Consider the following 72,089-nt stretch of genomic DNA (forward strand, 5'->3'; position numbering starts at 1 on the left):
TGGGCCTATCGTACTGCGTACAAAGTGGCTATTAATTACACACCATTCAAAATGGTATATGGCCAAGAAGCAGTCATGCCGTGGGAATTTGTCATTCCAAGTCTTTGTGTTGCTACTCAAGAGGGTTGGGATGGTAATCCCTTAGCAGAACGTCTGTATATCCTTGAGCGGCTAAACGAAGAAAGACAATTGGCTGTATACAATGCCCTTGTGGAGAAGGATAGAAGGAAAAAATGGTTTGATCGCCATCTAAAGGACAAGGACATCAAGGTTGGGGATAAAGTCCTGATGTATGGAGTGCGAAACGAAAAGAAGAAGCTCAAATATGCTGGTAAGGGACCATATAGAGTATGTGAAATTACCCCGCAAGGTACCATCAGAGTGGAGACTCTCGACGAAGTTGAAACCATTGGATTCCTTAATGGGAGCAAATTCAAAAGGTACTATGACCCCCTGAGCCAAGAGGAGTTACATGCAATCCATCAAAAGAAGGCAGCCAAAGAACAAGCTGAGCTTAAAAAGGTACAAGCAAGAGTCGAAGCAAAATAACGTCAACAGCGTGCTAGAAGACAACGAGAAGCCAACTTGGGAATTACGCAAGTATTTTTCGAGGAAGCAGAAGAGGATGCACTGGAATCTGACCCACCTCTAAGATACCCAATTGAGTTACAGAGTCCTTACGGGGAGGTACTGTATAATGCATTATTGGATACAGGAGCTCAACACAATTTGCTATCATATGGCGTGTGGTGTCAACTGGGAAAACCACCTTTATCCAAGAGTTCTATCCAAGTTCAAGGAATCAACAAGAAAAAAACCCCTGTATCAGGAATTCTGCACACTCCGGTTGCTTATGACAAGGGAACCATAATTCAAAGCTTTTTGGTTATGCCTGCTGGAACCATGGAAGGGACTGTAATCTTAGGGCGCAAATGGATGATGGCCACCAAGTGCAATATCGATTGGGCAACTAGACAAGTCACAACGCAAGAACCAACACTAGGTCTGACCGCTCAAAATCCCGCACCTAAGTCATCCACTCAAATATTAGATAACAAAAAATCACAAAGTCCAGTGGCAAAACCATCTTTGATTGTTGGCCACCCCTCTAACGCTTCAACGCCAAGAGTGGAAACAGGCAAGGTGGTCCCTAAAGCTTCGCTTACTATGCCAAAGAGTACATACAAATGGGTCCCCAAAGCTTCGTTAACAGCTTCTTCCCCTGCTCAATCTCGTTCAGCCACCAAGAAGCCTCGTAAAAGGAAAGTAGCTACCCACCCGAGAAAGGGCAATGTAACATCACGATGGATCCCTAAAAAATTATTAGTAGCCCAAGGGTACTACGAGGGGAATGACCAGATTTGGGTCCCTAAACATAAGGTGAATCCCTCTACATCACCTGTAAAACCTTGCAAACCAATTGTTGCCACCCCAATGACAATTCAAGACCGTGGTAAGGGAAAGGTAACAGAGTGCTCCGCACCACTTCTTCCAGAGTTAGTTTGGATTCCCAAATGATATCGATCATTACCACCTAGCTCAGGAAGGGGGGAGCCACATGAAGCTTCTAGCTCCTCATGCCAGGCACACAATCATATAGAAGTTTCTACATGCTCTCCACCTACTCTTGTCAACACCCAACAAAAAACTGATGAGTCTACGTCTCCTCTTATAATAGTATCGTCGGAAACCATTTCCTCCATTCGTCAATGGGAGCGTACACTACCATCTCTACAATTGGATGTGGCCACAAGGGTCATAAAAAGCTATCTGCCCACATCACAACCTATGACCCGCTGGACAAATTGGTTCCAAGAGGCTGCAACATCATTGCAAATAATATGATCTACCCAAGGAAAGGGGGAGCATGTACTCACGCTCGACATTCTAATGCTTCCTCCTTAACCTTCTTCCCTGACCATGTAATTGCCAAATTCAAGGGAATGTATATATATAGCTTCATACACAGAAAGAAAAGAAAAAGAAAAGAAAAAGAAAAGCAAAAAATAGTAAAAAGAGCAAGAGCACATTAAGAGCAGAGATATCCGTATATACAATCAAGAACTAGATTGACCTGTCTCATAAGTGGAATCCCCATCTTTAGAGATTACATTAAAGTAAATCTTGAAGATGAAGGCTAGAGAGAAAGTGAAGCACTTAATCAAATTAGTTGGGTAGTATTAAAGATCAAAGCCTCTACCAACAGAATGAATCAAATTAGTTGGGTATTAAAGATCAAAAGCCTCTGCCAACGGAATAAATTGATGATATAATTATGACTTTTGCAAGTGCTTAAAAGACCCCTAAATACACTCAATTATGCATGTAGTAATGCACATAGAAGTGTCAAGTTTGTTGACCTCTAAATAAGATTTTTGATGAAAAGTCTTAAAGGATTAAACTCCTAAGATAATGAATAGTTTAGAAGATTAAAGTCCCTTATGGGGAGATCTAGTAAAATATATGACCTTAGAGATAAGAGACATAAAGCTACGATGTGGTTTTACCTTTAGTCTTGACCTTAGTCTCATTAGTGATATTTAGAAAGGCTATTCATTCTCAAAAGGAAAATAACGATTCTCGGTAGATTCAAGTAATCTCAAAGTATTGGAATGTTCGTGGAATGGTGGAGACCACACTTGGACTTTGCGATTGGAGGATTTATAATTGGAGTTGCGACTTGAGGATTGTGGATGTCTCGTCAGACTTGGTGATGGTTTACCAAAATCTGAATGCATGAGTGATGCGTGACTATTTGATCATGTTTTGCTTGTTTGGCTTTATATTCATTGTGAATTGTTTGATGTGGGGATGCTTAAAGGCATCGCATAGGTGTATGGTTTGCTGTACTTGAACGTTGCCGCCCAAGTGGTGAGCCTCACTTATGAACACAGTCACTCGAGACCTTGACCCATCTCGGTCGGGACGTGGGTGTGCTCCCGACATGGTCAGTGTGACCAAGTAGATATGAGGACTATACATACGCATTAGTTTCATATGTGACTCCTATGAGACTGGTTAGAACGTTCTTACCTTGGGAGTGGTATGGTTGTTGGCTGGAGCATTCTTACCTTGGGAGTGGTATGGTTGTTGGCTGGAGCATTCTTACCTTGGGAGTGGTGGAGCGTTCGTACCTTGGGAGTGGTATTACTATCAAAAGTAACTCCTTAGATATTGGCATGACTATTAGATTTAGATGTGAGACTTGTTTGCTCCTTTGGTTAGCATAGTGGTCCAAGATTGTTTAGGCTTGGTAGTGCTTACCTTCCTAGTAGTTTGAGCAACACGGTCATGGTGTGTAGATATATTGATGTATTTTGTAGAGTGCTATAGTGATATTATGATGTATTCATACTTATTTATTATATATTGATCTTTTAGTCATTTATTTTGAAGAGAATTTTATGCCGTGGAGTGCATGTGTAAACTTTGTATTTCATTGTGTGCGTGTGTAATTTTCAAATCTGGGTATGTGAATTCATATCGGCTCCATATACCTAGTGAAGTGGTACGACTTGGATTACCTTGATACGAGATTCGTGATTTTCATTTTAAGAAAGTCTAGATTTTGAGAAAAAGGGTCTTGTGGAATCAAATTTAATGGAAAATTCTTACTTGCATAGAAACTCTATTTTTTTGAAAAGGACTATTTTATGCCAAAATGCTGGAGGAAGCATTTGGCCTATGGTTAAAACTAAGGAGAGTTTTGTTGCAACAACTGCTTGCTGGCGGGAAATCGTCAAAGGACATCGCTCGGCGGCAAAGCTTGTCGATGTCTTGACGAGCCTCGGTATAGTTAAAATGGTGTGCTTCCGGTATGATGAGCGAGGACTGATGAAGCGATCACTGAGTGAAGTGCTAGGACACCTAAGGAGGATCCTAGAGGGTTCTGACCAGGCGATGCACGAGCTCGCGGTTGCTAGGACACCCATGCGTATGTTGAGAAAGATATGGATGGATTGACAAGGAATTATCTATGTGAATTGGTTGACTAGTTGGTCTTCAAAATAGAGAGTCCGGATGATATTTTGATTGTAAAACAATGGACTGGATATTTTGGAGGATTATGATTCGAAATACTATGGTTTCATTTCGAGTCTGCTTTAAAGACAGCTGAATATGTGAAAAAGGCAATTTCATATTGGGTGTGTAAGTGGTGTGACTACGTTGTATTTTGATTGGCTAGTGGTACCCAGGACAAAAACTCAACCAAATTTATATAAAGGGATCCCACCAATACAGTGGTTGGGCGGTTGGCTAACCTATGGGCCAGTTGGGGTTAGGCTGGATCAGTGGATTCCTGCGATACAGTTTAGATACATTCAAGTTGCGTTGGTTAGAATAAGTCCCAGGAAGATTCTTGTTCTATGGGAAAGAATTAGCGGTTGTGCCTCACTTAAGGGGGGAAAAAGCGATGATTTCTATGAACTAAGTGCAAGTCTCTTCCTTAATATGGCCATGTGACCTACGGGTTTGGTTGGATTAGAATGGATAGTTAAGGCCTTGACCCGTTAGATAAATCTCTCGTTAGATGATTTTCCTGGTGGAATCGCCTGTGCGGCAAGGAAAGTTTTTCCGGTCTAGGTTTCAGAGGAACCGCCCAATTTACATATTGTGTTTCATTCCTTAAGCTTCATTAATGAAGACTTTTAATCGATGAATTAGATTTTATAGATGGACGTTCCATGTTTATCTAGTATTCCCGATCTCACTCAATCTCAAGATATGACTGCTTTCTCTTTTGAGCATATCCTCTCCTCCGCTCTACGACTTGAACGAGCATGGCAAGGCTCGCAAATCATTTCGAGGAGTTATATTTTCCAGACCCGGCGGAGAGACGACAGCATAAGCATTATGCAGGAGGGCAGTATGTCCACGCCTCTTGCAACCAGCGGGCTGATGCTGAGGAAGAACATCTCTTTAGCCATGGTCCTATTGAGGTTAAAGGTGGTTCGCGATGTTATCCTATATCACCTCACCTCAAGATTTTAGGCTTTCCTCCCATATTTATAGACTTCTTAGCTGTTTTATCCCAAGAAGTAAGATTGTAGCACCTTTAGCGGTGAGGGAACAATTGTATCGCGGCATGTCTATAGCCCAGTATCGCCGTTTCACACGTATGCCATTGAGGCTTTGATTTTCTGGAGCCATATTGCTCTATGTATATATCGCAAACTTTATAAATAAATAATGTTTTGTAAAAAAAAAAATTCAGTTATCTAAGTGATTTGACTATCAGATATCGAGTTTAAAGAAATAAGATCTGTTCCTTAGACGTATGTCATAGATCTCTAATAAGATCGATTATCTTGTTTGAAGTAATTATTTTCAATCTTCTTAAGTCTTAGGATCTCGATGTGACGGTATCAAATAGAAATTTAACGATGTATCATTTTGGCAGAATCATGAGATGTGCGAACCATGGGAGCAGACAACCAGATCCTCTCATAGATGAGGAAGAGCTTGACTTCGATGTTCGCAAAACCCTTCACTGATCTCAGCCAAGGGTTAAGGGAAAAACTTAGGCGAAGCTGTGGAAAAGTGGATCGAAGCAATGGAAGAATAATTCGATGTCACTGGTTACAATGAGAAGAGTAAAGTGGCTCTTGCAAGGCTGAAGATAGTAGAAACAGCCAGAGTGGCATGGAGAAACCACTGTGAGAAACCATATGGATCGGAATACCCAAACATAGAATGATCTTAAGACATACCTAAGGAAGAGATTATGTCCTCCCAGATTCTTGGAAACTAAGATGAATGAATTCTTGGAGTTAACCCAGGGGAGCAAAACTATTGAAGAGTATCACCAAGCGTTCGCTCTTCTCCTCAAATACTCCACCACCACTGGATGAAGAACAGCTGATGGCCAGTTTAATTTGGGGAATGAACGAACTTTTGGATACCCTGGTAAAGAATGCCAAGCCAATTTCCATGGCTGAAGTAGTACGGATAGAGAAGGACTTCGCCAAGGCCTTTGTTGTTAAGGTCCCAAAGCCAGCTCCATCATCCTTCAAAAGGTTCCAAACACCAGGGAGTACTTCCAACCTCCACCTCCTAAGAGACACCAAGGTCCCAATCTAAACTAGGAGACAGGAAGTTTCAGAAATGAAGGAGACAGGAAGTTTTAGAACTAGGAGACAGGAAGTTTCAAAAATGAAGGAAGACCTTTTCCTCGAAGCTCTTTTTTAGGTACTCCGGCTCTTTCCAGAATGCAGAAGGAAGAGCTCCTCCGAAGTGAAAACAGGTGTTTCGGTTGTCAAGGTTTTGGGCACCAGCTTAAGGATTGCCCAACTCCTTCTATGTCAATGGGACAAGGACGCCAAGGTCCCAGAATTCAGAGACCAATTCCTCCATATCAATCCAATCAGGGTCCCCCTCGCCAAAATAAGGGCAACCGCAGAAGAGTGCCAGCTCAACCTGCAGCCTCAATGTAAAGTAGTTTCAGAACTCCCTCCCAGAATCGGGGAAACCAAAGAGAGAGAGTTTCACCTCAGATTACAGCAGCTAGAGCCACCACTATAGCTAAGGAAGTGGAGGAAGAAAAAGGACAGATTTATGCCGCCATTGAACATCGAGGGCAAAACCGTCAGCAGTTCTCAGTCCTCCAGACTCCAGCAGAGTAAAAGGGTAAGCATTTCAAACTTTTGATTGATTCAAGCAGTACACATTCTTTTATTTCCCCAGGATGTCTACGTAAGTTAGTCCTAAATCAAAAATCAGTGAAACCTATGCAAGTGGAATTGGCCAGTGGAAAGATTCTTTTCACACACCTTGAGATAGACCGTATTCAATTTAATCTAGATGGAAACATAACAGGCTGCTGGTTAAGAGTCCTACCCTTGGGAATCTACGATGGAATCCTTGGAATGGATCCATAAAAATTAGGCTGACATTCACTGTCATAATGGAACCATCTCTTTCCTTAATCTTCATGGGAATAAAGTTCAAAGGAACTGGAATTTCCAGATCCCCAGTGCTGCAACTAGTCAAAGCTTCAAAATTGCTTAAGGGACTCAGAAAGAGGCAAGCTATCTATGTCGTTAAAATGAATCCAGTAGAGAGAAAATGCAAGGCTAAGGAACCAGAGTAGCTAAGTGAGTATGCCGATGTGTTCCTTGAAGAGCTGATTGAGATGCCTCCGACTCGTGAAGTAGATCATGAGATAGAGCTAACCCCCGGAGCTCAGCCACCAGTAGCCCAGCGTGCATACAAAATGCCGGTTCCAGAAGCCATAGAACTTAAGGAGCAGTTAAGGCAACTGCTAGAGCAAGGATTCGTCAGACCCAGTGTTTCGCCTTGGGGTGCGCCCGTTCTCTTTCAGAAAAAGAAAGATGGAACGTTAAGACTCTGTATTGATTACAAAGGGTTAAATCAGTTAACAATTAAAAATAAGTATCGTATCCCTAGGATTGATAAACTTCTGGAACAGTTAAGTGGAACCCAAATGTTTACAAAGATAGATCTCAAATCCGGGTATTACCAGATCAGAATCAAGAAACAAGATATCCCAAAGACAGCTTTCAATACTCGCTATGGGCATTATGAATTCACAGTCAAGCCGTTTGGATTAACTAATGCCCCAGCGACGTTCAATTGCTGGGGCATTATGAATTCACAGTCAAGCCGTTTGGATTAACTAATGTCCCAGCGACGTTCAATCGCTGGGGCATTATGAATTCACAGTCATGCCGTTTGGATTAACTAATGCCCCAGTGATGTTCAATCGCCTCATGCAGGATATTCTCAGAGAATACTTGGATGATTTTGTTCTCGTCTTCTTTGATGACATCCTGGTTTACTCTAAAAATGCAATAGATCATGAAGATCATGTGCGCAAGGTCTTAGAGATCCTAAGGAAGCACCAACTCTTTGCAAAAAAAGAGTAAGTGTACTTTCTCAGCTGACCATGTAGAATACTTGGGATTCATAGTATCTAAAGGTGGGATTTCTCCTGACCATGTAGAATACTTGGGATTCATAGTATCTAAAGATAGGATTTCTCCTGACCCCACAAAAATCCAAGCAGTCATAGAGCTAGAGCCCAAGACGGTAAAAGAAGTCAGAGGATTCTTAGGATTAAGTGGGTGGTACCGAATCTTTATACCCAGATAAGCCCAGATAGCATCCCCTTTGACTAACCTTCTCAAGAAGAGTACCCTATTTCAGTGGACTACTATGTGTCAGAGTGCTTTTGATAAGCTGAAGTCAGCTTTAGTAACCAACCTTGTCCTTAAGTTGCCAGATTTTTCTAAACCCTTTGAGGTAGTTACAGATGTCAGTGGTTTAGGCGGTGCTCTTATGCAAGAAGGTCATGCTGTAGTCTATGAATCCAAAAAGCTCAGAACACATAAGAGAAATTATGTTGTCCATGTCTTGGAGTTACTCTTTGTAGTTTATGCTCTGAAGTTGTGGAGACATTATCTCTTGGGACAAAGATTCACCCTGATGGGACAGATCATCAAAGTCTGAAGTGGATCTTCACCCAAAGGGAGCTCAACAATGGTCAAAGAAGATGGATGCAGACCCTGCAGGAATTCGATTTTGAGATTAAGTACCGACCAGGGAAAGAAAATGTGGTAGGTGCTCAGTAGGAAGGCCTCCTTGCTTGCAAATGTGGTAGCTGATGTGCTCAGCAGGAAGGCCTCTGTGCTTGCAAATAACATTGGTGTCAAATCCATTGATTAATGAAGCAAGAGAGAAAATCATGCAGGACAAATTCTTTGCCCTATTGCTACCCTACTGATACAAGAAAGCAAGACAAGTCGAGTTCTTGGGTATAAATTGGATGAAGGATGCATGTATTATAATAATCAGCTATGCATTCCTAATGATGAGGAGACAAAGGAAAAGATTCTGAGAGAAGCCCATGATAGCCTGATAGCTGGACATCCATGGTTCATAAAGACCTATATGTCTGTAAAGAAGAGCTTATTCTAGCCAGGACTCAAAAAGGATGTACTTGACCATGTACGTCAGTGCTTAACATGTCAAAGAGTCAAGGTAGAGAGAGTCAAGATGCCAGGAAAGATGCATCCCCTAGACATTCCACAGATGAAGTGGGAATGTATCAGTATGGATTTTGTTACTGGACTGGCTTCAGTGTAATCAGGTTACAACTCCATTTTTGTGGTAGTTGACAGACTAACCAAGGTTGCCCATCAGATTCCAGTAAAAGAAACCTACACTGCATGGATGTTGCTAGAGTCTTCTTGAAGGAGATTTTCAGGTTGCATGGCTTACCCACCACCACAGGAGGATAGTGAGCGACAGAGATCCTAAATTCACGTCAAGGTTCTAGATTGTATTCTTTGAAGTAGTAGGAACTTTCTTGGATCTCAGTACACCTTATCACCCCGAGACCGATGGTCAGACTGAAAGAGTGAATCAAGTAATAGAAGATATCCTTCGGTCATGCTGTGGTGGTAGAGAACCCAAGAAGTGGTTAAGCGGTTGAGTTTGCTTATAATGCCTCTTATCACACCAAAGTATCGGGATGAGCCCTTTCAAAGATCTGTATGGACAAGATTGCCTTACACTATTAACTTGGTCTGACCCATTGATCAAGGTCGAGATGTCCAGACAGATGCTTGATGCTATGGAGCAGCAAATGCAATCGATCCGAAAAGATATTAAGGCTACCCAAGATAGGTAAAAGCAGTATGCTGACAAAAAGAGATTAGAGAGAGTGTTTGAAGAATCAGATATGGTCTTCTTCATTCGAGTACGACCCAAAAGAAGTTCTTTATCTCTAGGGAAGTATAAGAAGCTCTCTCCCAGATACTGTGGACCTTATGTTGTTATAAAGAAAGTAGGAGATCTAGCTTATGAACTTCTTCTGCCTCCCCATCCCAAGGTACATAATGTATTCCATGTCAGTTTACTTAAAAAGTATGTACCCAGCCTGAGTCACGTGCTTGATGATGAAGAGTTGATTTCTCCAACTCAAGGCCAAATGGTACTCCAACCTGAAGAAATCCTTGATGTTCGGGAGAAGGTTCTCAAGAGCATAGTCCTCAGAGAATTTTTGGTCAAGTGAAAGTTCTACCCTTTAGAGGACGCCACTTGGGAGAAAGAAGAAGAGCTAGTAAAGGATTCCCCCACTTTGCGAGATGAGGACATCTCGCATTTTTCAAGTGGGAGAGGATGTAAGGTTCCTCCTCAGCCCTAAAAGATGTGTAAGATCTCATCTCAGTCCCTTGTAATCATCCCCTATTTCAGAATGCAAGAAAATATTGTTTTTCCTTATTTTTTACTTAGAGAGAGAAAATGTTCTAGACAGAGGTAATTCAAATTTGAGATATTTCTAGATACAAAGTTTCTCCTAATATCTAAGATGAATTTCCCTAAAACAGAAGTTCAAAAAGAAATTTCCAATGTGCATTAGAAATTAACTGAATATGTGTATTAGAGACCTTAGCCTAAGGGTCCACATTTTCAGAAATTTTTAACTAAGGTCCAAATAAGGTTCAAAAGAACCAATAGGATTAACCAAGTGTTGGGATGAGAAAAATGTAAAGAATAAAAGAAAATACCCCAAAAATAAGTAAATTCTCACATAAGATGAAGAGTTGACTGAGTACTGGGTTTATTAGTTTAAAAATGGGATATTTTAGTAAAATGATGAGTTTTTGACACCTCTGAAGTGGGGAAAAGAGCTCATGAAGGAGGCACCTTTTTCTCATCATTACCTTACTTTTTTAATTCAAAAAAATGAGATATTTTTATCTATCCTCTGTCTTCCTGCAAACTGGATCATAAATTAAGCTAAATTGGTCCAAATCTTGTCCAGATTGGGTCAAACTGAAGCTGGAAGCCTTTAGACCCCAGTTGGACTTGGTTGGTGGCCTCCCTCACCTATAAATAGACCCTCGTTCCTTTGTATTTTCATCTTTGAGTAATTACATGCCATTATTATCTTCATTTTTAGTGTAATTTCCATTATCCCTCTTCTTTGGGAAGCTTGGAGCTTCACAAATCTCCATCCTCTCTTGGAGATTACCCTCCCCATCTTGGTGGCCAAAGCGTTCTTTGTGGGCTTCACTTGTTTTGAAAGAAACAAGCCACAAATCAAGGGTAAGCCTTAATCCAATGGTTTTTCTATCTTTCTCAATGGTTATCTTCTTCCCGACCCCTCTAATGCTTGGGAAGCTTTCAATTGAATGGTTTTTTCTTGACATCAAGCTTTTTAATGATTCATAATGTTTAAATGGTTTAATACTAATCTTTATGCTTAATTATAGTATTTTTATTAGCAAATTTATTTTAAGTTGAAAAGAGAGTTATGCTAACATTCTTCAAGTATTTTCACACAGGAAGGATGAATGGATATTTTAAAGATTAATCAAGAGATTTACTCGTAAATATGGTTATAATTATGTTATGGGGATGCATAATAGAATTTTAGTTTAAAAGAGGAGTTCCTATCACATTTCAATTTTGAGTAATTAATTAAGTTTAGAAAAATTGAATATTCCCAGAGATTGCAACAAATCTATAGTAAAATTTTCCAAAAAAAAGATGAATCTTATTTTTATACATAAATTTAATAATGCAAAAAGAGGAATTCCCATCATATTCTAGGATAGATATTTTTATGCTAAAAGATTGATTTTCGTCATATTTATGGAAAATACTTTTATAGTATTTATGCATAATTATTTAAATAGAGAAAAGAGAAATTTTTGTTATATTTATTTTCATGCATAAAAATTTAAATGCAAAAAGAGGAGTTGCCACGATATTCTAGATACAAATATTTTAAATATTAAAAGAGAAATTCTTGGCACATTTCAAAACATGGGTATTTTTATTTATTTAAAAGATATATTTTTCATTGTACTTTAATTAGAAAATGCATAAATTAAATTCGAAGCTAAAAGAGAAGGTTTTACCATAAATTCATGTAGAAAATTATGGTATATTAATGTTGAGGATCAAAATGAAGAAAAGAAAATTTTAAGATATTTCTATGCAATTAAATCAATAAAATGATGTACGCATATTCAAAATGGATTATTGGAAGGAGAGTTATCTTATAAAATTCCATTATCCTCGAATAGAACTATTTATAATTCTATTGTGGCCAGGAAAGAATAAATCTTCATAATTTTGGATTGTATCCTTACGAATAGAAATTTTAGTTAATTTATCAGATAAATAGAAGAAAAATCCTCATGAATCAAAGCTAGGATTAGATCCGAGTAATTTATGGTTAGAGACCGTGACCATGTGGGAATGGTGGGCCAGTAAGATACTCACCCATCTCTCAAATCAGAAATTAAGCAAAACCTTGTGACTATTCCCATTTCTTCAGTACGAAGAATGGATTACCGGGTTGATCTAGAAAAGTTTTCCTTAGACCCGAAATCATTGTTAGAAATTCATTGAAATTGATGGGTGGATTACCCTGATACGAGATTCGTGATTTTCATTAAGAAAGTCTGGATTTTGAGAAAAAGGGTCTTGTGGAATCAAATTCAACGGGAAATTCTTACTTGCATAGAAACTCTGTTTTTTTTAAGGACTGTTTTATGCCAGAATGCTGAAGGAAGCATTTGGCTCATGGTTAAAACTAAGGAGAGTTCGTTGTGCAATAGCTGGGCAAGGAGTCCTCAAAGGATGTCGCTACAATGGGCGAGGACCGATGAAGTGGTCCCTGAGTGAAGTGCTAAGACACCTAAGGAGGATCCTAGAGGGTTCTGGCACGGGCTCGCGGTTGCTAGGACATCCATGCGTATGTTGAGGAAGATATGGATGGATTGACAAGGAATTATCTATGTAAATTGGAACTTGAAATTGGATCTCGTTAGTTGACTAGGTGGTCTTTAACGGAGAGTCCGGATGATATTTTGATTGTAAAACAATGGAATGGATATTTTGGAGGATTATGATTCGAAACACTATGGTTTCATTTCAAGTTTGCTTTAAAGACAGCTGAATCTGTGAAAAAGGCATTTTCATATTGGGTGTGTAAGTGGTGTGACTACCTTGTATCTGGCTTTTAGCGCCGGCTCTAGGGACCTTTTTCATAGCTGAATCTGTGAAAAAGGCATTTTCATATTGGGGTGTGTAAGTGGTGTGACTACCTTGTATCTGGCTTTTAGCGCAGGCTAGGGGGCCTAGGAACTCTTTTCCCTGGTACCCGAGACAAAAACTCAACCAAATTTATATAAAGGGATCCCACCAATATAGTGGTTCGCGGTTGGCTAACCCATGGGCCGGTTGGGGTTAGGTTGGATCGGTGGATATCCTATGATACAGTTTAGATACGTTCAAGTTACGTTGGTTAGAATAAGTCCCAAGAAGATTCTTGTTCTGTGGGAAAGAATCAGCGGGCTGTGCCTCACTTAAGGGGGGAAAAAGTGATGATTTCTATAAACCAAGTGCAAGTCTCTTCCTTGATCTGGCCATGTGACCTACGGGCTCGGTCGGATTAGAATGGATAGTTAAGGCCTTGACCCATCAAATAAATCTCCGTTAGATGATTTTCCTGGTGGAATCACCCGTGCCTTCTAGGCGAGGAAAGTTTTTCCGGTCTAGGTTTCGGAGGAACCGACAAACTAGTCCCTTGCCCAGACATTCGTGGGTGAGGCCCCAAGTGGGAATCCCTGCCCTACGCGAGATGCTGCTACTTCCGCTGCCAGCAGCTCGGAGAGAAGGCTATGCGGAGAGGGCAGGGGTCTCACATATATTCTCTTCCCCCTCTTTCCTTTCTTGTCTACTCTCTCGTGCCCTCACTTATTGCAGCATTGAAGTAGAGGTTGAGCTTTCCATAGCTCTCTCTCTCTCTCTCTCTTTGCTGCCCACCCATTTGCAAAGATCCTTCATGTGGTGACAACAAAAGTGGTAAGGTTGAGGAACCTAGCTCTCCACAAGAGAGAGTTACTCTACCAAGAATGACTTCAACAGAAAACCGGTAAGACCCTTGCATTATGCTCTCCTTCTCTCTATTTTGTAAGGCTCAAATGTTCTCAATGGGTGAACATCTTTGGCATCGCTACCAAGGGAAGCGCCTTTACTTAGGACTCCCTTACTATACTTTGCGTTTAGAGTATTGACATAGTTCGATTGGAGTGCAAATCCATCAATTTAACTTTTGTTTATTAATGTTTTATGGTTTATTTTGCTCACCTTGATGCAATGAAGCATGGAGAAATCCTTCAGGCTCGAGTTGCATGGTTACAAGTAAGTGTTCAAATTTAATTTCCTATGATTTTGGCTAGTTCCTTCTTGAATTTATAATTTTTTATGTTTTTGTTCATTTTAAGACTTAATCTCACCATTAATCTTTGTAGAAAAACCATTAGGTTACATTATGCATAACATTTGATAGGTCAAGAAAATCTAAAGCATGCTATCAAATCAAAAATCCAAAAATATACATCATTAAGGAGAAATCAGAGGGCAAAATCTAGATTTTTAAACCAAAACATAGAAAATTGCTCTCTGGTTTACTTGCATATGTGCTTGACTGGGCCCGTGTACGCACGTCATAAGTAGGAGCATACGTTCCTAAGCCTGATAGGGAAGATCTACATAATATTCTCGTTAAGGAAGGGTTAGATAATATTTTTTCCATAAATATGCTCATAATGATAAAAATGATTAAAAACTAACCTAACTTCCACTATTGCAAGTGGCTTACTTGTCAGAATTACGTACGTACGTGCCAAAGTGGGAATGCACATTCTCACATATGGACATACGTTCATAAGTCCTAGCCACTCATGTTCCTAACTTTCATAGCCATGCATGTTCCTAACTTTCCTAGCCATGCACGTTCCTATCTCGGAATGCATGTTCATAAATCCACTAATTTCACTTGGCCATGCATGTTCTCATTTCCCCACATACATCCCTAATGTTGTGAACTCATGTTCTCGCCGCCGCAAGTGCCAATTGACTTAGCCATATACCTACAAAAGGAACGCACGTTCTCAACTTGTGAACACACATTTATAAGTCTAAGAAATACTAAAAACATTTATAAGTCTAAGAAAGACTAAAAACATTTATATAATAAGAAAAACTAAAAACATGAAAAATTTTGCTAAATCCAAAATATCTAGGACCATTGCTTGACTTGTGTCAGTGGGGGGGAGTACTCTAAGCTAATCACCCTTACATGTACATGAGGTCAAGAAGGATTTTTAGACTCAATCCCACGCTTAAGGAGAGTGCCTTGAATAATGCTAAATCAAGAGCACCTTCTCAACAGGAATCTTTGCACACTTTACAATCCCTAAGACCTCATAGGAGCTAAGCAACCCTAAAAACCGAACATTCGAGCGATAACAAGGATGCTAGCTTGAACCTAATTCTTTAGAGACACATATGAACTAAGAAGTTGGAGAGCCTGACTCCCCTACAACTACTTAAAGGAGAAATTGATAAGGATCAATGAGGATTGCTTGCATTTGTGGCCGTGGATGCACAAGTGTTACCATTATGTTTTGGCTAATTACACCCACCTTAAAGTATTGTGGTCATGGATGTGCAAGTGTTACCATTATGTTTTGGCTAATTACACACACCTTAAAGCAATCAGAAAGCTAGATAGACTACCAAGGTTGAGTGTTTATGTGATGTAAAACTCTACGTTTGGTATTGTCCACATAAAATCTGTCATCTCAATCAATGAGATTATACCTTAAATTCTAGTTTAGGCAACTTAAAAGAACATGAAGATTATGACATTTCACTGTTGCTCGAGACATAATCCATTGTTGACTTGTTACTTATTACACTTGAAGGTACATCACCTATATATATGATGGGTACTTTGTGTAGACAAACTCATCATACAAGGCTAATTTTCAAAGTGCTTTCTATAGCCAATGGAGAAGATTTTCCTCCTTTAGTCAAGAAGGAGGGAGTAGAAATTCAAGTAATAGTTTCTCAGTTATCGAGATTTAATGTAATAAATTCTTAAAACAATCCATGTATATGAGTATTGTTTATGGGGAAAACAAAGGAAATGCTTAAATTGTTTATATGCGTATTGTTTATGGGGAAAACAAAGGACATGCTTAAATTGTTTATGTGAGTATTATTCTATGTTTATGGGAAATCAAACGACATGCATGCTTGTATTATCATGATGATCAGAATCCTTTCCATAGTTTGGTGGAATTATTTATTTCCTGAATGCATTGGTGGGGCGATAATATTGTCTAGATCAAGAGCCTAGAATAAGCTTGAAATCTAGTCGAGATTATCAAGCTAGGATTAAAGTCCTTGGATATCCACCACATGAAATCTTATGAGGTTGCCTAAGCACACATACTTAACAATTGTGTAGACACTCTTGGAGTTATTTTAGAGAATGTGAACGTAGTGACATTCATAAAAATAATATCAAAATTCATAGTTCTCTCCATGGGCACACATGATTCAAACTGGGATCCCCACACATATTTTGTGATTAGGCTCTTATGTAGAAGTAAAGTGTCACTTGAAGGTATTTTCTCCATTAAAAGTTAGGTTTATGTAACTCATGGGCTGTTGCATAGGCTTCCATGGTACACAAAGAACCTATCTTGAATTAAGGTTAGAAAAGCTTATATATAACTCCTTTCAAAAGCATTCTAGTTCATGAGAGTAAAAGGTTGGAGACTAGATATAGTGTTTCTAACCATAGAAACTCTCCGCCCGTGAGGGAGGGAATCTAAGGGGGAAGTCAACAACTCATACTTTTTGAGGAAACTAACAAAGGCCATCTCTTTATCTAGGATAGTTGAGTGATCGTATAGTTCTCATTACCTAACCATTAATCTAATCAACAAGGTGATTACCAAGATCACGAGTTGGATAAGAATTTATCCATAATTGATTATTACAAGTGGATAAGTGATTTGGATTCATAACTAGTTAAGGGCCCTTTTGATGGATTGGAAGTGTTTTAGTACATGTGAAATGTATTTGGTCTGTCCCAAAAGTCGAACAACAACTCGATAGTGGAATGGAATTTGGAACATTGCCTTAATGAATGACCATGTGAGAAGACATTGGAAACAAAGAGTTTTAAAATATAAGAATTACAAAAAGGTAGACCTATTGTGGGTAGTGCCTTTACATGTGACTCGGATATTAGTCTTGTCGTCCTTACAAGGAAACTATCTTAGCTTCTCAACCAATGGTAAGACTTATGATCTTTAAATTCTTTGCCTTGACCTCTTTTGAGTGTTGGTTAATGGTAATAGAATAGGAGAATGGCACTCATAAGTGAACCACTAGAACACCAACAAGAGAATTAATTGTGTGTAAAGGTATTTCTTGAGAGCATATAAACATAGACTTTAGTGCTAGACACTGCCTTAGGTAACTAGACTCAAGGATTTCTCAATAAGAAAGGTTCGGGTCACCTTGGGTGAAGAGGTTCAAGTTTTCTGTCAAACTTTAGGTTTTTATGAAAGTTACAATCATGTTAGAGAGCTTGTAAGACTCACGGAGTAGTCAATGCTAGCTTAATAAGGAATTCGTATAAGACAAGTCAAAGTTTAACCTTATACTTTGCATAGTTTAGTGTAAGCTAAAGGAATGTAAAGGATGGTTGCATACCCAAGTTTGGAACGTTAAAGTTAGGATTGATGTCATAATAGACATACTCCCCAGTTGTGAGCAACATCTGAAAAGGTTAAACTATGGACTCAAGATCTTGAATAAGTTGTGGTTGAATTTTGTATGAGGGATTCATCCAATTAACTTCTCTCCTTTGGAGGTGAGCCTTTAAGGGGGGAAGTATGTTACATTTATGGTGTGGACATGGGTTAATGTCCCATAGGCTAAGGGAGTGTCACACATAAGCAACTAGCTATTGAGAGAGCTAGTATCCGATAGTGTATGGATTATAATAGGCCAAGACCTACATAACTCAATTGTTGAGCATGCCTTGTCCATTGGGTATGGATTTAGACGTCAAGCTTTGTAGACCAATACCACGCATGGACGCACACACGGTGGTGGTGGTTTGTTGACTGTGAGGCGGTCTTGTGAATCAGAAGGCCTCATGCTATGGTGGTACATATGTCTCTCTCTCCCAAGCTCAGGGTTTAGTGTAGTGAGCCTATGGTTACTGACACATGCCACATGGGTTCACACTTCTCATGTTGAATTTATATGTCATGTGTTATGTATGTTTAATCCTCTTAACTAGAATCAACATACATACACATGACATATGGATTTAAGATGATACATGCTCTCATATACAATAAAGTATCACAAACACATCAACATAGCATACGACATATTGTTTTGAGAAATAAGATAATACTATATGCTTATTCACATCAAATATCTTCTCTAGAGAGCATTACTTAATGCTTGCTAGAGTGATAATTAATGCTCACATTAATTAGTGTATGGTGAGTATTAATTAATGCATATAATGTACGTATGTATGCATGTATCTTGTATGTATTGATTATCGTGCTAGCGAGCATGTATGTATCTTGTATGCATTGATTCTCGCCTAATTCTCGCCCCAACGAGCATTAATTAACGCATATAATGTTTTATTACTAAGGTTGTGCTATCTCCTATAGATGACCTACCATCTCTGACTTGCCCCTCCTGCACCTCCCACCGTTGTCATGGCCTTCCCCCCACCTTCCTTCACCTTCTCCCTACATCCTACATATCTCCTTAAATAGGCATACAAGAGAGAGAGAGAGAGAGAGAGAGAGAGAGAGAGAGAGAGAGAGAGAGAGAGAGAGAGAGAGAGAGCAACTCTTGTAATCAAACATTAAAAGAAGCCAAGCTCCCTGATTATATAGCACTGGAAGCCCTTTGATTATATAGCCATGGAAGCCCTCTAATTATATAGCAATGGAATCCCTTTGATTATACAATAGTAATGCAAATCTATGGTGGAGATCAAGATGTGTGACGCTAGTGAGGGTAGAAGAGAGTGCCTGCAACTCCTACAATCAAACATTCAAAGAAAAATCTTTTGGAGGCCTAGCTGTGGGGCGATCAAAATGCTCATAAGGCTAGCTATGGCAACAAAACTATTAGAAGCCTAGGTGTGGCAATGGAATCCCTCTAATTGTATAGCAATGCAAATCTATGGTGGAGATCAAGATCTATTAGATTTGTGAGGATAGAAGAGATGCCTCTCAAGCTTGTAAGGCTCCCTCAAAGATTAAGATCAAGATCTATGACATTGGCGAGGGTAGAAGACATGCCTCTCAAGCTTGTAAGGCTCCCTCCAAGATTGTAAACAATTGAATGCCAAATGCAAGAATGAGATTTAAACAAGTTTCACAACAAATTTTTTTAGTGGGATCGAGACAAAACAAGCTCCCTTACTGTGATGTGTGGATAACTCCACGTGCATGGAGTGAGAGAGTAAAAAGGACGGATATCCATGTTGCCTAAGAAAGAAGATTATAATTGCCTTGGCCCTTCAACATCGAAGTGTGAAACAAATGATATAAGGTTTGACAAAAAAAGAAAGTTCGAAAAGAAGGGAGTAGATCTCGACCATCCAACACGTAAGCCTTCTACAGAATGAATAATGGTGACTGATGTGTCGTTATTGGTAAAGTTCTCGTCAACATTAAGGGTAGAATCCATTATGCATGCTGACCTGACGGCCCTTCCCTTAACCATGATAGCATTGAAAGGGCCAGGCAGGGTCATGGATTCACACCCTTTCTTGGAGGGAAAGCTCATCTCAATAGTCTATAGGGTTGATAGTAGATAGTTCAAAATCGTCACACTCCACATCTAAAGAATGGCGAATTGAATTGAATAGGTTGCATGGTTAACGCGTGTAGGATTTTGGTGTGAGACGTGTAGGGTTTATGTCTCTAGAGTTGATCTTTCGAGAGAAATCTCGAGGGTTTCAGTCGTCTTTTCTCTCTCACTTTCAATCGGTGCTGAGACAAATATGTGTGTAAGGGAGGGGTTCACGAGAGACACAAGCTGAGAGAGGAGTAATGCGAGAGAGCGAGAGGTGGAGAGAGGGGTAGTGGATATGTTGAGGAAGGATGGACTGCCTGTCTTCGAGGTGAGGCTTTGGGCCGGAGAAGGCTGGCTGGCCTGTCTTCGAGGTGGGGCTTGGGAATGAGTGTTGAGGTGTATAGCTTAGCCTGAATATATGGTACCATTTATTAATCTTTAACCATTAATTAATTAATTCGTTAAAGAAAAAACATTGTTGCCTTATTTTTAATATCATTTTATCTAACTAATACTCAATCCGCGTGTTGCTGCGATATGTAATAGACATTAAGAAGCAAAACACAAGAATGGAAGTCAGCATAGAAAGGGTCAATTGAAAGGATTTCCAGCATCGAAAAGGTCAATTGAAAGGATTTTTTTCTCTTATTTTTAAAAAATGAAGAATTTCTTTTTTCTCTTCCTCTCCTTGTTGTAATAGATGATAGATGATATGTATATAAATGGCATGTCGACATTTTTATTGCCAAAAGCAATGGAGTCCTTGCAGAAGAGGGCAAGCGCATGGAGCGGCGTGTCTCGTGCAGATGCATTCGCTATCGACGAGGTCAACTTATACAGCAAGCTTGGACACCAGACGTTTGTCAGACTATCCACAGAGTTCTACAACAGGTGCGTGCGTTTGCCCGGTATCCTACAGCTGACAAGAGTCGCTAAATAAAACTGTTGCGCAGCGAGAGGATGAGGGCGGAGAAGGGAAGGGGCAGGGCGGGCGGGGCGGGGCGGAGCGGAGCGGGTAGTTGTGATCTCCTCATAGGTAACAAATGAGGTGTTGCTGACGAGTGGAAGCACATAATGCTGATAGGATGTTCTAGCCGAGCCTGGTCACATTTGCCCGCCTGCTGCGCTCACACAGCCGTTGTAGCTTGTTTTCCCCACCCACACAGTGTCTAACGTGTCCAGATCGTTACCCTCCGCTTCCGCCCCCGTCTCATATGCCATGGGCTACCTGTGGTTCAAGAATTTGGATTTAGGCATTATAGTAGGAATGGAGGAGGGAGCCGAACAACCAGTATTGTTGCGGATAGCAGAGTATGGACTTGAGGATTTTGCAATGGCAGTCTCACATAGAGATTAAAGCTGGTTTGTGCCTTCCTTCATTTTGCTTCACGACAAGCAAAGCATCAGCTGTGGGTATAGCGGAGGCTGATGAAGGAGATGGTGGAGCTTCACACTTGCCGGACATGCTGCAAGGGGTCCCTTCGAAAGAGACTCGAAGTTTGGGTTTTAGATGGTGCAAGACACCTTCCTTCTCTTGTCCGTGGGGGTGACATTGGAAGGAGAACCCTGTCGGTCCTGATTTTACACTAGAGAAGAGGGCTTTTTGCCGTCCAAAAGAGGCATACAGAGGGCTGGTTTGGTCCTATGGAATGCACAGCCCTTCTGGGAGGAACGCGAATGGGAGACTCACACTTTTTGGATCTTGCTTGACTGTTTTCTCTGTGTGTGTGGCTGTAAGCAGCATGGGATATCTGTGTGTAATGCTGGGAGTCTCTCTATGTGCATGGCTGGCTCTTGCACTTGTGCTGCAGAGGAGTATAGAGAGAGAGTCAGTGTTGTACTGCAGGCCGTACAGAGGGCCCTTTCGAGGCTGCCGTACAGGCAGGGCAGGTCCACGGCCAGGTGGGCGCCCATGTTGACTATCTGTACATGTGTGCAGGTGCACTACAGAGGCGACCTTTCTCAAAAAAGCAAGTGGGTATATCAGATTAAAATGTTTTTAATAGTTTGCCTAAAATAGGGGGTAAGGAAGCAAAAGCTGGGTGCATGCTTTTTTTTGGTGGAAACTTTCTGTTTTTGGAACTTGCTCGAATCAGCCCCTTGCGTGTGAAGGCTGGGCTGTTGGCGGACCTCTTTGAGCATGTGATTATGCAAGAAAGGCGATTCTTTCCACCTTAAGCTGTGGGCGGCCATCTTCCTTGTATCGATTCGTGCTTGCTGAATTCTGCACTTCTTTTAGCGCTAGGCCTCGGTCGAGTTAATACTATGACAAAACAACATGCTACGGTGGGTATGGCTATGGACTCTTATGGTGGATAGTCAGGGCATCTACCTTCTGTAACTTGGTTGAACACAATGCTAATCAATAAACTTAAATACACCAAGATTTAATGGACAACATGCTCAATACAAAAAGTAATTTGTTGAAGTGACAAGAGACACACAATAAGCCGGAACGGTTGGTCCCTTCCTCAAATAAGGTATATTGATCTTGGGAGAATCAAGTACCTATATAAGATTTCCATACCAATGCACATGAAGAGAGTATTGCAAACAATTTGTTGTCGGTGTAGACTTGCAACTCACACTACCCTCTCAAGGGTCCATGTTTCCTACCATCTTACCATCTGCTCTCTATTGTTTCACTAACACATGGTAGCAACAATTTGCAAGAGTGTTAAAATATTGCATCTTTTCTTTTATGCTGTCGTGGAGCTGTCGGCCTGTTTTCCTACGGCCGACTGTTTCATGTACTAGTATATAAGAGTTGCTCTCTTATTCATTCCTATAGATCATTCCTTGTCCTATTTGTTGCTGGCTCTTGTACTCTGTAACCTCAAGCTAATAAAGCTCAGTTCTTGCTTGCAATCTTTCTCTCTCTCATGTTCATTGCTTCCGCTTGTGCACATTCTTTCATGGTATCATTCGTCTAGGCTTTGGCTGCTGCACAATCTTTTCCTCTTCGTTTTCTGCTTCCCTAGATCCTCCAAGCTATAGGTCCTTCAAAACGCAGGTCCACAGCAGAAAATGCAGCTCCTTTGTAGATGTAGATGCGGTGGATCTTTGCCTACAGCAGTAGATGTAGAAAACGCAGGTCCCTTTGCAACACTGGGCTCAGATACCATGAAAGAGTGACTGTAAATCAGAAAAACAGCAAATAGATCTTGCAAAGAAGCACATGTGCAAAAGAACTAAAGTAGAAAACTTGTTATCTGCTGAAGTAGAGCACGAGGGCTGCCCGTAGGTGCATACAACCAACAACAATGGCTGAATAATGAAGTGCTAATGATGCTAACCCAAGCCACCTATTTATAGGTTGGACAAGAGCTGGTCGGCTAGCATAAAAACAGTGGGCTGGCCGACTATGCAAAAAACACTAGAATAATGTCTAAAAAATAGACAAAAATAGTAGAAAAATATCTAAAATAAGATGAATGCATGGCCTCATAAATCTGGCCAGATACAGCATGAAATATGCACATATATGCCCAATCTGGAGATGATAATGCCAACAACTTGGCATGCCATAACTCTGCCTCTTGCATGGCAGAAGTAGAAATGACCAAACATGCATCTTGTGCTCTCTTTTCAAATGAGTCCAGATGATACAAGCCTTGGTACAAAGTCCCAGAAGTGACTATCACATTGTCCTCTCTATGCCTCACTGTGCATTTGTCATCCTCAAAATTGACCACATAACCTCTTTTAGCAAAAAAGGAAACTGACAACAAATTCTTCTTAATGTTGGGTACATAGAGTAGATTTGTAATGCATATATCAGATCCATCTACGGCTGTGAGAATGATCTCACCAATCCCTTTGACGGAATAAGAAGAATTATTAGCGCATGTGACCTTCCTTCCTACTGGGGCAGCCCTCAAAGACTTAAACAAATTCCTCATAGAGGTAATATGTCTTGAGGCACCAGTATCAAAATACCATATGACCTGTTTCTCATTCACATTGAGAGATACATGCTCCTGTGATGCATCATAACTGCAAACCAAAAAGCCCAATCATCATGTACGAAATTAGCTGAATCACCAGCTTTGCCTGTAGAAGCATTAGAAGAGTCCACAACCAAACCAAATTCCCTCTTGTTCTATAACAAGGAGGGGATGCCCGAAACAATAATAGACCAACACTTCAAATACCAGACAGAGCATGGAAAACAGAGTGGAAGAACCATAATTAATACAATAACACCGCATTGAGCTGGAATGGCTGCCCCCCAGGAGCTTCTTTATTTAGAAAGAAGCTTTTACAATAAACCAAGATGCAGGTGCATACAACACCAGGTTTTCCACCAAGCATCAACAAAACACTTGCCCAAATATATATATTCAGTGCCAAGATAAAACACAGCACCAAAAGCCATCCGAAAAGTGTCTCAAAACAGTCCCATGAATCAGCTCATAAACAGTCCATAAATCAGCCCATTATGGAGCCAAAAACAGCCCTGAACTCTACGCCTAAACAACGCCAAAACTGAGTCTCGAATCAGCCCCAGAAGAGCTCTCAAATCAACCCCAAAAACAGTCCCATATCTGCCCATAAATGAGTCGAACAGCCCTGTCAGGCTTTGGGAGAAAGCGACCAGCATGTGGCTGCCTTGGAACAAGCCACCAGCTCCGTGGGAGTTCTGGAACAAGCCGACCAGCTCTATGGGAGCTATGGAAGGAGTCGACCTGCTGAAAACTGCTGAGAAACTACTGTACGGCTAGCGCAAGAGAGAAGAGAGAGAAAAACTGCAGTCGGCCAGCAGAGGAGAGAGAGAAGGCTCCAAAGGGATGCACATGCCAAAAAGGAGAAGCCCAACCTCTTTTTAATGAAGTCGACTAGCTATATTTGCAGCACTTTTCCCTTTTTGTCCAAAAATATCAACTTTATGCTTTTTCTTGGCTTGTACTCCAAGTTTGAGCCCAAAATATCAACTTTATGCTTTTCTTGGCTTGTACTCCAAGTTTTAGCCCAAAATATCAACTTTTGTGCTTTTCCCAAGCTTGTTGGCCAAGTTTCAAGTAGGCGCCTCCTTTTGTCCACATGTAGATGCCCAAAATAATAATAATGTCCAACCCGTCTTTAATGATATATGAACACACCAACTTATAAACATTATAAGTCACTTTGATGAATAAAATCCCATGCTACTCATGCTGTGTGGCTATCTTTTAGGCCAAACTTTGCCGATAGATGCTTCAGCTTTCTTCTGTGGAAGATCCCCGTTCACACCTTGGCTCTGCTCAATGTGTGAAACACTGGTTAAGACTGGTGAAGGGACCAAATGGTGACATCTTCTCCTTGGTTGTCTCTTCTTGCACTCACTAATGTAGTGCCCTGGCTTTTTGCAATAATGACACTTGCCCTTCTTTTTGGGCTGATTTGATCACTTTCTTCTTTGTTTGATGGCTGTCTAGAATTAGCCTTAGAGTGATAATAGCCACCCTTTGCCTTGCCTTTGCCCTTATCATTGGCAACAAAAGCTTTATCATTGCCATGTATCGTCGAAGACTTTTTCTTTCGTGTTTGTTCCTCCTGTAAAAGCAAACCAACCAACTCCTCAAACATAAGGAGTTGAGGGTTACTCCTCATGGACAAAGTGAGAGAAGCGTGGAAGTTTAGGTAGGCTTCTGGAACTGAGTGTAGTGTCCTGGAGACTAACTCCCTTTCAGCAATGACTTCATCAATGTTAAGTAGCTACTCTCCCAACGATCTTGGATCTTCGTAAGATGATCAGCCATGTAATTTTCATAATTTACAATTTGAAAATTTCGGGGCTTTTCTATTTGGCAGCCACATTAGTGCTCCATTGCAGGCATTTAATACAGGCTTGTAAGCTTGGTGTCATTTGGGCACAAAATCAGCACATTGGAAAGAGGTTAGAACCTCTACTTGCATTTTTGTGGGCAAAACTTTGCGCAGGAACTTCCAGGTTTCTTGGCGTGCTTTTGTTTTTTTGCCTAAAGGTGTTTGTGGTTTATTTGCAGTTTGTGCATTTGTATCAATGGCACAAAACACAACAAATGCATTTGGTGTACTCGCATAGGAAGATAAGTTGGATGGCACCAACTACTCCTTGTCGAGTTTTATGGTCAAGAACTTGCTAGTGGGCAAAAGCCTTTTGGGGGTTTGTCAATGGTGATGAGCCTAGACTTGCAGACATTGCACCTACAACTCCTAGTAGAAATGCTCAGCAAGCACCAGCACCTGCAGTTGCCACTCAAGAACAACGCAGATGGGACGCATGTGATGCTCAGGCTATGGCCTTGATCTCTTTGTCAATAAAGAGATCCATTATTCCTCACATCCGTTCATGTAAAACCTCACCGCGTGCATGTGATGTATTGGAGACTATGTACCATGCCAAAAATGAGGCCAAAGTTGCCTATTTAAAGAAAGAGCGGGATACGTACACTGTACGGCAGCCGTACAGTACTGTACTGGCTGTGTACTTGCTGGTACAGCCTGCACAGGACCTGTGCGCAGAGAATCCAGCAGAGAAAAGAATCAGCAGCAACTCCTGTGTGAAGCGTGGACCAAGAAGAAGCCTGCAGCCTGTCCGTACAGGGCTGCACGGCTGGTTTGCACAGAGAAAAACAGCAACAAACAATCTCCAGCAGTCGCCTCCTCCTTCCACAGCTTTTCCACGCATGAAATCTCACTTTTGCTCCACGACTCCCCAAAAGGGAAGAGAGAGAGAGAGAGGAGAGAGAAACACTCCAAAAGTGGCTCCTCCCCAAAATAATCCCTAGGGCCCCAAACTTTAATAAGTTCCTAGGGCCACTAAGGCCTAGGGGCAAACTTTAATAAACATTAAAGTTTAATGTTTCTAGTTCCCCCCTTCACACCTAGGGATGTCCACACATCTTAAACTCTGTCCGGGCACCCCCCATGTGAATCATAAAATATTCTGACTCTGCAACCACCATGCCCACACTTGTACTGTTCCATTTTCACAGGGCCATGACAGGTTCTCACCTGTGTTTCCTCTCCATCTCTCTCTCTCTCACTCTCTCTCCTGTGTTTCCACTTTCCCTTCTTCCGCTGCACATTCTATCATGTTCGAGGAATTTATGCGCATCATAGCGCAACAAGGGAAAAAGTTGCGGGCATGCACAGCTTCTATACAGGCCTTGGAGAAAAGGATACCTCTTCAAGATACCTCGACACCCATCCCCTCCCTCCCCACCCCCACCCCCTCTCCTCCTCCACTAGTCATCACCGAGATCCCTTTGATCCTTGCTTCGGCCATCTCCCTTGCCGAGTTCAGCCCCGTGTGTTACATGATTTATAGGTACGGGAGGTAGAGCTACCTATGCAAGCGGCAACTCGCGTTGCCGCATAGGAGAAACAACGTCGACACATGAAGCGTGAACAATATCTTGCAGCTATGGACACAAGACTTCTTCGACTCACCTTCATGAAAGAGTGAATTTTAGTAAGTATAAATAAACTCGACTCCACAACTTTGTATTCCTAGATTCATCAATTTGAAGCTTATTTTGCTACTGGTAGGAGTCAAATATAGAGAAGGTTGTGTTAGCTAGTTGCTACATCGAACGGGTTGCCATCTCTTCGTGGACTTATTGGACCCAACCCCAACTTGTCACGGAAATTAAGAAGCGGTTTTTACCGCCTCACTATCTTGAGCAGCTCAAGGAAGAGAATTGGGGATTGCGCCAGAACGCGCAACCAATCCTCCAGTTTACAAATAAAGTCACTCATCTCGCTTTACAATTGCAAAAATCAAATGATCACAAAAGAGGTCAATTCTTGTACGGTTTAGACATGCAAATCCAGTGGGTTGTGTGCATGTTTGAACCATAGACTCTTGATCTGGCACTTTCTCTTGCACAAAGTGCCAAGATAAAATACAATAACGAAAAACTGAAGACCTGCCAGCCCGGAGTAGCCAAGGCAGCCACTACCAATGGCAAGGGCCAGAACCAAACCCAACCAAGATCTACCTTGGGAGTGACGGCATATGCAGATATGTAGTGTCACATGTGAACAGGCACCAACTCTAGGGGCAATTTTATCCCACTAGGTTTTTCCCCCGGGACAGCTAGTGCGAAAGGACACTTAAACTAGGACTTTTGTTATAACTTGTACTTTGTACTTCATATCATATATATGAACATACGTGCAAGTTCTTCTCCCACCCACTCTCCAGCTCGTTTTTGCTTCCTCTCTGTATGTATGAGGTTTCTTTGCCCTGCAAACCCTAACATTAGCTTCCTGAGAGCCAACATTTGGTATCAAAGCCCTTGGTTCCTACCATTTTAGGGTTTCTGCAAATTTTAGGTTTTCAGGTTTTTGCTTTCAATCTGCCCAAACCCTTCTTACAAGGGACACTACAGGACATCCTGGAACTGCCAATCTGGTCATAATCTAAAAACCCTGATTTCAAGCCTGTACGACCAACCCTAATTAGGGTTTTGCCTACACATCTGTGTTCACCCAACCCTGTACAACTATCCTGGACCTTGTTGTATAACTTTTGCTTCTATCCGTACAGTCGTACTACAGATTGGGTGTACCTGTAGCTTGCTAACGTGGCATTCCCTGCAACAGTGTAGTGCTGAATACTCATTTACATCTGTACAAGCTCCTCTACAAGCAGTACTGTGGTTACAAATTGATACATGCGACAGCCAGGTACAGCAAGTACAGTTGCTGCAGGCGGTGCAGACAGGTGCTGGACAGAACTGAATATTCAGATTCAGGCGAGTATAAGTGTGGACAACCGACTGTTTGTGCAAGTACAACTCCTGGCACGTATCCCGAGGTGGTACAGACGGGTACAGTGCTGATTTTCAGATCTGTATTTTCAAGGACAGCATAAGAGTGAACATCAAGAGGAGGGTACAGGCAAGTACAAGCACATGTGTGAAGCAGGGTTGTGGATACAAGTGCCTGCAAGTATAGATTGCTTCCTCCAGTGCTGTTTCACGAGATGAATTTGGTAAGCTCCGTTTCTGTTCATCTATCTCTCTTTCTACTGCTTGATGTCTGTTGCAGATATGAGTTATCTGGCCCCTTGTGAGAGGAGGGGTATGGCAGATTGACAAGGGTTGAGACAGAGTTTGGACAGCACATGTATGTTTGAGCTGAGATGATGTATCATGCACTTGAGTTATGCCAGATGTATGCCCATGACTAGCCTGCTTAGTGATCTTGGCTGATCAGAGGGAGGCACAATGTGTTATTTGGAGACACAGATCTGTGTGCATAGATCCTCTGTGCTAAGAAGGATTTGTGGGCCGTCAGATTGGATATACAAGTGTAAACTCTTGGCTGATCTTTGTGTTGTACTCAGCCATTCATATTATTATAATTGAATAAAGAAATACCGCAAGGGGCGCCAAGCTTTGGGGCCAACAGGTGTCGCTGTGTTTTCAGATTTGGGCACTCTAGCTCTAATCTGCTTTGTTTTCACATCTAGACTACAAGTGGACGGGTGATTGCTAATCTACCGCACTCTGGTTTTCTATCAGAGGCCGGTTTCAAGGTTCCGTTGCCGGGACCAATCATCAACTTTATGAAGGGGGTGAGCTCGTGGTTGCTTTGAAGAAAGCCATCGCTGAAAATTCAGCAAACATGTCTGATACAGAGGCTGAGTACTTCTATCATGAAGAAGAAGAGCAAGAGACTTCTCCTGAGAGAGATGTATCTGAGGATATTTTTGCAGGAGAACAGGCTGCAGATGTTGAGCCTTATGAGGATGTAACACAGCCAGAAGATGTGCATGGTAAAGAGGATGATGATGCTCGGTTCAAAGATCGCTTGGCTAGTGTTATGGATACTTTTATGCAGCTCACACAGAGCGAGAGATTTGCTGAATTTATGAGATCTCGCAGAGAGCCCCGCACAGAGCCCCAGAAAAAGAAGAAGAAGGTTCGTTCGAAGAATCTTCCACAGGGTCATAGTGGTGCCATCCCACAAGAACCATCTTTTGGCCAGTTTCCGAATATGCAGCATGCTTATGGAGCAAACTCTCAGAGTTCCTTCTATGGACAGCCACCTATTCCTCAGCAGAATATGCATCCAGGTTATTTTGGTGGTGGCTCGGTGTTCCAATCCATGACTGGGGGCTATCCTCAGGGAGGCATGGGTATGTATGGGCCTTTTGGAGCCAATTTTCAGCCTGGCATGCAAGGGAATATGTATGGTGGTATGCAGTCCGGTATGGCTGGAAATATGTTTGCAGGCATGCAACCTGGGATGCAAGGCAATATGTTTGGTGTTATGCAGCCAGGTATGCATAATGGAATGTATGGAAACATGGCTGGAATGTATGGTATGCCTGGCATGGGAATGGGAAATGTTGACCCAATGATGGGTATGAATGTTGGGGGCAGCAATCTTGCGAAGCCACTTCCATATGACAATCTAACGCCTATGGGAAAGGCGAAGGATTACAAGGAAGGGGGAGCTGCAGTGAAGTTTGACACTTTTAGTGGGGCCAAGGATAAATTGAAGGCACTTATCTTTTTACAGCAGTTTGATGCTGCTTTTTCTGGTGGGAATTACACAGAGTCCTCTAAGGTGAGGAAAGCTGCCACTTTTCTCAAGGGTAATGCTTTGCAGTGGTGGTCTACTCTTCTTTTGCAGGGCATAGCACCCACCACATGGGTCCAATTCAAACAGGTCTTCTCTTCCGTATGGCTCACATCTACATTTGAGGTGGATGTTATGACCGCATGGCACAAGCTGGACGCTTCAAAGTGTGATAGTTTGGAGGATTATAACAAGAAGTTTTGGGAAGCTTTACTCCCAGTGACTTCTTATCGTGCGGTGCCACTGTCTGAGCAGGTAGAGAAGTATTGTTGTGGGCTGCCCAAAGAGGTACGAGATTATTGTATAAAGACGAGAGTAACGAACATGTCACAGATGATTGAAAATGCTATGACAGCTAATGCGTTACTCACAGGTGGCTCACCTGGGTTTAAGAAATTGGGCAAGAAAGCTGAAAAATTTGGGCATGCTTCTCGTGATGCTAAAGGGTCTTCAGAGACAAAGTATAAGAAGTTGCCAATGCCCAAGAGGACTACTGAGGAAAGACAGGCTTTGAGAGATGCTCAAAAGTGTTTTTACTGTACTGAAGAGGGGCATATGTCATTCAATTGTCCCAAAAGAAAGTCCCAAAAGGACCCTGACAATAAAGGAGAGCCCAAGCCAAAGAAACCAAAGCCTTCTGCAGGCTTAGTTCCTGATCTTGTGGGGGAGCAGCTAGGTGGTGAAGCTACAGAGTTGTGCAGGGCATGGGGCAAAGTGAGAGATCAGAATGCTTTGATCTTCTTTGACACAGGTGCTAGAGCCAACTTCATTTCACCAGATTTGGCTGGCCGATTGGGGATTCGCGCAGAGGAGATGGGGCCGCTACATGAGGCTAATATGGCTTGTCCAGGGTATGCAGAACCCGTTACTCCTATCATTGGGAAGCTTCGGCTTCATTTGCAGGGTTATGTGGACAGCGAAGAGTTCTTCATCATGCCTTTGGATGGCTGTGATGTTTTGTTGGGGATGCCATGGTGCCACAGGGTACATGCGGTGGTGGATACTTACAATAGGAAAATTACTCTGACTCATAGAGGAAAAGAGCATGTATTGGATGTAAAACTCAAAGGGGAATCTGTTCCTATTGTATCCGCTTCGGCGATTTCATCAGTAATGAAAAAGCATCTTTCCGCGTACTTGATTTATGTAAAGGATGCACAGGATGATGAGTCTAAGTCTAATTTGTCTATGTTAGATAAGGACAGGGCTGATTTCTTAAGTGGGTTTCAAGACTATTTTTCCGAGTCATTGCCAGGAGAATTACCTCTTGAGAGGCCACAAGATCATGCCATAGATCTGATTCCTGGTAGTACTCCACCGAATAGACCGCAGTACCGTGTTAGTGCAGCCCAACAGGAAGAGATTATGAGTCAGGTGCAGGAGCTTTTGAATAAAGGGTTGATACAGCCTAGCTCATCACCCTTTTGCTCACCTGTGCTCTTAGTGCAGAAGAAGGATGGTTCTTGGCGCATGTGTATAGATTACAGGGCGCTGAACAAGAATACCATCAAGAATCGATTCCCCATACCGAGGATCGATGACATCTTGGACCGCTTACAGGGCTCCACAGTTTTTAGTCGTATTGACTTGAAAAGCGGGTATCATCAGATACGCATTAGACCCGAGGATGTACATAAGACAGCATTCCGAACCACGTTTGGATTGTATGAGTTCTTGGTTATGCCCTTTGGTTTGACAAATGCGCTTGCCACATTTAACAGAATGATGGACAGGATTTTCAGGCCTCATAGAGAGTTTGTGGGCACATTCTTTGATGATATGATTGTGCATTCACAAACTGAGGAAGAGCATAGAAGGCATTTGGCCATTGTGTTTGCAGAACTCAGAAACCATAGATTGGTGGTTAATGGCAAGAAGAGTGAGTTTTTCTTGCAGGAGATACATTTCTTGGGGCATATTGTGTCTGGTCATGGAGTCCGTATGGATCCAGCAAAGGTGGAAGCAATACTTAATTGGCCAGCTTTGAGGACCGTGCATGATGTACGCAGCTTTCTAGGATTGTGTTCCTATTACAGGCGTTACATACGGCACTTTGCTGAAATTGCTTCGCCTCTTCATGCTTTGACGAAGAAAGCAACTCCGTTTAGATGGGTTGATCGGGAAATTACAGCATTCAAAAAGCTCAAAGAAAAGCTTACTTCGGACCCAGTATTGGTGTTACCGGACCTCCGAAAGGCTTTTGTTGTCCAGTGTGATGCATGTGGAAGTAGCATTGGTGCAGTTCTCATGCAAGAGGGACATGTTATAGCCTATGAGAGTAGAGTTTTGCAAGATGCTGAGAAGCATTTACAGGTGTATGAGAAAGAGATGTTGGCTGTAATTCACGCTCTTTCTACTTGGAAACACTACTTGCTTGGGGCTGATTTTACTGTACAGACAGATCATCAGACCTTGCGTTATTTCCTTACGCAGACTAAACTTTCAGAGAAGCATATGCGTTGGGCAAACTTTTTGTCAATGTTTCACTTCCAGATTGTGCATGTGGAAGGCAAAAAGAATGTAGTGGCAGATGCTTTGTCACGCAAGCCACAGGTCTCTGCAGTTTCACTTGCTTATCATCATGAGCTTGATGAAATGAAAGAGCAGTATGCCCATGATGAGGATTTTGAAAGGTTGTATGATCAGATGTCTGAGGGTCAGCGGCATGAGCATTATACTCTCAGAGATGGGTTTTTATTGATGCATGGCAGACTGTGTGTTACCAGGCCATTGCGACTCAAGGTTATGATTGAAAGTCATGCTCCACCGTATGCAGGTCATAGAGGTATTGACGCCACGGTCAAAGCAGTGGAGACTTTCTTTTATTGGCCAACCTTGAGAAGAGATGTTGATGCCTTTGTGAGGCAATGCATCGTATGTCAGAAGGTAAAGTTTGACCGTCAGAAGACACCAGGGTTATTACAGCCTTTACCTATTCCGGATAGACCTTGGGAGAGCATTGCCATGGATTTTGTATTTGATCTTCCACGGACAGAAACGGGAAATGATGGCATCTGGACTATCATATGCAGATTCAGTAAGCAGGCTCATTTCATTCCCGTGCGGAAGATAATTAAAGTGGATCATATGGTGAAGTTGTTCATGGCGAACATCTTCAAGTATCATGGCTTGCCTACGTCTATCATTAGTGACTGTGATCCACGGATGACGAGTTTGTTTTGGAGAGGGTTATTTGACGACATGGGTACAACTCTCAAGTTTTCATCATCATTTCATCCACAGACAGATGGTCAGTCAGAAGAGGCTAACTCTACAGTGTTGGATCTTCTCAAGTGTTATGTGTCAGAGCACAAGCAACAATGGGAAAAGTATCTTCCTTTGGTGGAGTTTGCATATAACAACACTGTACATAGCTCGACAGGCAAGGCGCCTTTTGAGATTGTAGAAGGAGGGAAGAAAGTACCACCCATTTTGCATACAAAGGATAAGATCTTTGAGGCTGATCAGTATGTGGAGAGCTTGGATGAAGCTTATCGGAGAGTTAAGTTGGCCCTCCAGAAAACTCAGCAGAAGCAAAAGAAAGCCGCAGACCGTCACAGACGTGATTTACAGTTTGCATTGGGTGATTGGGTTCTTTTGCGCTTTGAAAAGGCTAGACTCAAGAAGATGAAGGGTAAAGAGCGCTTATTCCGTAAGTTGAGCATGCGATATTATGGGCCTTTTCAGGTTTTGGAAAAGATTGGTGAGGTAACCTATCGTTTGAAGTTACCAGATCACTGGAGGATTCACAATGCTTTTCACGTGAGTCTTCTTAGACCTTTCCGTGGGGATGTGCCTGAGGATGTATTAGATGAGGCTCAGCCGGAAGTTGAGGAACTTGATGAGGTTCTGATTCCAGAGCAGATACTGGCACATAAAGAAAGGAAGGTACGAGGTAAAGTTTCCCGTCGCTATCTTGTGAAGTTCAAGAACTATTCACCGATGGATGCGAAGTGGATGGAGGAAGGTGACTTAACAGATTCACCTCAGGTTTTGCAGCTTTATCTCGATGCCTTTGAGTTAGAGCCGACTCTTATTGTGGCTCATTCAGGTTCAGCAGAGCATGGGTCTGGAGCATTACCTGATGCTCAAGAGGGGGGTAGCACCTCCACTCCCTTGATACAGACAGGCTCAGATGACATCTAGAGGTCGCTTGGTGCAGTTTTTTATCTCACCCGAAGGTACTGAGGCTGACAGTACATCTGTTTATGGGACTTCTATGATATATGTGTACTAGTCACATGAGATTTTTGTGGATATGTATGGTTCACAGTGGTATACAACTTGGACTATTACTATGCCATTAGTTTGCAGTGAATATTGATACATGTGCATGGCTTAGAGAGATTGGGACGTTGATCTTGCCATATTGTATATTTCACTTTGGATATTTTGATGCATCACCAGAATGCAATCGAGGACGCTTGCCATCTTTCAAGAGGGGGGTATGTCATGGCCCTGTGAAAATGGAACAGTACAAGTGTGGGCATGGTGGTTGCAGAGTCAGAATATTTTATGATTCACATGGGGGGTGCCTGGACAGAGTTTAAGATGTGTGGACATTCCTAGGTGTGAAGGGGGGAACTAGAAACATTAAACTTTAATGTTTATTAAAGTTTGCCCCTAGGCCTTAGTGGCCCTAGGAACTTATTAAAGTTTGGGGCCCTAGGGATTATTTTGGGGAGGAGCCACTTTTGGAGTGTTTCTCTCTCCTCTCTCTCTCTCTCTCTCTTCCCTTTTGGGGAGTCGTGGAGCAAAAGTGAGATTTCATGCGTGGAAAAGCTGTGGAAGGAGGAGGCGATTGCTGGAGATTGTTTGCTGCTGTTTTTCTATGTGCAAACCAGCCGTACAGCCCTGTACGGACAGGCTGCAGGCTTCTTCTTGGTCCACGCTTCACACAGGAGTTGCTGCTGATTCTTTTCTCTGCTGGATTCTCTGCGCACAGGTCCTGTGCAGGCTGTACCAGCAAGTACACAGCTAGTACAGTACTGTACGGCTGCCGCATAGTGTACGGACAGCCAGGTACAGCAAGTACAGTTGCTGCAGGCGGTGCAGACAGGTGCTGGACAGAACTGAATATTCAGATTCAGGCGAGTATAAGTGTGGACAACCGACTGTTTGTGCAAGTACAACTCCTGGCACGTATCCCGAGGTGGTACAGACGGGTACAGTGCTGATTTTCAGATCTGTATTTTCAAGGACAGCATAAGAGTGAACATCAGGAGGAGGGTACAGGCAAGTACAAGCACATGTGTGAAGCAGGGTTGTGGATAGAAGTGCCTGCAAGTACAGATTGGTGCTGTTGCTTCCTCCAGTGCTGTTTCACGAGCTGAATTTGGTAAGCTCCGTTTCTGTTCATCTATCTCTCTTTCTACTGCTTGATGTCTGTTGCAGATATGAGTTATCTGGCCCCTTGTGAGAGGAGGGGTATGGCAGATTGACAAGGGTTGAGACAGAGTTTGGACAACACATGTATGTTTGAGCTGAAATGATGTATCATGCACTTGAGTTATGCCAGATGTATGCCCATGACTGGCCTGCTTAGTGATCTTGGTTGATCAGAGGGAGGCACAATGTGTTATTTGGAGACACAGATCTGTGTGCATAGATCCTCTGTGCTAAGAAGGATTTGTGGGCCGTCAGATTGGATATACAGGTGTAAACTCTTGGCTGATCTTTGTGTTGTACTCAGCCATTCTTTTTTTTTTTTTTTTTTTTCCGAGAAAAGATCCTGTCATTAGTTATGTAAAAAAAACTCCCGTAGGGCTACAAAAGAGATCTCTCCTGCTCCTAACAGAGAGAAGAGCAGTGAATACATCATGGCAGCCCGGGAGACTCTCCCTAGGTGCTGCAAAATACAAGCATCAGTCTAAAGGACTGAGCGGCTAAATCATACAATGGGGGGGGGGAAGAGCCAAACAGGTGGCCTGTAGTGCCAACGGGGGGATCCCGTGTGTAGGGTGTAGAACGGGCCGCAGCGCCAAGTGGTATGAAAGGCCTGGCGCCGTAAAATCGCCTCATCCGAGTCTCCCCGGATGCGGTCGTACTGTCCTCGCAGGGTGTGGATCAACTCCTGCCAAATCCCCCGAACAGTCTCTGCTGGTGGCTCTAATCTCCCCTCAAAGGCCGTGAAGCACCGGGCCCTCCAGGTGAACCAGATGGTGAGGCTGCTGAGGAGCTCCCATCGTAAATCCCTCTCCTGTGTCCAGCTGTCGGACGAGAAATCCGGTGCCGGAACCAGGCGAGGCTGGCCCCTAATAAATCTGATGGCCTGACTGCCCTGCTCCATCTCATAGCCCATAGCAGGCCCTGACGAAGTCGACCAAGCAGCGGCACCCCACGTAAACATACCCTCTGGAGAGAGGGGGGCTAGAATACGCAGCATCCGCAGCCAAATCTGCTGTGCCTGAGGGCAGTCCCAAAGGCAATGTCTCTGTGGCTCCATAGGGTGGCCGCATCGGACGCAGGCCGCCGGAAGACCGCTATAAACAAGCCAAGTGCCAACTGCTGAGCCCCTGTGGGCGACCAGCCACTGAAAAGCCGAGATCCTGCGGGCCTGTCGACTAGCCCAGAGTCGAGCCCAGAAATCCTCCAGGAACTCCTGTGATAGTCCCTGCAGTCGCCAATGCCCCGCTGCCGCTGGAGAAACCGTCCTCCTCGCCGTCAAAATATGCCGTCCCAGCCGAACAGTATACTGGAAAAATGTGATCTCTGTGGCCTCAAGGGATGCATAAGGATCATGCCACTCGTACTCTCCGGGGTCCCACTGTAGCCGGGCCAAGGGGCGCGCTGCATATGCCCATATACGCCAATCCGGGAGCACGTCAGCAGGGTCGGGGTCAATATGCCACTTCCGAGAAGCGGCAGCCACTACCCGAATCCTCTGAAAGGTGCACTCTGCAACCAAAGGCGACTCCACCTCCACTCTCTGGAGTCGGCCCTCATCCTGAATCTCATAATAGAGGCATCTGCCATCCTCAGTGCTAGCTCTGACAGCAATCAGGATCTCCAACTGTGTGAAGGCACCCATCCACCGTGGGGCCACTGGCTCGAGAGGTGTGAACCACTCCTCTGAAAGTGCCTCCTGAATATCATCCCTCATAATCAACCCCCCTCTGAAGTGACTCAGCCTCTCCACCTGGGTCTCCTCTGGTAGACTGCAGAAAGCCTACCAGTCTCCAAAACTACGAGCTGGGCCTGCCGCTAAAGGTCCCCAGGCTAGACGAGGCCGAGAACCCAGCATATGACCCTGCTCTGTACGAACCGCTGGGCTCCAGATGAGCGGCTGCCTGGCCCGCTCCTCAACACAAGACGGAGGCCGCTGAGAGAGCCCCGGTCTCAGCAGCTCCCAAGCTCTCAGGATACTCAAAGCAAATCTGTCCTCCCATCCTCTACTGAGGCCTGTCCTCCTCATCTCTATGAATATCCAGCGAATCTCTGGTGCCCAAGTACCCCCTGCAGGAGGCGCCCGGGCCTGCAATCGCTGCAAGAGGAGCTCTTTCCAAGGCTCAGCGCCTGGAAGCAACCCCCGAACAATAAGCTTCCCCAATAAGGCTCTACTCTGATCGACTGGATCTATAATGCCCAAACCGCCCTGAGCCAGCGGGAGTGTAATAACTGCCCATGCAACCTTTGCCCGAGCTGGCTGACCGTCCCGCCCAGACCACAGAAAGTTCCTGATCAGCCTCTGTACCTGGCTGATGCAAGAGCTCGAAAAAATCCAGCAAGACGTAATGTACCACATAGTCGCTAACAGCACCTGATTTGCCACCACCACCCTCCCAGCCAAGGATAGTCGAGCTGTACTCCAATACAATAGCTTCTTCCGAATGCTCAGAAGAAGCGGGGCAATCTGCTGCTCAGGTGACAAATCGAGGCCAATCTGGCATCCCAAATACCGCACTGCTGTGCCGGGAGGAATCCATCTAAAACCGGGGTCCGGACTCCATGCCGGAGTGGGAGCACTACTGATCCAAAAGGCCACTGTCTTGCGCCAATTGATCAATGCTCCCGAAGCTGCACTAAAAACCTGGAGCGACTGCTCTGCCCGAATAAGATTGGTCTCTTGGCCATGCAAAAATAAGCCCGTGTCGTCTGCAAACTCAGCATCAAGCAAATCCTCCCCCCGGACTGGGAGCTGAAGTCCTCTCAAACCAACCTCCTCTGCCGTCAAATACATACTCATAGCCTCCGCAAAGAAGAGAAAAAGGAAAGGGGCGAGAGGACACCCCTGACGGACTGATCTGGTCAGCTCAAAACTCGGCCCCCGACCTCCTGCAATCAGCACCTGGCTGCAAGCTGCGGAATACAAAGCTGCCACCCCTCTGATCCATCCTGGCTCAAAGCCCAGGCGTAGCATAGTGCCCTCTAAGAATCCCCAATCAACTCTATCGTATGCCTTCTCAAAATCGAGAAGCATCACGACCAAGTCCTCGCCAAGAAACCTAGCTCGGGCCGTCGCCTCCCAGAAAGTAAAGATGTTGTCAAGGATACTGCGCTCCTTGACAAATCCTGTTTGAGTAGCATGAATCAACTCCCCCAGGAAGGGCTGGATCCTCAAACTCAAGGCCTTTGCCAAGACCTTGTATACAGTATTGAGGATCGTAATAGGCCTCCAATGCCGAATGTCATCCGATACTCCCTCCCCCTTGGGGATAAGATAGATCAAACCCTCTGAAAAGCTCTGCGGCATCACCCCAGTGTCCAAAACATGCTGAAAGCCCCTGCGGAGGCCTGGCCCCAAAAGGTCCCAATAGCGCATAAAAAAGGCCGGCGTCAGTCCGTCCTCCCCTGGGCAACTATGTCGCGGCAGGACCCTCAAGGCCTCGGCAAGCTCAATCTCTGACAGAGGCGCACCTAGAACTGTGCGCATATGGTCTGTGACCCTCCTCTGCACATGGGCCCAAACAGTCTGTCTGCATACATCTCGATCCTCAGTGGCTGGCTCCGCTGAAAGCAAGTCACGATAAAAGGCAGTGGCAATGGCTCTGATCTCCCCGAGCTCAGTAGCTATCGATCCATCCGGTCTAGCAAGCTGGCGAACCCCTGCTCGCGCATGACGGGGTCCAGTGATCTCAAAAAACTCCCCAGTCACTCTATCACCAAGCTGCGTCCACTGAGAGGCCTGACGACGATAGTAAAACTCATGTCTCTGCTCCTCTGCCTCTCTAACCTCCTGGCGTGCCTGGCTCAGCTGGGACGCCACCCACTCACATGCAGGCTGCTGCTCCTGAAGGCGCTGTAGCGAAGCAAGGCTGCGTCTCAGCCGTTGCTCCCGCTCGCGAATCTCTCCCAGTCGTGTCAAAGCTGCAGCGTGTAGAAAAGAGCTAAGATCAATGAGTCCCTGGGCACACTGGCCCGCTGCATCCTGGTCAGAGCACTGACTATCATGCCAGATCCTCTCAATGTCCTCAGCGAGACTGGGGTCTGCAAGTACCCTCTCTGGGATCCTCAACTGCAAGCTGGGCTCCCGTGTCCCCTCCTCCAAAGTCAGTATAACTGGCGCATGATCTGAAAATGAGGTGCCAGCAAGAATGCCGACGGAGCCCCCTCGCTCCCCCAACCAATCGCCCACATAAAAGCGATCAATCCGAGATAGATTAGTCCCTCCCTGCCGGCGATCCGACCGAGAGAAACTAAGACTGTCCTGAGACCGGGAGAAAGCCCCATGCTGCCATGCATCAGTGATCCTCAGTGTCATACAAAACCGGTCCCAAGCTGCAAGCTCCGTGCCGTGCACTGTAACATGACTGCCTCCCACCCTATCTGCTGGGTCCTCAAGCATGTTGAAGTCTCCCCCAACACACCAATGTGCGGCCTCTGGCAATGCATCTGTAACCTGAGTCCAGAACTCTGCTCTGGCACTAGCATGATTGGGCGCATAGATGTTGAGCACACCCAATAGCTCATCATGCATCCTCAGAATGACATACTGTGCTCTACCAGGCACAATGATCCCTCGGTCCACAATGGCCTGCCGCCATGCATCTGCAATAACCATGCATACTCCTCCCTGTCCACCCAACGGACCAAACCCTGCAGACCAGAAAGTGTCCCATCTACCAGGCATCACCGAACCATATCTCCGGATCCTGCTCTCACCCAAGTGGTGCTCCTGCATCATCAGAATGTCAATGCTGCCACCAACCAGACATCTCTGTAGCTCCTGCCTCAAGCAGCCTCGATAGCGTATAAAGTGTGCTCCGCCAAGGCCCTGTACATTCCATGAGATGATCCTCATGGATGTCCTACTGAGGTGGATGCTGTCTCAGCCGTACGGCGGGCCTTCGCAAGCGGCTTGGATGGAGAATAGTCCCCATCCGAACGGCTGCGAGTCTGCCCACCCGGTGTACTGCAAGAATCCCGGATCAGGCGCCAGTGGCTGTGACCCATGGCGACTGCCTCCTGCTCTGACATAGTAACCTCGTGAATGCTCACATATCCTGGGTCGCGCGCCAAATCTGCAACTATGCGCACGACCAAATGCCGAATCCCGGATGTATCCACACCCCCGGGATCCAAGACAAAATGAGCCAACTCCCAAAGTCGGCCTAGCACATCTGTAACCTCCAAATCGCTCATGTGATGAGAAAACTCAACTGCCTGAGTCTTCAACGTGCTGAGAGCGAGCTCTAGAGTCCACTCCCGGTCACAAGGTCCACATAGAGGGAACGAGAAGGCCACTGCTGAGTCTAGTGCCTCCTCCCCGCGGGCCGGAGGTATCACTACATGCACTCGGATGGGTGCTGGCTCATGGGGGCCCTCTGCTCCAAAAAGCCGTGTGAAGGTATAATCAAACGCCGCCGAGCGCTGTCGAATGCCGAGGCGACTCAGCCGACTACGAATAGATGAAATCCGTGAGGCCCTAATCGGCATAGGTCTCCTCTGAGATGCTCGAGCGAGGTCAGTGCTCAGCGCCCTCCGGACTGCAGGTGAGCGCCAGGGAGCTGCCAGGACCTCCCGGGAAGGCGAGGCGGGCGGAGGGGGAGGAGGGGGAGGCGAGGGAGGAGGAGAGGGAGCCGCTGCCGAGACCGGAGCGGGGGCGGGAGGAGGCGATGGTGGAAGCGAGGCGGTGGGAGGGGATGGGTGTGGGGGAGGTGAAGGAGGGGGAGCTGGCATCTCCTGGTCCTCGGTCGCTGCAGGGGTCTCCTCCTGAAGAGGAGCAAATCTGTTCCTCACGGGAACCCAGTGAGGCTGAGACTGTGGTTGCTGCTGCAGCGGTACCTGGGCGTGCTGCTGTGGCTGTCTCCCTCGACGGCGCCCCTGTCCAGGCTGCCACTCCGAGGTCTCTGTGGCCTGAGCAGGTGTCCCTGAGGCAGCCTGTCGAGCCGAATCTGTGGGCGGGCCATCCGTGGCCTGCTGCTGTGGTGAGGGCCGAGGTCTCCTGCGAGGGCAGGCCTTGGCCAAATGACCGACCTGCCTGCAAATGAAGCACTGGTTCGGGAGCCCCGAGAACTCCACTCTCTGATCTATCCACCCCCCCCCTATCCTAGGTAGCTGAATGACCTTAGGAAGGGAGGAGATGTCAGATACTAACACTCTGACCGAAGGTAGCCCAGCTGCTCTGGCCACCACTGAAGCTGCTGAGGGGCCCGTCTCAAGAACCGAGCCCACCAGTGCTCCGAGCCTGGAGAGGAGCGGAAGATACTCCCGGCGGAGACCAGGGAAACAAACTGTAATATGGAAGAGGCGCTCTCCCTGCTCCGCCGCAGCTGGGTCAAATCCATGCTGCCAAGGCCTGAAGAAAGCCCGAGCACCCCTGATATCCAGAGGACTCATGGCAAGGACCTTGGCAACGCTCTGGGCGGCCTCGAACTCGATCTGATAATGTCCCCGGCCCAAGAGCTGTACATCAAGGATCTTGCCCACATCTGCAAGAAGGCGAGCCTGAAGTAGATCCCTGATCTCCCCTCTGCTGGGGTGAGTGCCGACTATACGGCAGATGGTGGAGTGAGCCTGAAGGCGTTCCACCTCTGCGGTGAGGCTCGCTTCCTCTTCCGGCGAAAGAGAAAGCCTGATGGGGAGGACCGCGGTGGCGGGCGAGGGGGCTGCGGAAGAGTCCCTCTGAGACGAGGCGGGAGGAGTCTCCATCAGAGTCTGAAGCTCAAGCGAAGGCGAGGCGAAAGCGGAAAACCTGCAAGAAGCGGGCTGCACACCAAGAGGCGGAAGGACGGAAGACGAAGAGGGAAAAAAAAACAAAAACCCCCAAGGGGTGAAAAGCAGCACGACAAAGGAGGGAAGGGGGGGGCGGCGAAAAGAGGAGAGGCCCAGAGGGGGGGGGGGGCGGTGACAACGCGAGAAGGAGGGAGGCGGGGCGCTGCTGAATGGAGGCGGCGAGAGCAGGCGAAGAGGCGGGGGGGCGACCAGGCGGCAGCGGGGGGGGGATGGCGAACAGGCGGCAGCGGGGGGGAACAGGCGGCAGCGGGGGGGTGATGGTGAACAGGCGGCAGCGGGGGGGGTGGCGAAATGGCGAAGAGGGGGGCGCAGCGGCGAGGAAGGAGGGGGGGGGCGGCGCAGCAGCGAGGAAGGAGAGGGGGGGCGCAGCGGCGAGCAGAGGGAAGCAAGCGGGGGGCGGAAGGAAAACAGGCGCGAGGAGGGGGGGGGAGCGAGGGTGCGCAGAGCAGGGTGAGGCGGGGAGCTTCAGCGACCGAAAAAAAAAAAGGCGACCCGTAATACCAAGACTGTACTCAGCCATTCATATTATTATAATTGAATAAAGAAATACCTCAAGGGGCGCCAAGCTTTGGGGCCAACAGGTGTCGCTGTGTTTTCAGATTTGGGCACTCTAGCTCTAATCTGCTTTGTTTTCACATCTAGACTACAAGTGGACGGGTGATTGCTAATCTACCGCACTCTGGTTTTCTATCAGAGGCCGGTTTCAAGGTTCCGTTGCCGGGACCAATCATCAACTTTATGAAGGGGGTGAGCTCGTGGTTGCTTTGAAGAAAGCCATCGCTGAAAATTCAGCAAACATGTCTGATACAGAGGCTGAGTACTTCTATCATGAAGAAGAAGAGCAAGAGACTTCTCCTGAGAGAGATGTATCTGAGGATATTTTTGCAGGAGAACAGGCTGCAGATGTTGAGCCTTATGAGGATGTAACACAGCCAGAAGATGTGCATGGTAAAGAGGATGATGATGCTCGGTTCAAAGATCGCTTGGCTAGTGTTATGGATACTTTTATGCAGCTCACACAGAGCGAGAGATTTGCTGAATTTATGAGATCTCGCAGAGAGCCCCGCACAGAGCCCCAGAAAAAGAAGAAGAAGGTTCGTTCGAAGAATCTTCCACAGGGTCATAGTGGTGCCATCCCACAAGAACCATCTTTTGGCCAGTTTCCGAATATGCAGCATGCTTATGGAGCAAACTCTCAGAGTTCCTTCTATGGACAGCCACCTATTCCTCAGCAGAATATGCATCCAGGTTATTTTGGTGGTGGCTCGGTGTTCCAATCCATGACTGGGGGCTATCCTCAGGGAGGCATGGGTATGTATGGGCCTTTTGGAGCCAATTTTCAGCCTGGCATGCAAGGGAATATGTATGGTGGTATGCAGTCCGGTATGGCTGGAAATATGTTTGCAGGCATGCAACCTGGGATGCAAGGCAATATGTTTGGTGTTATGCAGCCAGGTATGCATAATGGAATGTATGGAAACATGGCTGGAATGTATGGTATGCCTGGCATGGGAATGGGAAATGTTGACCCAATGATGGGTATGAATGTTGGGGGCAGCAATCTTGCGAAGCCACTTCCATATGACAATCTAACGCCTATGGGAAAGGCGAAGGATTACAAGGAAGGGGGAGCTGCAGTGAAGTTTGACACTTTTAGTGGGGCCAAGGATAAATTGAAGGCACTTATCTTTTTACAGCAGTTTGATGCTGCTTTTTCTGGTGGGAATTACACAGAGTCCTCTAAGGTGAGGAAAGCTGCCACTTTTCTCAAGGGTAATGCTTTGCAGTGGTGGTCTACTCTTCTTTTGCAGGGCATAGCACCCACCACATGGGTCCAATTCAAACAGGTCTTCTCTTCCGTATGGCTCACATCTACATTTGAGGTGGATGTTATGACCGCATGGCACAAGCTGGACGCTTCAAAGTGTGATAGTTTGGAGGATTATAACAAGAAGTTTTGGGAAGCTTTACTCCCAGTGACTTCTTATCGTGCGGTGCCACTGTCTGAGCAGGTAGAGAAGTATTGTTGTGGGCTGCCCAAAGAGGTACGAGATTATTGTATAAAGACGAGAGTAACGAACATGTCACAGATGATTGAAAATGCTATGACAGCTAATGCGTTACTCACAGGTGGCTCACCTGGGTTTAAAGGCAGTAAGAAATTGGGCAAGAAAGCTGAAAAATTTGGGCATGCTTCTCGTGATGCTAAAGGGTCTTCAGAGACAAAGTATAAGAAGTTGCCAATGCCCAAGAGGACTACTGAGGAAAGACAGGCTTTGAGAGATGCTCAAAAGTGTTTTTACTGTACTGAAGAGGGGCATATGTCATTCAATTGTCCCAAAAGAAAGTCCCAAAAGGACCCTGACAATAAAGGAGAGCCCAAGCCAAAGAAACCAAAGCCTTCTGCAGGCTTAGTTCCTGATCTTGTGGGGGAGCAGCTAGGTGGTGAAGCTACAGAGTTGTGCAGGGCATGGGGCAAAGTGAGAGATCAGAATGCTTTGATCTTCTTTGACACAGGTGCTAGAGCCAACTTCATTTCACCAGATTTGGCTGGCCGATTGGGGATTCGCGCAGAGGAGATGGGGCCGCTACATGAGGCTAATATGGCTTGTCCAGGGTATGTAGAACCCGTTACTCCTATCATTGGGAAGCTTCGGCTTCATTTGCAGGGTTACGTGGACAGCGAAGAGTTCTTCATCATGCCTTTGGATGGCTGTGATGTTTTGTTGGGGATGCCATGGTGCCACAGGGTACATGCGGTGGTGGATACTTACAATAGGAAAATTACTCTGACTCATAGAGGAAAAGAGCATGTATTGGATGTAAAACTCAAAGGGGAATCTGTTCCTATTGTATCCGCTTCGGCGATTTCATCAGTAATGAAAAAGCATCTTTCCGCGTACTTGATTTATGTAAAGGATGCACAGGATGATGAGTCTAAGTCTAATTTGTCTATGTTAGATAAGGACAGGGCTGATTTCTTAAGTGGGTTTCAAGACTGTTTTTCCGAGTCATTGCCAGGAGAATTACCTCTTGAGAGGCCACAAGATCATGCCATAGATCTGATTCCTGGTAGTACTCCACCGAATAGACCGCAGTACCGTGTTAGTGCAGCCCAACAGGAAGAGATTATGAGTCAGGTGCAGGAGCTTTTGAATAAAGGGTTGATACAGCCTAGCTCATCACCCTTTTGCTCACCTGTGCTCTTAGTGCAGAAGAAGGATGGTTCTTGGCGCATGTGTATAGATTACAGGGCGCTGAACAAGAATACCATCAAGAATCGATTCCCCATACCGAGGATCGATGACATCTTGGACCGCTTACAGGGCTCCACAGTTTTTAGTCGTATTGACTTGAAAAGCGGGTATCATCAGATACGCATTAGACCCGAGGATGTGCATAAGACAGCATTCCGAACCACGTTTGGATTGTATGAGTTCTTGGTTATGCCCTTTGGTTTGACAAATGCGCTTGCCACATTTAACAGAATGATGGACAGGATTTTCAGGCCTCATAGAGAGTTTGTGGGCACATTCTTTGATGATATGATTGTGCATTCACAAACTGAGGAAGAGCATAGAAGGCATTTGGCCATTGTGTTTGCAGAACTCAGAAACCATAGATTGGTGGTTAATGGCAAGAAGAGTGAGTTTTTCTTGCAGGAGATACATTTCTTGGGGCATATTGTGTCTGGTCATGGAGTCCGTATGGATCCAGCAAAGGTGGAAGCAATACTTAATTGGCCAGCTTTGAGGACCGTGCATGATGTACGCAGCTTTCTAGGATTGTGTTCCTATTACAGGCGTTACATACGGCACTTTGCTGAAATTGCTTCGCCTCTTCATGCTTTGACGAAGAAAGCAACTCCGTTTAGATGGGTTGATCGGGAAATTACAGCATTCAAAAAGCTCAAAGAAAAGCTTACTTCGGACCCAGTATTGGTGTTACCGGACCTCCGAAAGGCTTTTGTTGTCCAGTGTGATGCATGTGGAAGTAGCATTGGTGCAGTTCTCATGCAAGAGGGACATGTTATAGCCTATGAGAGTAGAGTTTTGCAAGATGCTGAGAAGCATTTACAGGTGTATGAGAAAGAGATGTTGGCTGTAATTCACGCTCTTTCTACTTGGAAACACTACTTGCTTGGGGCTGATTTTACTGTACAGACAGATCATCAGACCTTGCGTTATTTCCTTACGCAGACTAAACTTTCAGAGAAGCATATGCGTTGGGCAAACTTTTTGTCAATGTTTCACTTCCAGATTGTGCATGTGGAAGGCAAAAAGAATGTAGTGGCAGATGCTTTGTCACGCAAGCCACAGGTCTCTGCAGTTTCACTTGCTTATCATCATGAGCTTGATGAAATGAAAGAGCAGTATGCCCATGATGAGGATTTTGAAAGGTTGTATGATCAGATGTCTGAGGGTCAGCGGCATGAGCATTATACTCTCAGAGATGGGTTTTTATTGATGCATGGCAGACTGTGTGTTACCAGGCCATTGCGACTCAAGGTTATGATTGAAAGTCATGCTCCACCGTATGCAGGTCATAGAGGTATTGACGCCACGGTCAAAGCAGTGGAGACTTTCTTTTATTGGCCAACCTTGAGAAGAGATGTTGATGCCTTTGTGAGGCAATGCATCGTATGTCAGAAGGTAAAGTTTGACCGTCAGAAGACACCAGGGTTATTACAGCCTTTACCTATTCCGGATAGACCTTGGGAGAGCATTGCCATGGATTTTGTATTTGATCTTCCACGGACACAAACGGGAAATGATGGCATCTGGACTATCATATGCAGATTCAGTAAGCAGGCTCATTTCATTCCCGTGCGGAAGATAATTAAAGTGGATCATATGGTGAAGTTGTTCATGGCGAACATCTTCAAGTATCATGGCTTGCCTACGTCTATCATTAGTGACCGTGATCCACGGATGACGAGTTTGTTTTGGAGAGGGTTATTTGACGACATGGGTACAACTCTCAAGTTTTCATCATCATTTCATCCACAGACAGATGGTCAGTCAGAAGAGGCTAACTCTACAGTGTTGGATCTTCTCAAGTGTTATGTGTCAGAGCACAAGCAACAATGGGAAAAGTATCTTCCTTTGGTGGAGTTTGCATATAACAACACTGCACATAGCTCGACAGGCAAGGCGCCTTTTGAGATTGTAGAAGGAGGGAAGAAAGTACCACCCATTTTGCATACAAAGGATAAGATCTTTGAGGCTGATCAGTATGTGGAGAGCTTGGATGAAGCTTATCGGAGAGTTAAGTTGGCCCTCCAGAAAACTCAGCAGAAGCAAAAGAAAGCCGCAGACCGTCACAGACGTGATTTACAGTTCGCATTGGGTGATTGGGTTCTTTTGCGCTTTGAAAAGGCTAGACTCAAGAAGATGAAGGGTAAAGAGCGCTTATTCCGTAAGTTGAGCATGCGATATTATGGGCCTTTTCAGGTTTTGGAAAGGATTGGTGAGGTAACCTATCGTTTGAAGTTACCAGATCACTGGAGGATTCACAATGCTTTTCACGTGAGTCTTCTTAGACCTTTCCGTGGGGATGTGCCTGAGGATGTATTAGATGAGGCTCAGCCGGAAGTTGAGGAACTTGATGAGGTTCTGATTCCAGAGCAGATACTGGCACATAAAGAAAGGAAGGTACGAGGTAAAGTTTCCCGTCGCTATCTTGTGAAGTTCAAGAACTATTCACCGATGGATGCGAAGTGGATGGAGGAAGGTGACTTAACAGATTCACCTCAGGTTTTGCAGCTTTATCTCGATGCCTTTGAGTTAGAGCCGACTCTTATTGTGGCTCATTCAGGTTCAGCAGAGCATGGGTCTGGAGCATTACCTGATGCTCAAGAGGGGGGTAGCACCTCCACTCCCTTGATACAGACAGGCTCAGATGACATCTAGAGGTCGCTTGGTGCAGTTTTTTATCTCACCCGAAGGTACTGAGGCTGACAGTACATCTGTTTATGGGACTTCTATGATATATGTGTACTAGTCACATGAGATTTTTGTGGATATGTATGGTTCACAGTGGTATACAACTTGGACTATTACTATGCCATTAGTTTGCAGTGAATATTGATACATGTGCATGGCTTAGAGAGATTGGGACGTTGATCTTGCCATATTGTATATTTCACTTTGGATATTTTGATGCATCACCAGAATGCAATCGAGGACGCTTGCCATCTTTCAAGAGGGGGGTATGTCATGGCCCTGTGAAAATGGAACAGTACAAGTGTGGGCATGGTGGTTGCAGAGTCAGAATATTTTATGATTCACATGGGGGGTGCCTGGACAGAGTTTAAGATGTGTGGACATTCCTAGGTGTGAAGGGGGGAACTAGAAACATTAAACTTTAATGTTTATTAAAGTTTGCCCCTAGGCCTTAGTGGCCCTAGGAACTTATTAAAGTTTGGGGCCCTAGGGATTATTTTGGGGAGGAGCCACTTTTGGAGTGTTTCTCTCTCCTCTCTCTCTCTCTCTCTCTTCCCTTTTGGGGAGTCGTGGAGCAAAAGTGAGATTTCATGCGTGGAAAAGCTGTGGAAGGAGGAGGCGATTGCTGGAGATTGTTTGCTGCTGTTTTTCTATGTGCAAACCAGCCGTACAGCCCTGTACGGACAGGCTGCAGGCTTCTTCTTGGTCCACGCTTCACACAGGAGTTGCTGCTGATTCTTTTCTCTGCTGGATTCTCTGCGCACAGGTCCTGTGCAGGCTGTACCAGCAAGTACACAGCTAGTACAGTACTGTACGGCTGCCGCATAGTGTACGGACAGCCAGGTACAGCAAGTACAGTTGCTGCAGGCGGTGCAGACAGGTGCTGGACAGAACTGAATATTCAGATTCAGGCGAGTATAAGTGTGGACAACCGACTGTTTGTGCAAGTACAACTCCTGGCACGTATCCCGAGGTGGTACAGACGGGTACAGTGCTGATTTTCAGATTTGTATTTTCAAGGACAGCATAAGAGTGAACATCAGGAGGAGGGTACAGGCAAGTACAAGCACATGTGTGAAGCAGGGTTGTGGATAGAAGTGCCTGCAAGTACAGATTGGTGCTGTTGCTTCCTCCAGTGCTGTTTCACGAGCTGAATTTGGTAAGCTCCGTTTCTGTTCATCTATCTCTCTTTCTACTGCTTGATGTCTGTTGCAGATATGAGTTATCTGGCCCCTTGTGAGAGGAGGGATATGGCAGATTGACAAGGGTTGAGACAGAGTTTGGACAACACATGTATGTTTGAGCTGAAATGATGTATCATGCACTTGAGTTATGCCAGATGTATGCCCATGACTGGCCTGCTTAGTGATCTTGGCTGATCAGAGGGAGGCACAATGTGTTATTTGGAGACACAGATCTGTGTGCATAGATCCTCTGTGCTAAGAAGGATTTGTGGGCCGTCAGATTGGATATACAGGTGTAAACTCTTGGCTGATCTTTGTGTTGTACTCAGCCATTCATATTATTATAATTGAATAAAGAAATACCGCAAGGGGCGCCAAGCTTTGGGGCCAACAGGTGTCGCTGTGTTTTCAGATTTGGGCACTCTAGCTCTAATCTGCTTTGTTTTCACATCTAGACTACAAGTGGACGGGTGATTGCTAATCTACCGCACTCTGGTTTTCTATCAGAGGCCGGTTTCAAGGTTCCGTTGCCGGGACCAATCATCAACTTTATGAAGGGGGTGAGCTCGTGGTTGCTTTGAAGAAAGCCATCGCTGAAAATTCAGCAAACATGTCTGATACAGAGGCTGAGTACTTCTATCATGAAGAAGAAGAGCAAGAGACTTCTCCTGAGAGAGATGTATCTGAGGATATTTTTGCAGGAGAACAGGCTGCAGATGTTGAGCCTTATGAGGATGTAACACAGCCAGAAGATGTGCATGGTAAAGAGGATGATGATGCTCGGTTCAAAGATCGCTTGGCTAGTGTTATGGATACTTTTATGCAGCTCACACAGAGCGAGAGATTTGCTGAATTTATGAGATCTCGCAGAGAGCCCCGCACAGAGCCCCAGAAAAAGAAGAAGAAGGTTCGTTCGAAGAATCTTCCACAGGGTCATAGTGGTGCCATCCCACAAGAACCATCTTTTGGCCAGTTTCCGAATATGCAGCATGCTTATGGAGCAAACTCTCAGAGTTCCTTCTATGGACAGCCACCTATTCCTCAGCAGAATATGCATCCAGGTTATTTTGGTGGTGGCTCGGTGTTCCAATCCATGACTGGGGGCTATCCTCAGGGAGGCATGGGTATGTATGGGCCTTTTGGAGCCAATTTTCAGCCTGGCATGCAAGGGAATATGTATGGTGGTATGCAGTCCGGTATGGCTGGAAATATGTTTGCAGGCATGCAACCTGGGATGCAAGGCAATATGTTTGGTGTTATGCAGCCAGGTATGCATAATGGAATGTATGGAAACATGGCTGGAATGTATGGTATGCCTGGCATGGGAATGGGAAATGTTGACCCAATGATGGGTATGAATGTTGGGGGCAGCAATCTTGCGAAGCCACTTCCATATGACAATCTAACGCCTATGGGAAAGGCGAAGGATTACAAGGAAGGGGGAGCTGCAGTGAAGTTTGACACTTTTAGTGGGGCCAAGGATAAATTGAAGGCACTTATCTTTTTACAGCAGGTTGATGCTGCTTTTTCTGGTGGAAATTACACAGAGTCCTCTAAGGTGAGGAAAGCTGCCACTTTTCTCAAGGGTAATGCTTTGCAGTGGTGGTCTACTCTTCTTTTGCAGGGCATAGCACCCACCACATGGGTCCAATTCAAACAGGTCTTCTCTTCCGTATGGCTCACATCTACATTTGAGGTGGATGTTATGACCGCATGGCACAAGCTGGACGCTTCAAAGTGTGATAGTTTGGAGGATTATAACAAGAAGTTTTGGGAAGCTTTACTCCCAGTGACTTCTTATCGTGCGGTGCCACTGTCTGAGCAGGTATAGAAGTATTGTTGTGGGCTGCCCAAAGAGGTACGAGATTATTGTATAAAGACGAGAGTAACGAACATGTCACGGATGATTGAAAATGCTATGACAGCTAATGCGTTACTCACAGGTGGCTCACCTGGGTTTAAAGGCAGTAAGAAATTGGGCAAGAAAGCTGAAAAATTTGGGCATGCTTCTCGTGATGCTAAAGGGTCTTCAGAGACAAAGTATAAGAAGTTGCCAATGCCCAAGAGGACTACTGAGGAAAGACAGGCTTTGAGAGATGCTCAAAAGTGTTTTTACTGTACTGAAGAGGGGCATATGTCATTCAATTGTCCCAAAAGAAAGTCCCAAAAGGACCCTGACAATAAAGGAGAGCCCAAGCCAAAGAAACCAAAGCCTTCTGCAGGCTTAGTTCCTGATCTTGTGGGGGAGCAGCTAGGTGGTGAAGCTACAGAGTTGTGCAGGGCATGGGGCAAAGTGAGAGATCAGAATGCTTTGATCTTCTTTGACACAGGTGCTAGAGCCAACTTCATTTCACCAGATTTGGCTGGCCGATTGGGGATTCGCGCAGAGGAGATGGGGCCGCTACATGAGGCTAATATGGCTTGTCCAGGGTATGCAGAACCCGTTACTCCTATCATTGGGAAGCTTCGGCTTCATTTGCAGGGTTATGTGGACAGCGAAGAGTTCTTCATCATGCCTTTGGATGGCTGTGATGTTTTGTTGGGGATGCCATGGTGCCACAGGGTACATGCGGTGGTGGATACTTACAATAGGAAAATTACTCTGACTCATAGAGGAAAAGAGCATGTATTGGATGTAAAACTCAAAGGGGAATCTGTTCCTATTGTATCCGCTTCGGCGATTTCATCAGTAATGAAAAAGCATCTTTCCGCGTACTTGATTTATGTAAAGGATGCACAGGATGATGAGTCTAAGTCTAATTTGTCTATGTTAGATAAGGACAGGGCTGATTTCTTAAGTGGGTTTCAAGACTGTTTTTCCGAGTCATTGCCAGGAGAATTACCTCTTGAGAGGCCACAAGATCATGCCATAGATCTGATTCCTGGTAGTACTCCACCGAATAGACCGCAGTATCGTGTTAGTGCAGCCCAACAGGAAGAGATTATGAGTCAGGTGCAGGAGCTTTTGAATAAAGGGTTGATACAGCCTAGCTCATCACCCTTTTGCTCACCTGTGCTCTTAGTGCAGAAGAAGGATGGTTCTTGGCGCATGTGTATAGATTACAGGGCGCTGAACAAGAATACCATCAAGAATCGATTCCCCATACCGAGGATCGATGACATCTTGGACCGCTTACAGGGCTCCACAGTTTTTAGTCGTATTGACTTGAAAAGCGGGTATCATCAGATATGCATTAGACCCGAGGATGTGCATAAGACAGCATTCCGAACCACGTTTGGATTGTATGAGTTCTTGGTTATGCCCTTTGGTTTGACAAATGCGCTTGCCACATTTAACAGAATGATGGACAGGATTTTCAGGCCTCATAGAGAGTTTGTGGGCACATTCTTTGATGATATGATTGTGCATTCACAAACTGAGGAAGAGCATAGAAGGCATTTGGCCATTGTGTTTGCAGAACTCAGAAACCATAGATTGGTGGTTAATGGCAAGAAGAGTGAGTTTTTCTTGCAGGAGATACATTTCTTGGGGCATATTGTGTCTGGTCATGGAGTCCGTATGGATCCAGCAAAGGTGGAAGCAATACTTAATTGGCCAGCTTTGAGGACCGTGCATGATGTACGCAGCTTTCTAGGATTGTGTTCCTATTACAGGCGTTACATACGGCACTTTGCTGAAATTGCTTCGCCTCTTCATGCTTTGACGAAGAAAGCAACTCCGTTTAGATGGGTTGATCGGGAAATTACAGCATTCAAAAAGCTCAAAGAAAAGCTTACTTCGGACCCAGTATTGGTGTTACCGGACCTCCGAAAGGCTTTTGTTGTCCAGTGTGATGCATGTGGAAGTAGCATTGGTGCAGTTCTCATGCAAGAGGGACATGTTATAGCCTATGAGAGTAGAGTTTTGCAAGATGCTGAGAAGCATTTACAGGTGTATGAGAAAGAGATGTTGGCTGTAATTCACGCTCTTTCTACTTGGAAACACTACTTGCTTGGGGCTGATTTTACTGTACAGACAGATCATCAGACCTTGCGTTATTTCCTTACGCAGACTAAACTTTCAGAGAAGCATATGCGTTGGGCAAACTTTTTGTCAATGTTTCACTTCCAGATTGTGCATGTGGAAGGCAAAAAGAATGTAGTGGCAGATGCTTTGTCACGCAAGCCACAGGTCTCTGCAGTTTCACTTGCTTATCATCATGAGCTTGATGAAATGAAAGAGCAGTATGCCCATGATGAGGATTTTGAAAGGTTGTATGATCAGATGTCTGAGGGTCAGCGGCATGAGCATTATACTCTCAGAGATGGGTTTTTATTGATGCATGGCAGACTGTGTGTTACCAGGCCATTGCGACTCAAGGTTATGATTGAAAGTCATGCTCCACCGTATGCAGGTCATAGAGGTATTGACGCCACGGTCAAAGCAGTGGAGACTTTCTTTTATTGGCCAACCTTGAGAAGAGATGTTGATGCCTTTGTGAGGCAATGCATCGTATGTCAGAAGGTAAAGTTTGACCGTCAGAAGACACCAGGGTTATTACAGCCTTTACCTATTCCGGATAGACCTTGGGAGAGCATTGCCATGGATTTTGTATTTGATCTTCCACGGACACAAACGGGAAATGATGGCATCTGGACTATCATATGCAGATTCAGTAAGCAGGCTCATTTCATTCCCGTGCGGAAGATAATTAAAGTGGATCATATGGTGAAGTTGTTCATGGCGAACATCTTCAAGTATCATGGCTTGCCTACGTCTATCATTAGTGACTGTGATCCACGGATGACGAGTTTGTTTTGGAGAGGGTTATTTGACGACATGGGTACAACTCTCAAGTTTTCATCATCATTTCATCCACAGACAGATGGTCAGTCAGAAGAGGCTAACTCTACAGTGTTGGATCTTCTCAAGTGTTATGTGTCAGAGCACAAGCAACAATGGGAAAAGTATCTTCCTTTGGTGGAGTTTGCATATAACAACACTGTACATAGCTCGACAGGCAAGGCACCTTTTGAGATTGTAGAAGGAGGGAAGAAAGTACCACCCATTTTGCATACAAAGGATAAGATCTTTGAGGCTGATCAGTATGTGGAGAGCTTGGATGAAGCTTATCGGAGAGTTAAGTTGGTCCTCCAGAAAACTCAGCAGAAGCAAAAGAAAGCCGCAGACCGTCACAGACGTGATTTACAGTTTGCATTGGGTGATTGGGTTCTTTTGCGCTTTGAAAAGGCTAGACTCAAGAAGATGAAGGGTAAAGAGCGCTTATTCCGTAAGTTGAGCATGCGATATTATGGGCCTTTTCAGGTTTTGGAAAAGATTGGTGAGGTAACCTATCGTTTGAAGTTACCAGATCACTGGAGGATTCACAATGCTTTTCACGTGAGTCTTCTTAGACCTTTCCGTGGGGATGTGCCTGAGGATGTATTAGATGAGGCTCAGCCGGAAGTTGAGGAACTTGATGAGGTTCTGATTCCAGAGCAGATACTGGCACATAAAGAAAGGAAGGTACGAGGTAAAGTTTCCCGTCGCTATCTTGTGAAGTTCAAGAACTATTCACCGATGGATGCGAAGTGGATGGAGGAAGGTGACTTAACAGATTCACCTCAGGTTTTGCAGCTTTATCTCGATGCCTTTGAGTTAGAGCCGACTCTTATTGTGGCTCATTCAGGTTCAGCAGAGCATGGGTCTGGAGCATTACCTGATGCTCAAGAGGGGGGTAGCACCTCCACTCCCTTGATACAGACAGGCTCAGATGACATCTAGAGGTCGCTTGGTGCAGTTTTTTATCTCACCCGAAGGTACTGAGGCTGACAGTACATCTGTTTATGGGACTTCTATGATATATGTGTACTAGTCACATGAGATTTTTGTGGATATGTATGGTTCACAGTGGTATACAACTTGGACTATTACTATGCCATTAGTTTGCAGTGAATATTGATACATGTGCATGGCTTAGAGAGATTGGGACGTTGATCTTGCCATATTGTATATTTCACTTTGGATATTTTGATGCATCACCAGAATGCAATCGAGGACGCTTGCCATCTTTCAAGAGGGGGGTATGTCATGGCCCTGTGAAAATGGAACAGTACAAGTGTGGGCATGGTGGTTGCAGAGTCAGAATATTTTATGATTCACATGGGGGGTGCCTGGACAGAGTTTAAGATGTGTGGACATTCCTAGGTGTGAAGGGGGGAACTAGAAACATTAAACTTTAATGTTTATTAAAGTTTGCCCCTAGGCCTTAGTGGCCCTAGGAACTTATTAAAGTTTGGGGCCCTAGGGATTATTTTGGGGAGGAGCCACTTTTGGAGTGTTTCTCTCTCCTCTCTCTCTCTCTCTCTCTTCCCTTTTGGGGAGTCGTGGAGCAAAAGTGAGATTTCATGCGTGGAAAAGCTGTGGAAGGAGGAGGCGATTGCTGGAGATTGTTTGCTGCTGTTTTTCTATGTGCAAACCAGCCGTACAGCCCTGTACGGACAGGCTGCAGGCTTCTTCTTGGTCCACGCTTCACACAGGAGTTGCTGCTGATTCTTTTCTCTGCTGGATTCTCTGCGCACAGGTCCTGTGCAGGCTGTACCAGCAAGTACACAGCTAGTACAGTACTGTACGGCTGCCGCATAGTGTACGGACAGCCAGGTACAGCAAGTACAGTTGCTGCAGGCGGTGCAGACAGGTGCTGGACAGAACTGAATATTCAGATTCAGGCGAGTATAAGTGTGGACAACCGACTGTTTGTGCAAGTACAACTCCTGGCACGTATCCCGAGGTGGTACAGACGGGTACAGTGCTGATTTTCAGATCTGTATTTTCAAGGACAGCATAAGAGTGAACATCAGGAGGAGGGTACAGGCAAGTACAAGCACATGTGTGAAGCAGGGTTGTGGATAGAAGTGCCTGCAAGTACAGATTGGTGCTGTTGCTTCCTCCAGTGCTGTTTCACGAGCTGAATTTGGTAAGCTCCGTTTCTGTTCATCTATCTCTCTTTCTACTGCTTGATATCTGTTGCAGATATGAGTTATCTGGCCCCTTGTGAGAGGAGGGATATGGCAGATTGACAAGGGTTGAGACAGAGTTTGGACAACACATGTATGTTTGAGCTGAAATGATGTATCATGCACTTGAGTTATGCCAGATGTATGCCCATGACTGGCCTGCTTAGTGATCTTGGCTGATCAGAGGGAGGCACAATGTGTTATTTGGAGACACAGATCTGTGTGCATAGATCCTCTGTGCTAAGAAGGATTTGTGGGCCGTCAGATTGGATATACAGGTGTAAACTCTTGGCTGATCTTTGTGTTGTACTCAGCCATTCATATTATTATAATTGAATAAAGAAATACCGCAAGGGGCGCCAAGCTTTGGGGCCAACAGGTGTCGCTGTGTTTTCAGATTTGGGCACTCTAGCTCTAATTTGCTTTGTTTTCACATCTAGACTACAAGTGGACGGGTGATTGCTAATCTACCGCACTCTGGTTTTCTATCAGAGGCCGGTTTCAGAACCTGCTCTCAATATCATCACCAAAAGGAATACATGTCCCAAGCAAGAGGGGAGAAAACCTCGTATGTGAGGGACTGCAACAAACAATGCTAAGCAAGCAGTGAAGAATGAGGGAGGCAAGCCACCTATATATATGCTCATATGTAGGCAGCCGACTAGGGAATAAATCCTCCACGATTGGGAAAAATACCCAAGACTCCATAAAATGGGGAATAATATGGAAAACATATATGAGGGGTGACCAGCCCCTCTAGCTAATATGGTCAGCCCTAGAGGCTAAAATAGGACACTAAACAGGAAGCCAACAAGAAGGGGACCCTAGGCATGGTTAGCAACCACAGATCCAAAGCATCCCATTGGGTCCAAAAAACTATCCTCCAAAACAACAAACCTGCAAAACTGGCAGGGGGAGGGGCATCCTCAGAAGCATCACAAAGAGAGGCAAAGGTAGACTCCTCACAATGAGGAAGGGAAGCAAGAATATAAACTGCAGTGGTAACAAAGTCCTCAAAAGTATCACTGATAGCAGAAGATTGTTCCATAAGTAGAATCAGATCCCAAGAATCAGCAACAAATAAATGATCCATGTGAAAGGATCACACCTCAAGGGTAAAACACCCTCCTTGTCCTGCAAACACTGCAAAGAACAAAGGCTCGAACAAAATAAACTCTGCTCAGGATCTCTGAAAAGATCACTACTCTCCTCCAAAAACTATAAACTTCTGTCATCACAGAAGAAAGTCTCCACAGAAACAAAGTAGCTCCTGAAACTGATCCTCAAGTGAAGTAGCTGGAGATAGGCCCCCCCCACCCCCCCCCCCCCCCCCACCCCCGTGAGTGTAGAAAACACCTGTGTGGGAAGCAAAACGCAACCAAAATATTGCTGTCCAGAAAAAAAACAGCACTTCACCGCCAACAGAAAGCAAGGAACATGAAGAAACCGGGTAACTATGTAGGCCAGGAACAAAACACAGGTATAGATGCTCCAAAATCAGCAAAACGCTGACTGAAATCAGAAATTCAGAATCCTCCTCAAGTACCAAATTGCCTCCAAAGCCACAATCCAAACAAGAAACCCCCTCTGCAAGTGATCTGTGTCCACCGGAGAAGAAAATGCAGCCAAACAAGGGCTACAAACCTGAAGATTCAAGTCAACCAGTGTCCACACCTCCTATGAGGAAAAACACTGAAGAGAAGGTACCTTCGGGTCCAAAAGATGAAGCCCAGGTGAAGGTAGAGCTACCAGCAAAATCAGTTCAGAAAAACGCAAAACGCAGAGGTAAAAGGGGCTGTAGAACGGGCTGAATTTGGAAAAGTAGTAGAGATATGGTACCATCAAGTCCTCAGATCAGCAAACAACATCAGAAACCTGTAGAAGAAAAAACACAGCAAACGTGCTATTGCTGGCCTGTACAAAACAGGCGACTAGCACTAGGGGGGGGGGGGGGGGGGGCGGGGGGTATGAATACTGAGAACTGCTGCAAACTGCTGTAGACAGCCACCTATAGAAAAACGCACCACACTAGGTGTTGTTGCCTTGAAAACAATGCAAAAAACAGGTGTAAAGGAAGTCTCAAGAGGTCAAACCGGCTATGGATGACCACCGGCTGCTGAGAAGAAACACCTGGAAGAGGCAGGCGACCAGCAGCCACTTCTTAGAAAAAACGTAAGATCTGTCCACTTTGCTGAAAACGCAAAAACGCAGGAGGAAGAGGAGGGAGCATGGAACAGTGAAGATCACCGGCACTCTGATACCATGATAGAATGTGCAGCGGAAGAAGGGAAAGTGGAAACACAGGAGAGAGTGAGAGAGAGATGGAGAGGAAACACAGGTGAGAACCTTCTCTCAATATCATCACCAAAAGGAATACATGTCCTGAGCAAGAGGGGAGAAAACCTTGTATGTGAGGGACTGCAGCAAACAATGCTAAGCAAGTAGTGAAGAATGAGGGAGGCAAAGCCAGCTATATATAATGCCCATATGTAGGTAGCCGACTAGGGAATAAATCCTCCACGACTGGGAAAAATACCCAAGACTCCATAAAATGGGGAATAATATGGAAAAACATATGTGAGGGTTGACCAGCCCCTCTAGCTAACATGGTCAGCCCTAGAGGCTAAAATAGGACACCAAACAGGAAGCAAGGAAGAAGGGGATGATGTCTAACAGAACATGGCGTTGGTAAAATTGACCGACCTTACAATCTTGAATTTTGTATTTCTTGATGGCAAGGAGTATATACAGTGCTGAGGATGAGTATTTTCAGGGTCTATGCTGATGATGATGAATCTTTTCGGTCAATCTTCTCTAACTCCAATAAGGAGGGTGCTATACAAAATCAATACGAGTTTTTCATACAAAGAATGGGAGGCCCACCTCTATATTCTCAACGGAAAGGTAGGACTTGTTTGTGTTTTTTCCAATAAGGTTACCAGATCAGAGTTCCATTTATGCCATGTTTCTTTGTCCTCACATGTTGAAAGCTGTTTCATATTTGAGATTGCCAATGAATAGCTGTCTGTGCATGAGTGATGATTTTGGGGTCTTGCTATCTATAGGGCACCCAGCTTTGATCGGTCGGCACGCACCTTATGCAATCACAAAGCAGGCAGCTGAGCGGTGGCTGCAGCACATGCAATTGGCCCTCGATACTGTCCAGGAAATCGACACAGACTCCAAAAGCAGAATGCTAAATTTCTTCAGGTTTGTTTGCACAATTGTTTGTTTACTCCAGTATATTGATGTTGTGCAGAGTATTTCTTGATATGATTTTGCTTTTGTTTGTGCATACCAGGCATACTGCATACTTCCTTGTTGCTGGCAAGGAAATGCTGAATAATAGCACTCAGGGTCAAGGAACACCAGACCCTTCCAAGCGATGAGAAATATACATCAATGGTTGTCTATGCTACAGTAGAAATTCTAAATAATAGTACCCAGGGTCAAGGAACAGCAGACTCTTCCAAGCGTGTGAAGTATACACCAATGGTTGTGCATTCAGTATTTGCAGGGTTCTCAGGCAATTCACGACTGTAAGGTGGCAAAGATGGATTTCTGGATACAGATGATTTGAAAGTGTAAACACAACTTTGGAATAGAAAATGCGATAGGCATGAAACGTGGGCTCAGTTGGCCCACCACAAACTTCTCCCTAGGTCCTTTGCCAACTGGTCTGGAAGAATGCTTGAACACTTCTTTATTGGCTTGCTGTGTATGAAGGCAGGCCTTATTGAAACTCACCATTTTTTAGGAAACATTATAAAATTTTTGAAAACTGAAAAACAATCTTTTGTCAGATACATTTCTTTTTCGGTTCCCTTGTCGTTATGGAACGAGGAATGCAGTGCAGATTTTGTCTGTAAGTACTAAAAGGGCCTCAAAGCTCACTGGACCTAATTTTTGGCAAGCCCCCTACATTCTAGGCTTGTCTCATACATCCTCCTCCATCCACTACATTCTAGGCTTGTCTCCAATATCCTCCCTCACCATCCCCTTTCCTTCCCTTATCACCTCCCTATTATTTTTCCAGCACTTTTACTACTACTAGATATATTTCTATATCTTTTTTTCTTGTAGACCCCATCTTCTACTTGGTCAAAAAGCAACCTTAAAAATGCTTTCTTTCTAAAAAACCTCACACAACAAGTCTTCATACTTAACTATTACCAAAACAAGCTTTATCTTCATAACCACAAACCAAGTCCCACAATCTTTTGTTGAAGTTTCATCTGTGTTTTTCACTTAAGGCCTTCATAACCTTTTGTGAGGTTTCTTCTTGATTCCTCCTTCCCAAGCTTCCAAATTTGGTCAAAGTTTGTACTCTTTGCTTCCTCCTCTCAAATCTTGTTTAATTCTTTCTTGCTTTATTTTTTTTCATGTTTCCTCCACTGTCTTTTTCTAAGAGTTTCACTCCTCCCTCATCTTTGTGTTCAGGTTCTTAAACATACATAGCCTTCTCCAAAGTTTTTCTATCCTTTTGTCCTCTCCAAGCTCCTGCAGGTCTTCTCATGAGGTTTCCTACTGTGTCTCCTCAATTTTCCAAGTTTACCAAGTCTCCACATCTTCCCATTTGGCTTTCTTCCATCAATTTTTGAAGCTTCAACTGGCTTTCTTCACTATTCAGTTTTCAAAGCTTTCCAAGCCTTCATAGCTTCTCACCTGGCTTTCTTCACCATTCTACTGACGCTCCTCTTATTCTAAAGCACCTCAGTCCTCCCGAATCTCACTCATCAATTCTCTTGGGTTTTAGAAAGCCGTAATAAAGTTAATTGTTTGCTAGTGGTATTTTTTAAGACTTTGCAATTATCTTTCCTCAGAATTTGGTCGAGGACAAGTCCATCAAGAGCTCGACAAGGACTTTGGGGCCTTCCATGGTGATGTGAAAGAGGTAACGTGTGATATCTACTCTATGTACACACTGGTTTTCTACTCCTTCATGTGCGTGAGCACTCGTTTCTAACAAATGCAACTGATTTAAAGGTATCTGATAGTTTGTGCATGGGCGTAAATGCTCTGAACTTTTATAACAAAAGTGTTGATTAGTTTCAATTGTTATTTTAACACTTTCCTTCACTGCTACACCAATACGAACAGCACTGCCTTAAATATGGGTATGGCAACTCCTTTTTGGAAATTTGCCGGGTACAATGGAGTTTTTAAATGGGTGTGCCCGTGCAAGTCCTACACTATTTGGGCTCCTCACAAGGGAGTACTTGGTGGCTGTCATGCATAGGGAACTGGGTCTCATGAGGCTACGCCTTAGGGCAGTAACGAAACCGTTTTCAGCAAAACTAATGACAAAAGCGTTTCTTTGTTCGAGTCCAAGGACGGCTCTGGCCGCCCCCGACCTCGGGTCGGAAAACAAAAATAAAACACTGCCTTAAGAGGTTTACATAACTTTTGTCAAGAAGAAAATTCTAGGTTAAAGATGAGCAAGATGTATGTTTCCTTGCATTATTTTATTATCCCCGAGGCGACCCTTCTTTCCTAAAATCTCAAAGCAAGATTTTGTGCATCACTCAAATATACACAAGGTGATTCTTGTAAATAAGTCACGTGTAAGGGGGACACCTTAGAAGCAAGATATCAAGGCAAGTTGGTAGCTATTGTGTGGGCATATTGGTGAGTCTTTAAGAGAGAAGCAATAGCCTGAGTCATAGTAAGAAGTGTTGCAATTGGATGGAGAGTTGTGTGCAACTAAGAGGATCTAAAGATAAAATCCATAGTCTAATGCCCAACTAATTTTTGTAATTATAAATTTGAAATAAATGATTCTGTTAATAGTTCATAATTATGATTTTATCAAATGCTAGGTCAAATGATATATGCCAAGTTATAGGGCAGAACATTGACCCAAGTGAACTGTTGATTGATAGCCCAATTGAGCTCTAAATCAACGACACGGACGTTGAATCAAGTCGCCTAGTGGCTAAGGGTTCAAATGAGCTCCAATTCAACATTTGATCACAGATTTGTGCTAGTTTTTTTTAGCTTGTAGGCCAAAACTTGCCACGAAGTATGGGATACCCTAACAAGCATAGTACTGAATTATTGTTGGAAATTAAATTAGAAACTCAAGGCCTTTGGCTAGGTAGGGAGCTTTGTTGATAACAATCTAGGTAAACTCTAAGATAGATAATGTCATGGACTAGCAAGGGTACACGATGAAGAAAAGACAATAGATCTCAATATGATAAAGAGGATGGTGAACCCATATAAATGATAGAGGATGATCTTAATATGACACATGACCTAGGGGCGGTCCTATCATAGGTAGCCCTGTTCGAGTATGCGCATTTACCGAGCTAAAACCTCCGAGTTAAAAATATCGAGCTATAATTTTTTACAAGCATTAATTCATATATTTATCCAAGAAATTATACAACATACTAGAAAAAGGGTTAGCGGGGATACATGTTCAGTAGAATTTCTTGGCACGGCCTCCTCTATAAGCACACACTACCTCCATATCCTCCCTATTTACTTGTAGGAAGTACCTAGGGAAGAGTCCCTTAGCATGGCTATGTTCTCCATTACATTACCATTACCTCCTTTTTCTCTCTACTTTCCCCTTAGGGAAAGTACTTAAGGAGGAGTCTCAAGATAGCAAGATCTCCTCTGCATGCACATGAACTAGGATAACTTATTGTGAAAGAAAGCAAGCCCAAGTACTTTCGCTGATGAAAGTACTTCCCCTCTAGAGAAAGTACTTGAAATAGCTTATGAAAGAATGCAAGTCCAAGTACTTTCGCTGATGAAAGTACTTGGGACAACTTTTCAAAATCGTCATAATTCTCACATCTAATGTCCAAATATAGTCATCCAACCACTCAAATCGAAGGGAAAATGCCATTTGAGCGCATTTAGTGGGTTAAATCTTACAAAAAACATGATTTACTATGAATTTTTTTAAAATAAAGATAAAGATCTACAATTGGATAAGTTTAAAAGCTATTTCTTATGCTTTTTTTAGCGACATTACTTGAGTCTATCCTACTATGTATCTAGGGATGATCTCCTATACAGACCCATGAACTCCTTGTCCTTCCTACTTTTGTTGATTAAGTTCATGGAGAAGAGTCTCTTACATGGGCATAATCTCCTTTACGTATGTCTACATTCATGTGTCTTAAATCCACCAGCAGTCTCTCTCCATGCCACCCTCACATGTTAACTCCTAATATTCAATTGTGCTTGTTTTCTAGCCATCATGTAATATCAATGTTTCTTTCTTGGAATGTAAAAAATACATAATTTAATAATATATCCATATTTCTTGGATAAACATGCTGGTGGGATCATGCGATTTTTCTTTAAAAAGTTAGTTATTGCTCCTCTTTTTGTGATACCTTAGTTCGAGAGCTTGGGGGTTTTAGCTCGGAAAATGGTAGGTCTCACCCTATTCGGCCACCTTATGTCTAGTTGGACCAAATCAATGGAATCATTTGACTAGTGTAAATAATTCATAGGTTTGGGTGTAATTTCTAGGTCTGAGGTCACATAGGCACCTGTTTGGCCCCCATAGCCCAAGAACACAGTGTCTCATCCTAACCATCCAGCCACCTATGGCCAACCCTAGTGTCTAAATTGGGTGCGGCCAGGCATTTGGATGCTCAAACATAAGGTGGGCTCTCCTCATTAAAGGGGGGCTTACAAAATAGAGTAAACCATTATCCACACAATTATAATGACAAGGGAGCATTAATTTCCAACACATAAGGTCCTTAACCACTAGATGAAATTAAATTTGATTTGAGATCTGCTAGTCGGTTTCTTGCACTTGGTATCTAATTTCTTGTATTGACACACACTCAGCTTATGCCATTTAACATGCAACATCTATTGCTAATGGACATTGCATCTAGTATCTCCTTGCATCTAGCATGGCATCTTGCATTTGGCATTTGGATGTGATAGATCTTATCATCAAGAACAACTCAAAAAAGAAAATTATACTCATTATTTAAATTGAATAATCCCATTCACTACCTTCGTGTAACTCTTGTTGATTATGTGTAACTCTTATTGAATATATCGAAGTCATGTTGAGAGTATGTGCAGTGCAACGGTAATTGCCTCGGCCTAGAAGGTATTTATGGCATTCCTTTCCCTTTGAGTATACTTTGAGCCATCTCTACAACCATGTGGCTGTTCTATAACTCCATTTTGTTTGAATGAAGCAGTAGTAGTAGGTGTTATACTGGTGGTGGTAGTAGTAGTCAAATGTATTTTGATCTTGTGTTGGGATGCTCCACTATAGATGATCCATGAACTATTTGCACAAGTTTCTTAAATTGCTACAATTTGAAAGAGCTCTAATTATAACACTGTTGGTTGACTCCTTCTTGGTGGGTTTCAACGTGTCATTCTTCTCATCTTCTTTGGCTTGCATATGTCTAGGTTATAGCAGAATATGTTGTTGTTCTTCTTCTTCCGAGTCAAAGAAGAGGGGTTACCAAATTCCTTCCCCTTATCTGTCTTTGGACTTCCAGAGAATCTAGTCAGTCCCATCCAAATTCCTTTTCTGAGCTGTGGTGCCCAAAGCCTTGTAGATTTGAGTCATTTCTCCAAGTTTGCTACCACATGGCCACTTGAAAAAAACCTATCTAGAGCATGTGCTATAATACCATATGTAAGAAAATACACTTGTGTATTCACACAAGTGTATAATACCATATGTAAGAAAATACAATTGTGTATTTACACAAATAGCAGGATCTTCAATAACACAAAGAACATAGAGCAAGAGAGATTAAAAGCAATACTACATTATCGCCATTACAAGCTCAAAATACAATTTGATGATCACCCATGCATCGGTAGGGAGATTTGATGGGCGATCAAATAGACTCTGAGATAGAGGATTCCATACACTAGCATGGGTGCACAATGCAATGAAGATAGATTGCAACTGATGATCTTAATATGACAAAGGAGGATACTTAACCTATCTATATATAGTACCCAAGGGAAGCTTGTATCATAGGTAGATCTATGTTGAGCCACCCTACACATTACCCGGTTGGGGTAATATTGGACTAAATAGAAGAGGGTCAAAGCATGAAAGGGTGTCTAAAAAAGTACTCCTTTTGACCAAGGAAAAATTGGTCCTATTTTTGTACTTGTGAATACTTTGATTTTTTTGCATGTCAAACTAGAGTACTTTTTAGGTTTGGCTACGTTGGATGCAATGTTTTGTGAAAGAAAATTCTCACATAGGATATTAGTACTCTTGAATTTTTGCACACTATTTTGGCCACCAACAGTATGTACACCTTTTCATGCTTTCACCCCTGATCATAGGTTAGAATGTAGCCATTAGAGGTCAACTTTTTGCCCATTTGGGTTCCATAACAACTCGAGGACAAGGCGTCCCCAAAATATCTCCTTCTACCCATGATTCTAACAACATGCACTTGCAAGCATCTAATTTGGCATGGTACGAGATCTTTGTAAGCTATCTATTAACCATCTAACCACTTATACCACCCGAATGTTTAAATTGGGCAACTGTCTAAGCATGCTCAAACATAAAGTGTCTTCTCCTCATAAAGGGGGCTTTACAAAAATAAAGCAACCCGTTAGTTACACTAGAAGTTACACTAGAAGTCTATTTCACTCATAGAAAAGCTAATGTTCATAGTCTCAAAGTTTTTGATTCTCTTTGTTATGTACATGTACTTGACCAAATAAGAGCCAAACTAGAACCTAAAGCAATCAAATGTATCTTGGAGTCACTATACGGAATGACTGTAACACATAAGAGCCAAACTAGAGCCTAAAGCAATTAAATATGTGTATCTTGGAGTCACTATACGGAATGTAATACATATAGCTACTATGATCCTACATCTAGGAAGTTCTATGTGAGTTGTAATGTGAATTTTAATGACAATCAGGGTTAATATGATATAGTCAAGTACATGTACATAACAAAGAGAACCAAAATAAGAGCCAAACTAGAACCTAAAGCAATCAAATGTATCTTGGAGTCACTATACAGAATGTAACACATAAGAGCTAAACTAGAGCCTAAAGCAATTAAATATGTGTATCTTGGAGTCACTATACGGAATGTAATACATATAGCTGCTATGATCCTACATCTAGGAAGTTCTATGTGAGTTGTAATGTGAATTTTAATGAAGCTCAGGGTTGATATGATATAGTCAAGTACATGTACATAACAAAGAGAACCAAAATAAGAGCCAAACTAGAACCTAAAGCAATCAAATGTATCTTGGAGTCACTATAAGAGCCAAACTAGAGCCTAAAGCAATTAAATGTATCTTGGAATGTAACACATAAGAGCCAAACTAGAGCCTAAAGCAATTAAATATGTGTATCTTGGAGTCACTATACGGAATGTAATACATATAGCTGCTATGATCCTACATCTAGGAAGTTCTATGTGAGTTGTAATGTGAATTTTAATGAAGCTCAGGGTTGATACGATATAGGAATGGAACTTGCTGTTGTAATGTGAATTTTGATGAAGCTCATGGTTGATATGATAAAGGAAAGGAACTTGCAATTGGGTCTGATGACATTACTCATATTATCGATATGCCTATCTCACCTTGGAAAGGTAAATTAATGCCTTCTACATAATGGATGGTAATAACCATGAAGCTAGTACTTCTACTAACTCAAACATTGTCATTGATTTGAATCAATGTTATCATTGATTTGAATCAATGTTGTCATTGTTTTAGTTCAATGACAGTGTTTTCATTGATTTGAATCAACATCACTACCTTGATTTGAATCAAGGTAGTGATGTTGAAGATGTAGAATCTTATAGATATGAAGAAAGTCTAGGTGCACATGTACCAAGGAGATCCACAGGGCCCATCCAATTTGAAAGGTTAATAAATAATAATTTTGTTTGTAAATCATATGTTTTTATGGTAAAAGCTGAGCCTTTTGAAAGTGTTGTTCAATGTAAAGAGTGGAAATTTTCCATGAAGGTCTAAGAATTATACATGGGACCTTGTGCCATTCTCTCCACAAAAGGAAGTGTTTGGTTGCAAATGGGTGTATACAATCAAACAAAATTTTGATGGAACCGTAAGCCAACCTTGTTGCCAAAGTTTATGCACAAAACTATGCCATTGACTTTGAGGAGGGAACTTTTTCACAAGTTGTAGAGATGTCAACAATGAGAAGTGTCATTACTTTAGTAGCAAATATAAATTGGAATTTACATCAGATGTTTTTCTCAATAGTTTTCTTAAAAAGGAAGTGTACATGGAACAACTTCAAGGTTACAACCTTAGGGTTATGCACATCTCCAAGATTTTCGAAGGCTTTGTATGGTTTAAAACAAGCTCCTAGAGCTTGGTTTGAATGACTTTCACAATTTTGGGTACACATTGGTTTCAAGAATAAGAATGTTGGCACTTTTATGTTTGTCAAAGTGGAGTTGGTCATCACAAGCAAAAATGATGTAGAAATATGTAAAGTCAAGAAACAATTGTCAACAAAGTTTGACATGAAAGATTTAGGTCACTTGAAGTTTTTCTTAGGCATTGAAGTGATTAAGACTTATGATGGTATTGTTTTATGCCAAGACAATATATGTTGAATGTTCTTGAAAAGTTTGGCATGTTAGCTTGTAAGCCTATCTTTACACCCATGGAAGCTAATGTTAGTTTTGCATGCTAGCTTGTAAGCCCTATCTCTACACCCATGGAAGCTAATGTTAGTTTGGCAAGTTAGCTTTGTAAGCCCTATCGCAACACCACCCATGTAAGTTAATGTGAAGCTTTCAATGACAAAGGAGCTATGATTAGTGGTCACAATGTATAGATAACTTTTTGGAAAAGTTGATTTATACATTGTGTTGGTATTGTAAGGCAATTCATGTAGGTACCAAAAGAAAGCTACATATGGATGTAGTAAGGAGGATTCTTTGATATGTCAAGACCATGGTGAATCATGGTCTACTCTACTCTACTCTACTCTAGTCGTGGTTATTATCTTTATCCTCATATGTTTTGTTATGTAGATTAGGAAGGATATTCTCAATCAAGGAAGAGCTTAACTGGCATCTCCTATACACTTGGAAATGGCTTTGTTTCTTGGTTTTCAAAGAACAACCAACTATCACTTTAAGGAGCATTGAAGCAGAGTATAAAGCACATGCCCAATTGACTTGTGAAGTCATTTGGATGAACAAACCACTTAGAGATACGAGACTGGAAATTCCAAAGCAAATTTCACTTTTCTGTATAACATGAGTCCCATAATGTTTGTGGTAGAAACTATACATATGGCATGCCTTTGTCTTTCATATGCATCTAGCTTGTAAAGGCCATGATGAGACAAAGTACCAGAAGCAACAATTGTCTTGCCATCACCTGCGATCTCATGAACAATACATCTGGCATCCTCAAATTGAACCACTAAGCCAGTCTTTGTAATGTCAGAGATAGATAGCAAGTTCTTCTTGATCCCTGGTACATATAATACATTTTAAACCATGATTTTTCTACCATTTGTAGATAGCAGTGAGAATAATTTTACCAACTCCTTTTACAAGATATGAGGAGTTGTTTACACATGTTACAGTATTTCCATGCGGAGTAGATTCAAGTGATGAGAACAATCTGTGATGAGAAGTAATGTGCACCACTGTAAAAATACCAGACATGTACATCTGTTAACAGCCATTCATACATCCTTATTATGCAAAGGAAGGGTCATAATTGCATTGTATAATGAAAGCCCAATCATCATATACATAGTTTGCAGATTCTTTGTTTTCTGCATTGGATGCTAATGCATCAGCTATAGCCATACCCGAGTCTTTCTTATTTTCCTTCTCCAGCCATTTCCTACACTCATTAATGTAGTGACCAGGTTTCTTGCAATAGTTGCATTTTTCATTTTTCTTTGGCTTGTCGTCTTCCTTATCTATAAGCTTGCCTGATGACTCTGATTTCGACTTGTAACTACCTTGAGGAAAGGATTTACCTTTGCCTCTTTGTTGACTGGCAACAAAAGCCTGATCTCCTGTATGCATGACATATATGTTTCGCTTAGATTCCTAAACTCCTCATTCTCAAGGCATTTGGATTTCCTTTCATCCATGTGTCTAATGGTAGAAGCAAAACCTTGATACGAGTTCGGCAATGCATTCAAGATAGTAGGAACCAATGAACTATCATATATTTCATCAACACTGACAAAGTGCTCCTTAAAATCCTTGATTTTTGTAAGGAAATTGTCCATGGAGTCTCCCTCATTCATATGCTCTGACTCTAATTATTTGCGTATATAGGCAACACACCTCATTATGTACCTAGTATAATGACACAAGTGCATCCCAAACATGTTTAGTAGTCCTACATGATCAAATGTTAGGAATGATACCCCTTCTAATTGACAAAGCAATCAACGCATGTGCTTGTGAATCTCTTCCATCCCACTTTGTTTATTCCTGTGTAGGAGGTATGCTATGTTGTGGTACTGCACCATGTAAAACTGAGTTTATGTCTACATATGTGCCTTCTACATCATGTTCATCAAAGGAACCAAGATGTTTCTCAATTATAACCAACAACATTCCATTGCCCTTTGGCTACCAATACATGCCGCATCATATAGGACCATAATGGGGTAGTTGGTCTCGTCACATCTGAAATACATCACTGTCTACCATTTTTTATAACACCCAAGCAAGTAATCCGCAACTTGCAAAGTGCTGAGTGCTCTTTGATGCAACCAAGGTGGCTGCTAATAAGGTCGTTGACAATGGATACTTGCAAGGTGTATGAAAGAAATACAGAGTATAGTGAGTAGAAATTTTATTCATAAGATGCAGAGATCAATATTGCTAATGTGAAGCCCATAGATTCTTTCTCATGTATCTACACATGCATCTGTAGGAGATCAATATTGCTGATGTGAAGCCCATAGATTCTCTCATGTATCTACACACGCATCTGTAGTAGATCTAACAAAACTATTCTAGACATGAAGAATAGTGATTCCGATCCCCAAAGATGTCTGCAAAAAATAAAAAATTGCGTGAATGGCCCCCCAAAATGCGCTCGAAACAAAAAGCTAACTACAAAAACTCGGTAGAAGTTTAAAGAACTACACACTCCATGGTCCTCTTTCTTCTCCCAAGAGGGCTCCTTAATCTGATTCAAGAAGACAAGAAACTCGAGCTGAAGGGTAGGGAGCAGCACAGGGGCGAGGAGCGTATGCACTTATACCAAATGTTAGAAATAGGGTTGTAGGAATGCATGTGCACGCACACACACGCACAATTGAGAAGCTCAAGGGAGCACACAATGAGATGATAGATAGATAATGAATGTGTGTTGTACAAAAGATGATAAGTATACCCCAAGATAGGTATATACTAGCATGGAGAAAAAAACCTCCTAAAGAGGGAAAAAGTGCCCCAATGGCAGCTGGTCCTACTCTGTTCACACACATCACTACCAAATATGGCTACAACCCATACCTTTTATCAACCGCACCTAATGGTCTTAACTGCACCTTATCAAGACCCACTAACACCAGATTCCATTTTTGCATGTAGTAGCCCCTGCCAACACTTTGCATGCTTGCCTTTGATCTAATTGTCTTGTCTCATCTTCTTCATTGAGTCTCAATCTTGCTTAATCTAGCCCTCTCTCCATCCATGAATCACAATTGTGGCATGTGCTCACTCATAATGGCTACTAACCTCCCATCTACACACGACATGATTGGACTTTGTGATATTTCCCACACCACAGAATCCTCCATCTTGCCCAATAAAATGGGCATCCCAATAGTGCTCTATGGAGGTATCGAATCCATGCACCCACACAAAGTTCTTCACACAAAGTGGTGATTTAATCAACTGCATTCTGCATCTCCCTTCAAGGCACAAAACTTGTCTACATCTATGCTAATCAAGCAAGATAAAGATGCCCAAAAGGTTAAAAAACAACATATGCCCAAGGTCAACTTTGTCCGTCAATCTAAAATTTCACCCCTAAGCCATGGAAGCTATGTAATGCTTCCCTTTGCAGTGTTCTGTCTTTTTCTTTTTGTGGGTTGTCTTCTTTTGTCATTGTAGCTCATGGAACTGGAATCTTGTATTGATAGGAGTGGTAGTTGACGGCAAGGATCCAAAGATTTTGAGCATAAGAAGAAGTTATGGGTAGGATGAATTAGGCATGAAGGATAGTTATTGAGGTGAAGCGTGTTGATTAAGAAAATCCAGGTGATGGGTCAAAACATTGGCTAGGCTTGCGCCCACCATGGTCCCCCCATCTAGAGATGTGCCTAGATGGTTGTTGATGATGAAGATTTGTGTGGTGTGTGCGCAGACAGAGCCCTATGAGAATTGCAAGTGTTGTGCATGGGTGAGGGCAAAAGGCGTGCCCGTGGTCATAATCACCTAAATCCTAATCACCTAGAGATTTATTTTTTTGGGGTCTTCGTGTGGGTGAGGACTTACATGTGTTTATTGGTTAACACCCCTAAAGAGGGTTTTATACTGAGTGGCCCATTTATCAAGATTACCTTTGAGTGTATGTTTGATTGGTTGGATAAGCTCTGCCATTTGTAG

General features: G+C 43.7%; 1 protein-coding gene across 1 annotated transcript; it reads left to right on the forward strand.

Moving 5' to 3' along the window:
* Positions 1-20,399: 20,399 nt before the first annotated feature.
* On the forward strand, positions 20,400-60,298 carry GLB3 (hemoglobin 3). Its single transcript, XM_086824884.1, has 4 exons — positions 20,400-20,577; positions 59,280-59,410; positions 59,572-59,716; positions 59,808-60,298. The coding sequence occupies exons 1-4, from the start codon at positions 20,414-20,416 to the stop codon at positions 59,893-59,895; spliced, it is 528 nt and encodes a 175-aa protein (XP_086681010.1). The 5' UTR covers positions 20,400-20,413; the 3' UTR covers positions 59,896-60,298.
* Positions 60,299-72,089: the final 11,791 nt, after the last annotated feature.

The sequence above is a fragment of the Cibotium barometz genome, chromosome 31 (genome assembly GCF_041138505.1).
Source record: "Cibotium barometz isolate CiBa-2024 chromosome 31, ASM4113850v1, whole genome shotgun sequence".
Taxonomy (NCBI): domain Eukaryota; kingdom Viridiplantae; phylum Streptophyta; class Polypodiopsida; order Cyatheales; family Cibotiaceae; genus Cibotium; species Cibotium barometz.

Excerpts from the sequence above, each read along its gene's own strand:
- GLB3 (XM_086824884.1), top strand. The coding sequence starts at position 20,414 with ATGTCGACATTTTTATTGCCAAAAGCAATGGAGTCCTTGCAGAAGAGG. Across the intron at positions 20,578-59,279 it reads TCCACAGAGTTCTACAACAG|GGTCTATGCTGATGATGATG; the intron begins GTGCGTGCGTTT and ends GAGTATTTTCAG. Across the intron at positions 59,717-59,807 it reads AGAATGCTAAATTTCTTCAG|GCATACTGCATACTTCCTTG; the intron begins GTTTGTTTGCAC and ends TGTGCATACCAG.